The following is a 71453-nucleotide window of genomic DNA, read 5'->3' as shown; positions in this document are numbered from 1 at the left end:
GAGACCATATATAACTAATCTACATCTATTAAACTTCTGCTGATCATGTACTATTATAACTATTATTATTATGAAATTAGGATCAAGAATTATTGGACCAACAAAAATCAAATAATAAACAAATATAATAATAAAAACAACCTAAAATTGGAAAATATTAACAAAGCTATTAAAAACAATAATAAATAAAAATAGATATAAAATTAATCAATTATTGCAAATTAACTATAAAAAAGATTATTTAAAATAACACTAAAAATAATGTTTATCAAATTCCCCACACTTATTTATTTGTTTGTCCTCAAGCAAAGACATTAAAAGGAAAAGATAAAGATAATTACAAATAAAACCAAAAATAAAACCAACATTAAATTGAGCTTTACCCGAATAGCCTTTCAAATTTATTACCACCAATGCAAAGTTAGTGCCAACTCAAAGTATGTATAAAACATTTCACTAGAAATTAAAAACTTTAACAACTAAAATAAATATAAAACTTGTGCTCGTGTGCTGACACCCCTTATCTGAACTATACAAAAAACTCAATAGAAAAATATTGAAATTTCACCATATTCAACCTAAACCAAATTCAGAAATATTCTATCACAGTGCAGGTGCAAAACATGAAGGAAATCAGGATCAAGGCATTTATTAAGATTGAAATGCAATTGCTCGTCTCTTCCAAAGTTCACTCATTATTTTTCTATTTTGACTTTTTTCAAAGAGAACTTCCCCAAAAGCCTCGCCATTTTACGCCAGACTTGTTTGGGTTTTTAATTTTTTGTGTACTCATAAACTAGACCACGACACTTATTTATTTATTTATGCTAATTCATAAACTAGAGAGTCTTTTTTTATTAGATTTCGTTTTTGTGCAATTTTCATTCAACCAAGCAGTTTGAAAATAAAAAGAATAACATTCTTCATTATCAACGCCATTTAAAAGATTATCCTTTTGGAGTTTATTGAAATCCAACTTACCATCCTCAGCAAGATTCAACCCCTTAACTGCAAAAACTAGGTTAGATCTAGCAGACAAATTCATAGATGTAAAAATTGGAAACTCAGCAGTTTCATCAAGCACATTTTTGGTCAATTTGTCTGCTAGAACATCAATAGGGATTGGGGGCACATAAAGCTCGAGAGGCTCATAACGATTATCAGATTTATGCAATTGAGGCTCATCTTTTTCAACAACAATATCATCAACATCATTATTCAATGTTTCAATCATTTCAGTTTGTTGACAAATGATATTATCTTTTAACTTGTTTTCATCATTCAGAGCATCCTCATGTTGATTAGGTAACTTACCTGGCACATGCCCTTGCACAAATTTAGCAATTTGCTCTAAATGTACTGTTCTTCTATTCTTCTAAAGCAAGCCTCATTTTCTTCAAATCGTTGTTCATCTATTTCTTGGGGCTCATAAGTTTCTTGTTGCATCTGCAACCATTGATCATGTTCTTCTTTTTACTTTTGGAACCATTGATCATGTTCTTCTTGTTGCTTTTGAAACCGTAGATCATTTGCTTCTTGCCGCCTATTGCAAGCCTGTATATAATCATTCAAGGAGTCCTCCAAAGATGGTTTTTCAGGTTGGGGTGGAGTTGAATGAAAATTATTTTGATTATCATCCCAATAAAAATTAGGATGACTAAGTTGAAAATCTTTTTGATCATTATCCCAGAAATTAGGATGACTTGATTGATAATCATGTTGATTATCATCCCAAGAAAAATTAGAATGATTTGGTTGAAAATCATTTTGATTATAATCACAATGAAAATTGGGATAGTTTGGCTCAAAATCATTTTGATTATTCCCAGAAAAATTCGGGTGATTTTCTCAACCCGAATTATAAGAATTATAGAACGGGTCATGCACAGGCCTTTGATTAGAAACATTAATTGAATTTGCCTGTACGAAATCATCATTATAAGAATTATTTTGATTTGATAAAAAAGAGTACATATTAAAATGTAAAATTTTTCAAACTTTGATTTTTTTTTTGTGTGATTGAGAATGAAAATAGAATTTTCAGAAAATAAAATGGACCAATGACTTAAATAAATGAGCAAGCTAAAAAAGGAAAAACAAACGAAATACTAAGAAAGAGATAGCATTAAAGAATCAAGCAGTTAAGAAATGAGAAAATTAAATAAAGAGAATAGCGAAAGCAAAAACAAATATAAAAAATATAAAACAGTTTTTAAATGGACGAATGACTTAAATAAAATGTAAGATTAAAAATGAAGAAGATGACAATAATGAAAGGATAGCGAAAAATAAAATAAAAAAAATCAAGCAATTAAAGAAAGAAAAATAACACAGCAAATTAAATTGCAAAATAAGCAATTCCCCGGCAACGGCGTCAAAAATTGATCGACAATTTAGTTAGTCCTCGCAAGTGCACGAGTCAATTATAGTGATAGCGTGCAAGCGCAAGGGTCGAACCCACAGGGAATTGATACTAAGCAATTTAACAATTTGAAAATAATTGACTTAATAATTTAAAGTGCTAAGAACCAACTGAAATTAATTAAACTGAATGAAAACGCAGGTAGAAAATAATGTAAGGAAGACAATTGATGAAACAAAATATAGCAAGGAATAAAGACTAGAAACATTAATCAAATGCTAGAACTGGCCGAATTCAACACATTTAATCTCCACACAAAACATAAAATAAAACATAGATTCAATTGAAAAATTAAACATAAATTAATGCAAAAGAAATGGTAAAATCATCATGTTCCTAAATTATATTTTAGCAAAGCATAAATATATCAGCAACATATAATCAATAGGCACAGGAGATGAAAAACACAACTAATATAAAGATTCGAAATCAGTAGCTTAACTAAAGATTAAAACCCTTTTAGATTGGTTTGCTACACAAAATAAAATAAACTAAGGAAAAGAAAGCTTATGTTGCAAATTGGGTGCTTGGTTCTTTGGAGTGCTTTCAACGCCACAACTACCCAGAAGAATGTTCTACTGCTTTGATTAGTCCGCTGGAAATAGTTGCTGCCGCCGGACTGGATGAAGTCACCGCCGAACTGAAGTTGCTTCCCGGAAATTGCCGTATCACGTAATTCGTCACCTCCGGAATTGGTCCGGAGTGAAAATTGATCCGGGGTTCAAAATTGATGATCTTGATTCTCAAATTTTCCTCTATTTATAACGCCTAAATCCAACAGCTTCCGCTTGAGTTCCCGCTGAACAACCGGATCGCCAGGAGAATCCATCTGCGGTCGCTGCGCCTTTCTCGTTCGTCGGCAATTGACGGAAGGATTGAGAAAGAGAAAATAACGTGCTAAAAAAATGACTAAAAATTATTTTATTAACTATAATAATAATAATAATAGTAATAATAATAATAATAATAATAATAATAATAATAATAATAATAATAATAATAATAATAAACTTGTTAGAGACCATATATAACTAATCTACATCTATTAAACTTCTGCTGATCATGTACTACTATAACTATTATTATTATGAAATTAGGATCAAGAATTATTGGACCAACAAAAATCAAATAATAAACAAATATAATAATAAAAACAACCTAAAATTGGAAAATATTAACAAAGCTATTAAAAATAATAATAAATAAAAATAGATATAAAATTAATCAATTATTGCAAATTAACTTTAAAAAATATTATTTAAAATAACACTAAAAATAATGTTTATCAAATATCAACCGGCATGCTTCGATATATAAGACTTAGCAACTTAGATACTTCAACATGTAACTTCACAATAAACTTAACAAGCAGCTCATGCTTACAAGTAGTATCCTGCTAATAACCATACAACAGATATTCTCATGCTCTCAAATTCTCATCACATAAACTGGATATACAGGGCTTCAAATGTAACTAAACAATTATGCTCGATAAACATTCTTAAATCAACATTTTCATTATGCAATCTCAGGCAATACTCTACTCAGATGCAATCTCGTGCAATACTATACTCATGCTCATATACAATCTCATGCAATGCTATAAATATACTCATATGCAATCTCGTGCAAAACTATAATCATATGCAATCTCGTGCAATACTATAAATATACTCATACACTCATTGTAATAATAAAGTACTTTCTGTGGAGGTCTCTTTGAGTCATAATTGACTTGCTTTCTTTCTTCTTTCTTTCTTTAGAGTCGCAATGACTCATACTTTCTCTTTGGAGTCGCAATGACTCATACTTTCTCTTTGAATGGACGAGGTAGGAACTTCATCATAGTGTGAATGAACCTATCTGGGCACGGCGTCTAGCCGACCTAATACTCTGCTCGTCCACCGAACCACTCTCTTGGTTCTATACTCATACTCTGTGGAATCAGGTATCGAACTTTTAGTGTGCACACCCCATGACCAGGATTCCAAGCCTGGCGGGCAGTTTCCAACCTTGTAACGTGGGAATACGCCGCGTTACATATACTGGGACCGCAATGTCCATAAAATATTCCGAGAGGACATAGTCCAAACGAGATCCTCCAAAACCTCACCGATATAGATAATACATAGATATATCTCTCATGCATCAATCTCATGCATGCAACAATTCTACTACTTCTCAAGGCATCAAAGAATGATATACCACATGCTTATGGCTTTTTGAAAGTAATACTTGGACTCACGTTGGCCCCTTATGCATTTTCGAAATATGACATGTGAGATGCAAAAATACTCTATAACATGCTTTTAAACCATGTATATAAATCATATAATACTCAAGGATATAATTTCATACTCGGTTTTGCAACATAGCAAATTCTATACATTTCTATCAACAAAACATACTTCACTTCTCTTTGATCAAATATCACATTTTAGCCATACATTCATAATAAATCATATTCTCAAATGATCATGCTTCTATACTCAATACAAATAACATCAGATCACTTAGCCAATCACTTATCATACACAGTGAACTTCATAACATGTACTGTGAAACAAATCTTCAATAAATTCATCATAACATGCTCATTTTTTATCCAAATACAACGAAATCAAAGCCAAAACGTGAGTCGAGACGATCCCGAGGTACCGAGTCACAAGGGCCCGTGACACCTGGCCCGAAACGACACGTAGTTGAGCCACAAGGGCCCGGCCACTGCACAAATTCTTCCCAGATTAATACTCGAGGACCTGGGGCGGGACTCCTCATGAGCCGCCCCATATGTCCCGTTACAATACCGGACCTAGGCGGCGGCCCTCTCCTAGGGCCATGCCCTAGACCCGGGTAACTCCGGCTCTAGCCGGCGGTCCTCCTGATGGGCCGCGGCTAGGGCCGCTGGTCTGATCTGGTGCACACACAAATGACATTTTCATCTACAAAAACAATCCAAACAAATCCAAAACATTCTCAACAACTCAAAGACAAATACTAGATCACTTCCAAGCATAAACACAACAAAATTTTATAATTTCTACTCATTTCTACTCAATAAAGAGGCTTCACAGAGCCAAAATTTAAGAGGGAGTCCATGGGGTTATACCTTTATAGATTCCTCCTTGAGTTTGGATTCCACCTTCTTCCCTAGCTAGATACACCCACTTTCACCTCCTAACATCCCAAATAAACCATACAACCACCTTAATACTATGTTCTCAGAGAAGGGAGTTAGAAGGGAAAGGAAACTAGAAGCAAGATAGGTGAATGGATGAAAAGGAGGGTGAAAACTTATTGTGCTTTCTTCTTGATCTTGCAGAGCTAAATGTTTGGGAAGCAAAGGTTGGAATCAGGAAGAAATGGGAGTTTACTATTCCTTTTATATGGGTTCAAAACCCTAGGAGGATATCTCATGATTGGTGGGTGGCAAAAGGATAATTGATGATTGTTCTAAAAAGATCAGACAATGTTCTTTGGAGTAGAGTGGTCCACCATGCTTCAAGAACCATGGTCTAAAATCAAGATTAAAGTAGTTTTGGGGTTGAAAATGAATTTCCCACAAAGTTATCTAGGTGAACCCTTGTTTAAAATCTTTTTGAATTCTCCCGGTTTCACTCAAATTGATTTCTCGATTTAAAACTTGGTACGCAAAGTACCCGAAAATTTAGGATTTTGGAATAAAATAAGTTTTGGTGTCGAATTAATTTAAAATGTGACAAAAATAATTTATTCAAACACCAATTAATCGCAAAAATTTATAATGGAGTGAAAATGGCTATTTTCGGAATTTCTTAAAATTGGATTTATAAAATAAAATTTTGGGTTGTTACAGAGGAAGTGTAACACCCCTAAATTTTGAGATATTTAAAACCTATAAAATAAAGGCTAATCTATTATTGATTTTCCCAAACAGAGCATAGACTAATACACAGTAGTCGGGGTGCTATGCCACATCTGAGCTAGAGAACTCATATGCACAGGCTAAACTAACTATCAAGCATAAACCATAGCTAATACCCAAATACAAATCAAGGCACGCAGGCCATCTCATCAAGGCTACTACTATCTAAACTAAGTCCACGAATCCAACAGCGCGCTCTGAAGCTACTCGCAGTCCCTGAAAAACATTCGGTGTAACAACCGTCAACGAATAATGCTGGTAACCCACTCCAACGCGTTAAGTACAATATAGGTAGATATAAGAATCTCATTTTGAAACTGGAATACATATATACTTACGAGACTGTAGTTTAAATCCAAGATCAAGACTCAAGACATATTAACAGACTCAACATCATAGACTAATCATAAGAACTAACAGGCATTCTAAGCATGCAATACAAGACATGACAGACAGATAAGCATACAAATAACAAGTAGAGGCAACGAAGGCATTCAATACAGTCAATTAGCAAGTAGTCATCAAAGCACACAATTCATCCTCCAACCTTATACCAAGTTCCAACCTTGTAGCTCCCCTCCGTCCTTATAACAGTTCCAACCTATACCTCCAGGTCACCCTTATACCACCACCCCTTATGCCTCCGGGCAACTACATGCCCCCACCGACAAACCGCCTATCAACCACCAACATATCAAGATGGTGCCACAGTGTCATTCAATGATCCGCACCTCTAGTGCCAATATCAAAGGGTTAGCGCATATAGCTCTAACATGACACCGCAGCACTTATAACCTGACCCATGCTCAACGGCAAGCAATTCTAAGGTGGGTGTGTGCCTTTAGCACAGTCACCGCTATGGCCTGTACCTTTAGTACAATGACCGGGCACAAGTGGTGCCAACCGCCAACAATTCATTTCCACCAGTCACAATCTCATCATCATCATCATCATCATCATTCACATCGGTCATTGCGCAATGACCACGATACTCATCACCATTCAATCAATCAACACATAATCACATAACAATCAAGGCACAACAACAATGACACGTATTACACATAAATTCCTAGAACGATACCTAAAACACCAAACGAGACTCATACACGACAAACGGGGTACAACGGGACACGAGGGAAACAACAAACGGGGGAAAACATCACGAACCTTGACCGATTTCCAGCGGGTAGGTGGCGGGTGGTCCGCCGGCGGCCACTCGCCATTCCAGCGGGTGGCCGGCGAGCAGACCACCGCCCGCCGGCTGCCCGCTGGAAACAGCGCCTCGGGCAGCGGGTAGGTGGCGGGTGGTCAGTCCCCCCACCTATCCCCCACTGATACACAGGCAACTTTCGGTCCCGGGATCACTCGTGGAACCTGAAACCATGTCCAGACACATTCAAACACATAACGACAACACCACGTATTCAATTAACAGAAACAAACCAAGAATCATACAAAATACGTTCTAACATGATTCCTAAACATGCCAAGACTCAACATAAACCATATAACGGTTCAAGAGCATCCGGAACCACGGGAACATCAAGAAATCTATATGCAAAGTCCTAAACACAAGTCCTAGGCTAGACTCAACACCCGATCATGCATAATCTCACCCAAATATACCAAGAACATCATAATACGAGATTCACGATATAAACCTAGGGCTCTAGACATAATCAAAATACAAGATCATTCATATAATCAAACATAATATCAAGAACATCAAGATTATCACATAAACACAATATAAACCCTAAGCAAGGCTCTATCAAGACTCAACCACAGAATTACACATACGATTATCAAAGGAGCCAATTAATAAGATATAGCAAGGAAAATTAGTTTTTTCGAGACATGGGTTACCTCTTAGCTCTAACCAATATCCCTGGCTACTAAGGTTTTTCTCTAAGATTCTTCTTCCAATTGATCTTCCTAGGCTAGTTGGTGGGGAATTTCCTCGGCTGGGGTTCCTGCGAGTGATTTCGTGTGAGGGAAGGGAGAGGAAGGGTTATATCTGCTTCCTAATCTTCTATTTATATGTCTAGGGGAAACCTATTCAAGGTCTGAGTAATAAGGCCCGCTTTCCCTATTCCCTATGGGTTTAAGGTTCCTTGTTCAGGTAATGGTTCACGATTCATCGTGGACCACCTAGGTTAACTAAGGGAATTATAATTGGATTAATTCCCTTTTAATTATTTTAATTAGCGAGATTAATTTAATAATTAATTCAGATTTGAAGGTCGTAACACGGGGTGTTACAGGAAGGGTGGTTTACGGTAAGGAAAGAGAGAAGGGATCGATGCCTAGTCTGATACCAGATTAGAGAAATGATTACATTCAGTTACAACAGATCAAGGTTACAGGAGTATATCAGATAATACCACTAAACACTCCTAACTAATAGGCTAACCTTAGTAGACTTAATCTAACACCACACAACTATAAACTATAGTATAAACAATAATAATAATAATATGAAATACTAATAACATTAACACATACTACTCCATCTCCAACAGCTTGCATGCGATCTTATGTAAATCGCAAGAGCTGATGTTCGTATGACCTAGTTTGTGTTGGGTTCCAACTCTAATCTAAATCTGTTAGGGTAGCACAATACTTCACTTTCTAGAATGGATCTCGCATTCAAGGTAAGTCTTATATTATCTCTTTTCAATTAATTTATATTCTATGATATAACACTTTCGATTTTTGTTAGATATAACAATTTAAGCTATGTTTCACAATCTTGGTTACTACCTAAGTCCTCTTACAGTTTATATCTTCGTAAATTCTTAATTGGAAAGCTCATGCAGAAGATTTTTCTCTATGAATTTTAAGGTATATTTGTTGTTATCGCCGTTTTAAACTACGATTGCATACAAAAACAACTTTTGTAAGCCAAAACATAGAATTGCTCCTAGCAGAATTTCACCGATATGTGATCCACAGTCTGAAATTCTATTACTGAGTATCTGTGTTCATGTTAATTGATTCTTGACATCATAGCTGTTTATATACATGCTTCTATGTTTTCAAGCTGTTTAGCTAATTGATCCACATAATGAGTTTTCAAGTTGTCATGGGTGAATCTCAAGATGTGTACTGCCTACTGAGATGGAGTAGGATGATTTATCTTCTTATTTATCTCGTGTATTCTAACATTTAAGTTGATGTAAAATATTACTTTCTTGTTGAACTTTTGCATCTAAGTTCCTACCATCTATTACTGGATCTGGAACGATCCTACTATCCCACTGGTTTATAAGCTTTAAATGGCACTTTTTGTTATGTCACATTGTAATATATAATATTAGAGACTTGGTTACCCTTCATAGTTTTGATTTATACATTTTTCACAGAGTTCATAATGCTATTCAATTGTGGCTCATATCCAATGCTTTCATAATGAAAACAATTGCATTTAAGGTATGTAACTATAAGTAATGTATGTTTATTTGAGTAGATAGTTATTTAATATTAATATATGGGTCATTTTTTACGCAATCGAGGTTTGTTCTTCCATGTTTTCGGTCGATTTTACAAATCTAACTAACTATACTTGTTTTCATTTACAGATCTAGTATGGTGACTCATCAAAGTCATCAAGTTCTTGAAAGGTGTCTGAAATCTGGAGTTTTGATAGGTAGCATTATGTTGAAGTTCATAATTATTATGTAAGCCGATGTGCACAGTAAGGTCTTTGGATGTATTTCTTTGTAGTTAATATGTTGGTATTTAATTGTATTAGTATATTAGGCTTTTTGACTTGGCAAATTGCAATGTAGGTATGGTTTAAAAAAGAGTTTGAAGGAGTTAATATACAATTATACTGAAGAAATATCACCAATACTGTGAGGTATGTTACTTCTTACTATTTGTTTACTGTATGTGCCAATAAGTATGTGTTATGTAAGTTAGGACCATGCATCACTATTTGCAATGTGCTTAAAATAACCTTTAGTTTAATATATTTTAATTATTAAATAATTTTTATTGATAGACATATTACAATAAAGGCCTAAAATTACAGTTCTAAGATTACATAGCTGATTTTCTACACTATAGGCAGTTCAGCACTATCTACTGCTTTTGGTTTACACATCCATATGTTGTTCTGTTGTTCCAGAAGTTGATAGGAATATTAGGGTTGAGTGCTTATAGCCAGTAGCTTCAACTTGTGGAAGTTTAAGCCTGAAGTTGATCTTAACCCTTTAATGAGTTTCTTCAAACCTGAAAAAAAAAATACCACTAAACAGTGTTAGTGGTAAAATTCCATCAGATATCTCATTGAAATCTATTTCTTGGTACCTGCAGTATAGAAAGCAATAAGGCATTCTATTAGGGAGTGAAATGATAATTGTTTGCTCATATTTGTGTGAAACTTAGCCACATGATTTGTCCAAAAAACACTTAACCAAAAGTCCTAAAGTCTGAACAGTTCAAAGTGTCCAAAAACCACATTTAATACATATCTTCAGCCAAGTTTAGTTATATCTAGGCAAATCAGTCCAATTTTTCCATCTTCACCATGCACTCTTTAGTCTTCTTAGAGCTTTGCGTAGAGGAGAACTCATCAAGCAAGGACCTCTTGACAGCTCCACAATCTCTTGTATCACCTTGCCTCACTTCCTTGATAGGTTGTAACACCCTACTTTTCTAACTCTTAATTATCTCTCTAAACAGACTTTAACATAATTTAAGCAGCGGAAAACTTGATAAAAGTAGTGAGGGTGTCACCGCCACAACCACCACTCTTGATGATTGCACAGGCTAAAAGGGGTAAAACTATAACATACGATTAAGTCTGGGTACTAAAGTAAATACTGAAAAGTAAGGGGGAAATACGTCACCCCAAAACAGTCTACAAACATCATCATAAAGTATATGGTCATAATTTTAAATCCATAAAGACATCATAAATAGAACTAGAGTTTAGACAGCTCAAACTAAGAGACTAATCTAACCCGTTAGCACGAAGCTAAGTATAACCACACTCAACCCTGTAAAGCATTCTAGCATGTACTTGGAAAACATTTGATATCATTATATCAATAAATTAATCTCAAATCATCTTTAGATTATCGTATTCTTTCTAGATGCTTGCACCCTATGATAACAACTGACATGCTTATATATGTATAAGACTAACCACGTATATTCATCAACATGTAGACTTCTCAAATAGCTTATCAAGCAATTAATGCTTACAGATAGGATCATGTTTAAAGATCATATAACAGGTATTCACATGCGATCACGCTCCTATCACATAACTTATTAAGTAGAACTTCTACTACATCAAAATAATCGTGCTCAAGAGAATATCTCCAGTTAGTTTTCTCATTAAACAATCTTTTACGATACTCTATTCGCATACAATCATGTATAACATTATGATCATGCTTCTCATGCAATCTAGTGCAACAATATAGTCATACTCTTATGCAATCTAGTGCAACAATATACTCATGCTCTTATGCATTCTCGTGCAACAATATACTCATGCTCTTTTGAATTCTCGTGCAACAATATACTCATGCTCTTATGCAATCTCGTGCAACAATATACTCATGCTCTTATGCAATCTCGTGCAACAACATAATCATACTCTTATGCAATCTAGCGCAACAATATAATCATACTCTTATGCAATCTAGTGCAACAATATACTCATATTCTTATGCAATATCATGCAAGAATATAATCATACACTCATATATAAAATAGAGTACTTTCTATGGAGGTTTCTGTGTTACTTTCTCGAGTCTCTCTTGACTCTCTTTCTTTCTATCGAGTCTATATTGACTCTCATACTTGAGTCTCTGTTGACTCTATTTCTTGAGTCTCTGTTGAATCTCTTTCTTTCTCTTATACTCATAGACGGCTTAGGGTCTCACAGAAGTGTGACTTACCCCATCGGGAACGGCATAATTGCGACCCAATATCTCCTACCGTCTACGAAACCAATCTTGTGGTTCAAACTCTTTGGAATCAGGTATCGAACTATTAGTGTGCACACCCTCTAACCAGGATTCCAAGCCCGGCGGGAAGTTTCCAACCTCGTAACGTGGGAATACGCCGCGTTACATACTCTGGGACCGCAATGTCCATAAATATCTCCCGAGAGGAACATAGTCCCAACGGTATCCTCCAAAACCTCACCGATATAAATATTACATAAATATATCTCTCATGCATCAATCTCATGCATGCAACAATTCTACTACTTCTCAATGCATCAAAGAATGATATACCACATGCGTATGGTTTTTGAAAGTATTCTTGGACTCACGTTGGCCCTTTATGCATTTTTTAAATATGACTCATGTGAAATGTCAAATGCTCTATAACATGCTTCTAAATCATGTATACATTAACATGAATTATTCAAGGATATATCATCATGCTCGGTTTGTAAAAATAGAAATTTCTAAACATTTCACTCAACAGGTATGCTTCTATTTTCATGGATCAAATAATACATTTTAATCATGCTTTCATAATAAATCCTATTCTCAAAGGATCATGCTTCTTTACTCAATCAGAACATTATTTGATCACAAAATCATCAATTTCTCAAACACAGAGAACTTAGCAAAATATACTTTATGAAACATTTCTTCACAAAATCATTCATAGCATACTCGTTTTTAATCCAAATTCAACCAAATCAAAGCCAAGACGTGCGTCAAGACGATCCTGAAGAGTCGAGCCACAAGGGCCCGTAACACTCGGTCCGAAACGACACGTAGCTGAGCCACAAGGGCCCGGCCACTGCACAACATCTCATCAGAACAATACTCAGGGACTTGGGGCGGGACTCTTCATGGTCCGCCCCTATAGTCCCGTTACTACGCCGGGACTAGGCTACGACCCTCTTCTAGGGCCGTGCCCTAGTCCCGTGGTGGCACGGCTCTAGCCAGCGGCCCTTCTGATGGGCCGTGGCTAGGGCCGCCACTCTGGTCTGGTGCACACTGTGTTGTGCACCAGATAGCCTTTCACCTGCAAAAACTTGTCCAAACATGTCCAAAACAATCTCAACAACTCATAAACACATATCAAAGCATTTCCAAGCATAAACACATCAAAAGCTCATAATTTCTACTCATTTCTACTCAAAACTAGGCTTCACAGAGCCAAATCTAAAGAGGAATCCATGGGGTTATACCTCTTGTAGACTAGATTTCTTGCTTGGATCTCTTCTTCCTCTTGGTCTAGCTTGAGCCTCCTTCACCACCTACACTTACCAACACACCTTCTATCCTTAGCATATATTCTTAAAGACTAAAGAAAACTAGAAGAGAAATGATGCAAGAAAGGATGATGAATAAGCTTACTAGGTTGAAGCTTTTCTCCTTGGATATTGGCAGACAAATGTGAGGAAGAGGCAATGAAAATGAGATCAGGAAAATGTGATGGAATGAAGGGTTTATATAGGGTTCAAAACCTTTGGATGATACACAATGATTGGTTGAGGGCAAAGGGGTAATTTCCCCAAGCTAAAAGATGACTTTATAAGGGATTTTTGGATATCTTGTGGTCTACCATGCATCATGAACCATAGACTAAAAATGATATTTCTTTATTACTTTGGGGTGGAAAGTGAATTTTCCCAAAAGCTAAATAGATGAACACTTGTTCAAAATCCCCTTTTTAATTCTCCCGGTCTCACTCGGGTAAAATTCTCGATTTAAATCTTAGTACGCAAAGTACCCGAAAACTTTGGAATTTTCGAATGAAATTCATTTCTTTGGTGTTGAATTAACTTTAAAATAGAACAAAAATTATTTTATTCAAACACCGATTGCTCGCAAAAAATTTTAATGGATTAAAAAAACTACTTTGGGATTTCTTAACACTGGATTTATAAAATGAAATTTTGGGTTGTTATTACATAGGTAGTCCTGGACTCTCTGCAACATCCTCACCCTCATCATCCAATTCCTGAAAACACAAAAATATTAGGATACAACTGTAGATCACTCATGTTCCATCACACTATACTTTTAAAATTAATAAGATTACCTCTTCAAAAAATCCATAATCCAGTGGATGCACTTCAGATGTGAGGTCCTTATCTGGTTTATCCAGTAGCTCTGGACAGTAGACACTCACCAATTTAGGGTCATTCATAACCTTCATGACTGCAAAGGCATTGTGGAGATTGTCGAATTGCTCCTTTCTAGCAGCAATTCTGAAAAGCATTGCAAGTCCCACTAAAGACTCTATTTCCCTGGGGACTCTAAGGGGTCCCTACATATTTTTAAACAGTTGTGTAAGTAGAATTATTTAACATATGACAGCAATGTTTATTTCTAAGCTAGCCTAATCTTTACCTCCAAACTCTAGCTTTTTCCTGAAATCTGTTGCAGAAATACCAAGTAATTCAGTACACTCCTTGTCCTAGAGAATGGTGCATTTCCATCTAGGTCAACAGCTCTAATTTTAACCCTGTACCTGAGAATACCATCTTGCCAAGTCCTCTTACATTTATCACAGTCATACATTGTGTTACGAAGAGTCAACTTCTTATTACAGCCATGTGATTTGCAAGAAACATAAAATCAATCCCATGAACTCTCAATGCCTACGATTTTAGCCGCAACGCAAAAGTCACCATACTACAAAGTTAAGATGAGCTAATGTTATTAATTGTTTGCACATATATCATATCATGTTCATCAAATTTTGAGTCTACTTACTTCTTTCTTTTCATATATCTCTTAAATGGTGAATACATTCATTTGTCCAGATGAGAAGTCCTCAAATGCACTGTCGTAGTGATGCATTCGTTGGTCAACAGTACTACTGCAAAAGGGCGCAAATCTCACAGATCGGCGCCCTTGATTTAAGAAATCTGATTTATTCCCTTTACTTTTTTATGTCAATTAGTATTATTTCAGAATTTCTTTATAGTTGGTAATTATCTTTCCTTCCTTAGTTAATTATGTTGGTAGTCCTTAAATAGGACAGCAATATATGATTGAAAGACAAGTTGGAAATTGAATAAAATCAAAAGGAAGTTTCTTCCTCCAACTTCTCCCCAACTCTCTCTAATCTCATTCTGTTTTTCCTTCTTCACGATTAGGAAGAACAAAACCAACCGTTTAAACTCTGTCTCTCACAGGCCCATAACGAGAAGTATAACTCGTGAACATATCAATTTGGTTCCCGTTGCCGGCGTTATGGGCAGTAACATCACTGAGTATCCTGCTTTCAAGGCACTGCAGAAATCTGTTCACTCCCATGAAGTTTATGCTGACAAAATTGAGAACCTCTCTGCCACTATGTCTTCCCTTTCTGCAACACAACACCAATAAGCAGCTTCCCTTGCTAATCTGGAAAAAATGGTGAAACAACTTTTGATTGCTCAGGGCAAAACACCAGTCTCCGAAGCTAAATCAGAAACAGTGCACCATCTGGAAAGGGATTCTACTATCCAGGAAACACCAGATGACAATCACTCCCTCATTACATATGCTAAAATGGACTTTCCATTGTTCTCTAGAGATGAAGATCCACTTGTATGGATGCTACGTTGTGAATCCTATTTTCGAAATGCCAACATTCAGGATTCGGATCGAATAAATTTTGCCTCACACCATATGGTTGGAGAAGCCCAATTATGGTACCATTCTGAAGTAGAGTTGATGCAATTATCCTCATGGGCTGCCTTCAAAAAAGAGTGTTGTCTCAGCTTCGGGCCACCACGCAGCATTAATGCCTTAGGTGAACTTAAACAGCTATTTCAAGCAGGACGACATATCGACGAGTATGTCAAAGAATTTCGCACGCTATTAGTGAGGGCAGGTACAGTACAACCCAACCAGCGAGTAGATCTGTTTACTAGCGGATTAGATGAAATAATCCGTATCGACGTGGAGCGCACAAAATCAACAACCCTAAATGAAGCCATCAACACAGCCAAGGATTTTTCCGGCAAGTGCCACTTGTTAGGCCTTTTGTCATCCAAGCCTGCCCCTCCACAAGCTAGTACACAAAATGCCCCGTCATCCGCCCGTGTTCCATTACCCATACGTCAATCACTCAACCCACAACAACCCAAATATAAATTCCTCACACACGAACAAAAGTCCGAGCGCATGGCCAAAAGCTTATGCTACAATTGTGATGAAAAAAAATTTCTGGGTCATAAATGCCGCAACCTTTTTATGTTGTGGACATTAGAGGATGGTGAAGAACCGCCTGGTGGGCTTGCATCCACGGAGGACTTCCCTGAATTCAATCTGGACGCACGCGATAGCATCACCTGAATTCAACCTGAACGTTGTCACCTACTTCAAGCTTGAGGACAAGCTTGATCTCCAGGACGGGGGTGATGATGCATTCGTTGGTCAACAGTACTACTGCAAAAGGGCGCAAATCTCACAAATCGGCACTCTTGATTTAAGCAATCTGATTTATTCTCTTTACTTTTTTATCTCAATTAGTATTATTTCAGAATTTCTTTATAGTTGGTAATTATCTTTCATTCCTTAGTTAATTATGTTGGTAGTCCTTAAATAGGACAGCAATATATGATTGAAAGACAAGTTGGAAATTTAATAAAATCAAAAGGAAGTTTCTTCCTCCAACTTCTCCCCAACTCTCTCTTCTCTCATTCTGTTTTCCCTTCTTCACGATTGGGAAGAACAGAACCAACCGTTCAAACTCTATCTCTCACAGACCCATAACGAGAAGTATAACTCGTGAACATATCACGTAGCTCATGCTAGACATGGAAACTATGCTACGTATTGGTGTCTGCTCTTCTTTTAGCCTGTGAGTAATTTTTTTTTACATACAGAATGATATATTTGTGTTTATAATCCAACAAATTGTGTCCTGAAACTGTGTTACCGACCTCTCTCTGAATTCTTGAAACTCTGGAAAATCATAATTAACCCAAATTTGGGTAACATCAAAGCTGCTGCAAACCTTTATATCACCAACTGTTAAGAGTAGAATTTTTTATGAATAAGAATCATAGTATGTAATATTAAATATTAGTTAAACCAATGACTGATTTCAGGAATTTTAGATCTTACTGTTCATATCAACTTTGACTCTACAAAACTGTAGCAGAATTATAAGAGGGTCCTGTTTTGTTGACTGGTAAAATGGCTCCAGTTTGGAGACATAATCGTCCCAAACTGTGCATTTGATTTGAGTACCCCTAATCAAAGAAACATGATTGGTAAAGTTTCTATGAGATCAGTTTTGCTTCAATGCAATTATATTAAGATATTAATAGCTTACTCTGTATCCTCCAATAGGAAATCAACGAGCCTGGTAGCCTTCCCAGCGATGACCTTGTCTTGGGGGATATTTATCTCAACCATCATGCCAATTAAATCTAAAAAAATATGAAGAAAAGTTAGACCAAACTTAAATAGTAAAGTGGAAACATTTAGAGTTGTTTAAAACTTACCAATCAGTTCTTTTTCATTGATATCCATTTTTTGTTTCAAATATGACAAAGGCTGCAATCGAAACATATGGTTTGGGAAAACAGTGTCCTTTAGCTCTCTCACAACTTCTTGTAGTATAACTTCAACATGTATTTGTGTGGACTAGTCTTGTATGTGTAGAAATTACTAATTACCATGAAATTTCTGATTGAATACACTTTACCTATTTTTAGCATAGCAGAATATTTCTCTACAAACTCTTTTGGAATGTTTGAATGAAGGACCGTGCCCTGTTTTGTGCACAAATGGCACCCGGGTTAGACTCCTATATGGGAGGTTGTGAGTTCGAGCCTCAGTAGAGGCGTTATTGACTCTTTGTGTTTCAGTAGGTGAGTACTTATGAAAGTGTAAAATGTATAAAAACAGTAACAAACATGATTACCTCCTTATCATGAAAGATGAACACTTGATGTTGGCTGCTCCTCTCCTCTTTTCTCTTTTTTCAAGCACTTCATAGGAACGTACCAGGCTAAGGGGTTAACAGCAAACACGCGAAAAATATCAAAACAACGTCGTTTTGGGCTAGGACGCACAATGCACTGTGCGCCTTGGTGCACGGTATAATTTGCCATAATTTGCGGCCTCGCAGCGAAGTGGGTTGAAATTAAGAATTGCAAAAACGCGGGCCTAACGAGCTTGGGCCAGGTAATTAATTTTTTTTTAAAAAAAAAATCCATAACCCTAAGCTCCATAATACATCTTACAGACTACCGTCCTACACTCGGCGAATTATATCCTAAATCGTGGTGCATAATCGATTATGCACCGAGCTTCAAAACGACATCGTTTTGTTTAATGAAAGAAACGACACATGTTTTCCGCCATTCCGCGTTGTTCCGCAAAATGTAACTCTGTTATTCAGTTTCATGTTGTATACACTATAGTTTCAGTTCAACACAAGTACAGTTTATTTCAATATAACTACAGCTTCATTCGATATTTATACACTCAAATATGTGAAAATGTTATTTAATTTTATTTTATATACACTATAGTTTCATTAAAACACAACTACATGATCATTTCGATATAACTACAGCTTCATTGCACAATATACACTCAAATATGTGAAATGTTACTCAGTTTCATTTTATATACATTGTAGTTTCATTTCAACACAACTATAGTATAATTTTGATATAACTACAGTTTTGCTGGGTAATATACACTCAAATATGTGAAATTGTTATTCAATTTCATTTTGTATACACTGCAATTTCATTTCAATACAACTACAGTTTCATTTCATTTCAATTGCAGTTTCACTTGATAATATAAAAATAATACGTGAGGCAGTGTCAGTTTAGATACATTGTAGCTTCAGTTAGTAATTAATACACAAAAAATACACATTCTGTTAACGGTAACGACGCGTCGTTTCTTTACTTAAAGAAATGATGTCTTTTTTTACCGCGGTGCACGTACACCGCGGTCCACAATATCACGACTACCTACCCTCCTACTCTAGTACACCATTGGCTACACTTTTGCAAAAACGAAAGAGTGAAAGACAAAGACATCATCGGCTTCATCACAGGGTATTTGCAGCAAATCGTCGATTGCTAAAATCCGAACGCTAGTCACTGCCTTGTCCAACTCTGAACGTCCGAAGTGAGGTATTAATTTTTACCTTATGACCAGCAAAAAAACTCGCAAAAAATTAGATCCACAGTGGGGCGGACCAATTCGCTTTGATAATACTAAGATTATTAATAAGTAATAAATGTTCATTTTTAGTATATTAAAAATTTATTTTTAATGTATAATATGAACAGATGGTCTATACTATAATGATTTGATAGCCTTATGGGTCTTGTTCAATCGTTATACCCTACACCACAGCGCACATAGCACTGTGCGCCGCGCGCCTCCCAAAACGACGTCGTTTTGGGGTCGTTTTGGGAGGCGCGGTAGGAAGTTGCTGGGATTGTGTATTTGTTCACACAGTTATGTGTATTTGTTCATACAGTTATGTGTATTGGTTCATACAGTTATGTACATTTTTTATACAATTATGTACATTCTTTTTATACAATTATGTACATCCGAATCAGAAAATTTATGTGTATTATGTTAATAGTTAATGTGTATTATGTTAAAGTTTATGTTTATTATGTATTATATGTTAGATTATGTGTATTATCTTTTAAAAAGAGTATGTATATTTTGTTATATAATTATGTACATTCATGTATACAATTATGTGTATTCTAGTATAACATTATGTACATTCTTGAACAGCGGATTTTTTTTAAAGAAAAAAACTACTGTCATTCACTGGGGCGGGAAATTTCAAAAAAAAAAAAAAAAAAATTAAAACGACGTCGTTTTGCATCTGGGCGCATATTGCAACGCGCGCCGTGGTGTAGGATATAAATTGCCGGGTCTTGTTTCAATAGTTATACTATGGACCTGGTCTACTATACCTTGTAAGGTAGACTTGAGTCCAAGATACAATTTATATACTAAATGTTCATAATTTACATATTAAATTTTACAATTTACCTTTTACAAAATTATGAACATTTAATAGATAAATTATGTATTCTGAACTCGATTCCACCTTGTCGAGGAATAATTTGCTGTGTTGTTTATTATAGTACGGTCCACAGAAGTAATAGAAGTGGCTTCTTGACAACACTTCTAGAATAGAATCCGGCCTATAATACTCCGTATACTGAAACGGTCTGCCTGTTGTTAGGAATGTTAGCTGCCATCATTTTAATCTTTTCGAACTTTACCCAAATAAAATAAAAATCCCAAATTAAATCTCTTAGATTTTACACAATCCCTATTCCCTAATGAGCTCATTCATCCATACGACAATAAGAGCAAGAAAACAATAATTCCGGAGAAATGTTCGCCGCAGCCTCATCCACACACCTACTCTTTCTTCCAATCCTTCTCTTCATCTCATCTGCTTCGGCGGCCGATGATGCTTGCCGGCCGGTCTCCTGTAACGACATGGGGCCGGAAATCCGGTTCCCCTTCCGGCTAAAAGGCCGGCAGCCGGCCCGGTGCGGCTACCGGGGATTCGACCTTACCTGCAACGCCAGAGGGGAGACGATTCTCACACTCCCCAAGTCCGGCGAGTTTGCGGTGTCAGAAATCGTTTACATGTCCCAAATCGTTTATCTGTACGACCCAGATTTCTGCCCCGGCAAGAAATTGCTGAATTTCAGCCTCGCCGGCACGGCGTTCCGGGGGGCGTCGTCGCAGCGCTACACGATCTTGCGGTGTTCCAGAGATTGGAGCGAGTACACGGGTTATCATGCGATCCCTTTGTTCTGCCGGGAGGACATGAGTTCGAACAATACGATGTGGGCGATGACTCCTCGGGCGTATGCCCGGGAAAAGCCGCCGGCATGTCGGTCGGTGAAGAAGAACGTGACAATACCTTTGAGTTGGGATGTTTTTTATCAGTTCTGGGGACCTTTAAAGCAACTGCAGTTAACGTGGGATACGCCGGACTGCCGGAATTGTGAAGCTGATGATCAGCTCTGCGGCTTCAGGGGTGATTCCGGCGGTGATATTGTCTGTTCCAAACGCCCTTCCAAAGGTAAATGTTTTCCCAGCTTATTTCATTTTTTTTTTTTTACCATAACAAAGAAACTCGCAATTACGTACAGTGAGTAAATCTTGCAATTTGACTATAATCGGCAAAGGATCACAATAAGTCAAATTAACCTAAGTTAATTATAGTTGATCAGTTCAAAATAATAATAATAATAATAATAAGTGACTCTCGTTAGAGTCAAACTTATTTAGTTTATTGTTAATTGGTATTAGAAGAATTAGTGCTCCAAAATTTTCTTGATTTAAAAAAACAAAACATATGCATATTTTGTAGGTAGTGAAACATTTAATCCAATTTTAGGCATTTCAACTAGTTTTAGGGTGTGTTGGTGAGAAGTTACCACTTTAACCGTTTTTCGAGAGATCATTTAGATAAATTGTAATTAAAACTATTAAAACAGTATATTATTTAAATAGAAAATATTTCATATAAAATTGATGAAACCGATATAATTTAAATATTTTAATTATTCTAAAATTACCATTTTAGCCACTTTAATTTTACAACCCTCTCAAAAATGACGTGGGTTGAATTCACTAGGGCCCGGCAAATTATTTTATGAACTCGAGTCTACTTTGCAATGTGAATCCGGGTCTAAAATACACAATTTACATACTAAAAATGTTCACAATTTATATATTGGATGTTCACAACTAAATGTTCACAATTCAAATTGTGAACATTCAGTATATAAATTGTAAACATTCCATATATAAATTGTGATGGATCCATCTAACAAGGTGGACCTGGATCCATGGTATAACTATTGATAGGGACACTCCCCACTCATTATTTAGTACACAACTATTGTTAGAAGCCCTAAGATTCCAACCCAATTTTATAATAATTATCAGTTGATTGACTAATTTAAAGTAACGTTTATTAGTATGTAACTTTAAATTCTATTAAAGAAAACAAATTCCAATAATAAAAATCTTCGGGATTGGTGTAACTCTTTTAATAATTTTAAATAGGCACGATTCTTATAGACCCATTCCGCGTCTCACCAAATCATCGCAACTTGTCCGGACTGATTACCTAAATCAGACCGGACCATACCAACAACCTCCAAATGAAATTTACAGACCAATACATCGTATAGACACAAGAAAATTAAGGTTCTAATTAAGATGCGTGCATTTAGTAACTTTAGGTTTACGAGTCAAAAGAAGGGATTTAGATAATAATGAGATAAGCTGTAGGAAAGGGACAGAGGAAGTTGCTATGAATATTTTAGCATTTATGGTTAGACCTTAATTGTCTTGTTAGTATCTTACGTGAGAAAAAAGAGTGCAAAAACAAGGTTAGCTGGTACGTGGTCTGTGTCGTAGTGGAGTGGTTTTGATAATTAAAATAAAATATTGAATTATAGTATATAATATATAATTGTGGGTATGTAGTAGTAATTAGAAGCAGTCAAGAGATATTTAATTAGTGGGTAGGTGAGAGTGAGAGGTTGTAATTTTTATTGGCATTATTCCTTTTCAAAATTATATATTTGTTTATATGTAATCTTTTCAATGTATAAATCAAGGTACTTAAATTTGTAATTTAAAAGAAAAAGTTAATTAGGTGATGATAAAATATTATAACAATTTTAGGTAATGATATAACTACTAGACAAGCATCTTGTGCTCATATGACACCTATGTCATTCTCCTGGAGGGAAGATCACAGGATCAAATTTTGGTAGTAGAGTATTGACTCTTTGTAACAGATAGAGAAAATATATAAAAAGTACTACATTGTAATAGAGAATCAATAGTACTAAAAAAAAAAAAAAAAAAAAAAAAAAAAAAAAACTATAACAATTTTATTATATCATTTTTACAAAAATTATAATAATTTTAATTAGTTTGAGTCCATTTAAGTTTTTTTTTTCTTCGATAGCTTCCTATCTTAGCTTTAATTTTAACCTATTTTACCTAAATATGTCACAATACCCCTTGATCTACTATTGTCAAGAAACAACCCTAAAAAGGGAGAAATGTTTGTTTTTTTTTTTTTTTTTTGTTGGTTTGAAGTGTAGGGGTGAGTAGAAGAATAAGAAAATCGACTATTTCTAGTCACTTAAAAAGTGAACGAAATTTTTACATTTTTTAACCCCCGTAGATGATATGGTCAAAAAAAGGTCATCACTTTAATACAAAACTTAATTTCAAGATAACTGTTTCGGATAGTCAAAAACTTTTCGACGGCTAAGTCAAAATTTGAAAGATTTTTGATTTAGCAAACATAATTTTGAATTTCTCCGACAACTTTTACTTTGAAGAATTGATTTAAACTCTAGTCTTTTACTTTTTGGCTGACGATAAGGAAAATCCGCACATATTTACCACACAAGAGAGGTAATAAATAACATTAGGAAGACATGTGCATGCAGTATTTGATAAGAATCAAATTCGTGATCTTCTAATACAAAAATTATGCTCCATATACTCAGTCATCCCCTTTACAGGGCGTTTGGTTGGAGGGATTTTAAATTCCCTTCCCACTTAATTCCCACCTAATTCCAAAGATCATTAAATTCCGTAGTTTGGTTGGAGGGAATTGCAATTCCATGGAATTGCAATTCCCCCATTTTCATGTAAATAAAATCCCATGTCCCCCTGAGATTTTAATTCCTGGGAAAAAAAGATAGTGATAAGTCAAAATTACCCCTTCCCTTTTTAACCTAAAATTAATGTCTAACAACAATAATGGACATTTTTGACTTTATACTACTTATTCCCTTTCAATTCCCATGTATACCAAACATTGGAATTGAAATTCCCAGTAATTTTATTCCTGTCAACCAAACACTGGAATTTAAATTCTCACTTTATTCCCAGTAATTCAACTCTCATGGAATTACAATTCATTTCCCACATAATTCCCCCTCCAACCAAACACCCTGTTAGAGCTAGATTTAATTTTCAAATTTTCTTAAGCTTGAAAGTGATTATAAACTTTCATGCATCTATATATATTAATTATTGTGATAGTGGTATTTAATACACAGGGATTCCTCGTGGCATCAAGTATGGAATCACCATCGGCATAGGAATACCGGGGCTAGTCTGCATGATTGGGCTAGTTTGCTTTGCATGCGGCAAAATTAGGGATTTCAGCCTGGACCGCCGTCTAAGGTCGATGAATCTTTCCACCACCGGCGGCATCACCCTACAACCACCGCTAGCTATAGCCGGTTTAGACCGCCAAACCATCGAGTCGTATCCGGTAACCGTTCTGGGCGAGAGCCGGCGGCTTCCGAAACCAAACGACGGACTTTGCCCGATCTGCCTGTCGGAGTACGAGGCGAAAGAGAGTTTGAGGAGCATACCGGAGTGCAACCACTACTTCCACGCCGATTGCATTGATGAGTGGCTGAAGCTCAACGCCACCTGCCCCCTGTGCCGGAACTCGCCGGAAAGCCCGTGGACGAATACCCCCTGCTCGTCGATGTCCTTATCGTCCACTTCGTTGGCATCCTCTACCAGTACTTAGACCACATTTTCAGTGGCCGGAAAAAGTTTGTTCAATTCTGATTAAGCATTTTGTATTTTGTATTTTGTATAGAGAGATTTACGTTATTCATTGTGTGTACTGTAGTCTGTATAGGCTTAATGAATTACTGGTAACAATCACACACACACACACATACACAGTTTTTCAAATACAGTTCCGCTCATCAGTATATCTATTCCAATAATATATTTTCTATTTTTGTTTAACGGTATGGTAATCAAAATATTTATTATTGCCCACAAATATTAAAATTTCTTGCCTCCATGATTCAATGGCCCATTAGATGAGAATAGTGTAATTCCTACAATATAATGTGATTATACATGGTTCAATCATATGCATGTCCTTGTCTACAATCTACCACTCAGGAATAATTTAGATAATATAAACTTTACATATATGTTATTGGATCTGTACTTTGTTAAACATAATAATAACTATTAAAACAATATAATAATAACTTTACATATATGTTACTGGATCTGTACTTTTTAATAGTTAAATATATAATAATATAATAATGCATTAATAGTTAAATATATAATGCATTAATGTTCAACTCTATAGAATCAAATTTTGTAATTTTTTATTTGATGTTGTAGTTTTTTTTTTCATTTCTTAATATTAATAGTGAGATGAGTGAAATTTTGTTTTTGATATTTTTTAATATTAACCGTGAGTCTTTTAATCAAGACTATGTGGTCTAATGGTACCTGGGTTGGACTTTCATTTGGAAGGTTGTGAGTTCAAGTCTCAATGGAGGCCTTATTAGCTCTTTGTGTTTTAGTAGGTTGAGAAAGTATATGAACCTTATTAGCTCTTTGTGTTTTAGTAGGTTGAGAAAGTATATGAACAGATACTACAATGTAATAGAGCTAGTAGCATTCAAAAAAAAAAAAAACTGTGAGAATTCTAATTAGATTTTTTATTTGTAACATTGTGATTTCTTCTCTATTTTATTTTAATTTTATCTTTTTTAATATTAATAGTGCAATGAGTGATTTATAATGTGTTTTCCATTCAAACTATTTTATCTAATTAATTATGTTTTATATTTTGGTTTAAATATTTTTTATCTTGATGTATTTTGATTTTTCATCTTGATGTATTTTGATTTTTCATCTCTAGTCAATAATATTTATGACTCGGTCTCTAAGTGTTTCAATTTTTTTTTTCAAAATATCGCATTAGTTTAATCTTTCACTCCCACTAAGAAAATTTTCTGGATCCATCCTTGAAAACGGGAATTATGGAGACTCATAATAGAATTTGAAGGTCCCAGGAGATAAGGTGTAAGACATCTAATTTATCAAGATTGATTCATGCAAGGTGATAAACTAGATCGATTAAGGATGAGAGTATGTAGAAGAAGGGACATGCAGGGTCGTCTTTTAATGAAATAAGGGTCAAATAGACCACTCTACTGCAACCAAGACTATGTGGTCTAATGGTACCCGGGTTGGACTTCCATGGTTGAGAAAGTATATGAACAGATACTACAATGTGATAGGGCCAGTAACAAAAAAAAAAAGACCACTCTACTGCACACCAAAGTATAATTAGGCCATCAAACTTGAAAAAAATACAATTAGATTCCTGAACAACACAAAATCATGCAATTAGACCCAAATATGACATGTTTACCTGAAAGAGCGGTTACCGATTCTAAAATTATTTTTTAAAAATAATTTTAAATAAAATAAATAATTAATTAATTTAAATTAAAAAAAAAAAAAAAAAAAAAAAAAAAAAAAAAAAAAAAACCTAAACTGCCGGCCGGCTTCGTCTCCATGGCTAGAGAAGAAGCCGGCCGGCAGCCATAGAGACAAAGGTCTCCAACCATGAAGACCTTCGTCTCCATGACTAGGGATACGGAGGAACCTTCATCTCCATGGTCAGGAGACGAAGGTTCCCTGGCCATGGAGACGAAGGTCTTCATGGCTGGAAACCTTCGTCTCCATGGCTGTCGGTCGGCTTCATCTCCATGGATGGAGCACAAAGACAGTCGGCAGTTTAGTTTTTTTTTTTTTAAATAATTAATTAATTATGTTATTTAAAATTATTTTTAAAAATTAATTTTAAAATGGTAACCGCCCTTTCAGGTAAACAGGTTATATTTGGGTCTAACTGTATGATTTTGTGTTGTTCAGGGATCCAATTGCATTTTTTCTAGTTCGATGGCCTAATTGCATTTTGGTGTACGGTTGAGTGGTCTATTTCACCCTTATTCCTCTTTTAATTTAGTTGTCCCGTTCTTGTAATAAATGAGGTCTTACCGAAAATATAATCATGCTAAATTAATTAGGAGAGAGAAGTAAAAATTGAATTGCGATTTTGATAATCAAAGAAATTTGGGTGAAAGTTGTAAAATCAATGGAGGAAGGGGAATCTTGTCCTCTCCAATGGTGGTGTGTGATTTTTGTGAAAAAAAAAAAAAAAAAAAAACTGATGAGTTTTAAGCAAGATAGAAAGAGGTCGTGAAGGAATGTGGGCTTATTTTCAGATTTTTTTTTTTAAATTTCTTAAGCAACTAGGTCAAAATAGATATTGGACCATCTAAATTGAGGCCCTGTACTGTTGAACATTATGCACATGCCAAAAATTGGCCCTAGGGAAGTGCACGACTCTATTGCAAATCTACTAAAAAAATGTAGAAGCATGATTAAGAGAAGTTCGAACATTTGTGTGGCTCATATATACTAGGACCATAACCAAGCGGTGACTAATTTAACAAAGACATTAAGTACGCTTGATAAAGTTCTCCGAATCCTCAAGCATCTTAGTAGTGACATCATAAAGTTACTACAATTGGATGAGATATGCATTCCTCGTGGCCGATGGCTGACCATGCCCTATATGAGCTTTGACCCGATGGAGTTTTCCCTCCTTTCAAAAAAAAAAAATGTTCTTGATGAGAGTGTAATTAATTAACTGCAGAAATATTTGGCTTAACAAGAATGAGAAGATTTGGATGAATGTTACCACCACAACAGAGCATATATTATAGAGAACATTGTCATACCTAAGAGATTAGAGGGAAGTCACGGAAGAATCTTAAAGCAGTATGCCTCTTCTTGTAAATGGAGTGATCAAATAGGAAAGACCTCAATCCGGGTGGCTTAAATTAAATGTGGATGCAATAGGTGATTCAGCAAGAAGAAGGTTGGGACTTGGATGGATCCTTAGAGATCAATGTTCAGGGTTTTTTTAGGGCTGCCAAATGCACTCTTTAGAGGGGGCCTATTCTCCTAAAGAGCAGTCGTCATTCGGGAAACTCTTAGTTGGTTCAAAATGCTAAATTGGAATAACGCTATTGTTGAGTTGGATGCTTTGGTTGTGGTACATGTGTCAGTTCTGGCTTAGAAGAGTCGTCTTTTGATTTACTTTTATTAGATATTAAAGATAGATTGAGTATATTTTCTAATGTGTCTCTCTTTTGTCAAGTAATTTGTAAACTTGGCGGTTCATACTATGACTAGGGAATCTATTTCTATGTTAGGTTGTGAGGAGTAGCTTATATGTCCTTTTCTTTGGCATATTCTTTTGGATGATTTGAATTAATGGGTTGTTTGGTTCACGGAATAGGCCTGGAATGGCATAACATTCTCAGTAATAGGTATATTCCTCTGTTTGGTAACCACTTGTATTCCCAGGAACATTGTTCCCGAGAATGACCTATTCCCCTTTGCAAGGGGAATAGAGATTCTGGGGGGCCCCTGGTATTAGGCTATTTCTGAGTTCTCAGGAATAGCCTAAAGTTTCTATTTCCTATTTTACCCCCAATTAAATTTATTTCCTATTTCACTACCGCCACCGCCACCACCACCGTCGCCGCCACCATCACCACCATCGCCGCCACTGCCGCCACCACCGCCCCCAACAGCACCACCACCACCGCCCACCATCGCCACAACCGCCGTCACCACCACCCCACCAGCACCAGCACCACCACCCCACCACCGCCACCGCCACCACCACCACCACCGCCACCGCCACAACCGCCGCCGCCACCACCACCACCATCACCATCACCATCGCCACCGCCACCGCCATCATCGCCACTGCCACCACCGCCGCCGCCACCAACGACACTGCCACCACCACCACCGCCACCATCACATATTTTTATAAGGGTATTTATGTATTTTAAAGCATAATTCATTTCTATTCATTAAATCAACCAAACACTGTAATATAATTCTTAAAGTCTATTCCTTCCGTGAATCAAACAATAGAATACAATTCTTATTCTATTCATTGCTTATTCCATTTTTTATGGAATAGTATTCGTATTACCTCAAAATTCATTATGTGAACAAACGTGTTGTAATAGAAGTGGTGGTTTGATTTTGCAAAAAAAAAAAAAAAAAAAAAAAAAAAAAAAAAACTTCTACGAGCATATTCAATGGAAGTACGGAACACTTGGCTGTTCTGTCACTGCCTAAACCCCCAAAACCCTCCTCGCATGTTTTTTTCCTGGTATGCTCCTCCCATAAACCCCTGTAAGTGTTTCTTTAGCTCTTCTTGTCGGTTTCCTCAAATCCCCAATTTCAATTCGCCAGTCTTTATGCATCCTTTCCTTACGAAGATCTGAGATTTTAAGGTTTTTGCTCTGTATTGCGTATAAAAATCTGAACTTTATATTCTTGATCCGCTACTATTCGGTTTGTAGGAGCGTAAGTCAAGAATGGCTTACAGACGTAGTAGTATAACAACAACTCGGGCGAAGCTTTTGTACGACCAACAACGATTTGCCCCATCAATTTCTCACATTCATCGCGACGACGATGATCGGAAAAAACCCGAATCGAGTTCGGAAAACCCTAGAGTTTTAACTCATCTTCGGCACTGTTACTTTGGGAATAGAATTAGCCTGGGCGTTGGTGTCGCCAGAATCCCATTCCAAGACCGGAAATTTTCTCCTCCACCGTGGGCCATGGCTCCCATTTGGATGAGGAATATGTCAACTAGCGTTGGCGAGGGAATGAATAAGATAGAATACATATCTGAAGTGCTGAGTGATAAGGCTGTTGAAGCTGTGGCTTCTCAAGCTCCGGTGGTGAATGAAGTCGCAGTTGCGGCTGCAGATTCGTATTTACCTGTGGCTGCCTTGCAATATTTGATTGACTATGTTCATTGTGTTACTGGATTTAACTGGTAAGATAATATCGCATATTCGCATTTTTTTTACGAGTTGAAACTTGAAAGAACTTGAGAATTTGGAGTGGAATGGCTTTCGATTATGCTGATTGTGTGGTTGCTTTGTTTATAGAAGGAAAAGGAATTAGGCACTTTACTTTTAGGGGATATGGATAATGGATGGTGTATGTAGTAGTGAAGCTAATTATATATTACATTAATAAGGTACATTAAAATGCAACTATGATTGGTTTTATTTTGAATTTTGTTATTGTTGATGAAGTAGAAGCAATATAGAGTTTGGTTTTATCGTTACTTATCTTTGTTCAGGTGGGCATCAATTGTGTGTACGACTCTTTTAATTAGATGGTTAACTTTGCCGTTGATGATACAACAGCTGAAAGCTACTTCAAAATTAGCGGTAAGTTATATGCATGCCTTACCTTAATGATGATCATCTTTGTTTTGTTATTAATGATGATGATTGTTGCTTGATTTATAATCTTGGGTTTTTTTTTTTAATAATAATTTTTTATAAGCATTCTTGGTTATTAATTGTGTGTTTACTAATTGCCAAAATTTTATATTTTTTTGGAAAAATGAAAAACTTGACAATGGAATCTAACTTAACAAAGGAATTTGGAAAACACTTTTTTGTTGTTTTCCGGATGCAAAAGCACACATAATTTCATTTACAAGCATCCTTATCATTACCATATTTTCTTATTTTATCCACTATCATCTATCTTCTCTATATCCCATCTACTTATCCCAATTGAAATTCAAAATCTGAATTGATTTTTAGATTTTGGGTAAACCTAATATGTTGTTGGTTCAGATATTTTCAATTATGTTGTTATCTAGATATGAATATGCTCTGGATATCAGATGTTAAAATTTCATATATACTAGACTCGAAAGCAAAGATTATATGTATTTTGTTAAAACTAAACATAACTGAAAATATTTGTAATATCGGCTTTAAAAAAATCACTCAAAATTTTGTATTTGTGATTAATTTTATAATGTTATAGTCTAAAAAAATTGAATTTGAAAAATGAATGTGGAAAATGGGTTTTGGTAAAAATTGTTTTTTAAACTGGAAAATAGAAAACAGGCAATTGAAAATTGTGGTAAAGAGTAAAGACACCCTAATTTTTCTATCCTAAATATGAATTGATGATTGACTTCCATGTCTCTGCAGCTTTTGAGGCCAAAGTTGGATGATATAAGACAAGAGATGCAAAATCGGGTATGGTTACATTAGTATTTTTTAAATAAATGAATTCGAGTTTGTAATTAATTATTTTCTCATATGAACAAGATTTTTCTTATCATTCATTATCAGAGTCGTTACTATAGTGCACCTTAGCGACAAGTAAGAGGTTATTGTTTTGCTTAATATCAGGGCATGGCTCCGGCAGCTGTAAATGAGGGTCAGCAGCGGATGAAGGATCTATTCAATGAGTATGACATGCATCTTCTAGTTCAACCTTTTCGAATTTTACGTTTTTTTTTTTTCAGTATGAAGTATGCTTATGGTGATAGATGGCATGTGGATTTTCAGATACAAAGTTTCTCCCTTTTCCGCCTTTAGGGGAATTTTTATACAAGGCCCTATCTTTGTCAGCTTTTTCCTTGCTGTAAGATTGTCTTGTCTCTACCATTTTTTGTAGTGTTTGGAATTTTGCAATTAACCAGAAAAACGCAATTAACCCATTCTCTCTCTGTGCTAATGTTTTTACTTTTTTGAGTTTTGACTTTATATATCATCGTGATGCAGATTAGTAACATGGCTGAAAAAGTCCCCTCTTTTAAAGAGGGTGGTGCATTCTGGTTTACTGATTTGACCACTCCTGATAGTATGTATATCTTCCCGGTTTTGACTGCATTGACATTCTGGATAACAGTGGAGGTCAGATTTCATTTCATAATTATGTACCCATTTCTTACTAACTTAATCAGATACAAATTTTCTTGCCTTTTCCATATTCTTTTGTATGTATTTTTTTTTTGGTCTCATTGTAAATTTGTACTTTTTTTTCTTTCCTCAGTGTAATGCACAAGAAGGAATGGAAGGAAATCCTTCGTATGGCACCATAAAAAATGTTTCAAGAGCAATGGCCGCACTGTCAATCCCATTTACTGCAAGTTTCCCAAAGGTACGTTCGTAGACTTTTTGTTGCACAAAACAATTCGACGATAGTTATATAAACTTTTGGTTGAAATTCTTGATAAAAATTCTTGTCACCTCAATGGGAACTTTTATCACAGGCGGTTTTCTGTTACTGGATTACCTCCAATATTTTCTCGCTCTCATATGGATTGGGTGAGTTTACTTGCTCTACAAATTTATCTATTTACATTTCTGAAGATGCCTTGCCAGGCCAAGCTTTTGGGTAACAATATTTTCTCTTTTACCTTGTTTTATCAGTAATTAAAAGGCCTAAGGTGAAGAAACTCCTCGGTGTACCTATAATACCCCCGGCACCTCCACGCGCTGATCAAAGTTCAGGACTCCCGTTTTTTGAAGCGGTTAAGAAGCTCGCAGCAGCTAAAGAGTATGAAGCGAAACAAGCAGCTGGTGAAGCAACCAAAACTGCGAGCCAACAGATACAGTCAACACAGTCAACTGCGCTTCTCAGTCAGAAGGTCAGAAGCTTAGAGAAAGAAGTGAAAGGAAGGAAGAAAGGAAAGAAGAGGCGATAACTCGGAGAAAGAAATTACTATAATCTGCTCTTTTTTTTTCTTTTTTTTTTCTTTTTTTTTTTTTTAATTTCCCTATAGTGCATAGCAGGCAAAAAAAATGCTGCATTCTTTATTATAATGGCTGTTGTAGTTAGGTATTCAATAATTTTGTGTCTTTGTTCCTTTCTGGGTTATATGTTTTTTAACCGCAATATACGTGATGATCATGATGATGATGCAGATATAGGAGTTTCAACACTTTCTAAATTTCTTAGTAAAATAAGATTCTAACCAATATTTGTTTCTTGGTTTTAGGTAATAATGCTTGTCCTTTTTGTCTTCCACTTTGTTAATTTTTGTCAAAAGTAGGCTTTAGTGAAGAATTTTTTTTTTTGATATACTCCGTATTAAGTTTTCCAACTTAGGCTAGATTAATTTTAAGCCACCAAAACTCCTGTTTAAGGATGCTGGAGAAGGTAAATTGCGAGTTGCTTTGATATATTAAGTTTTCCATCCTATGAAATAGCAATATGGGTTCCAAACGTTACGTGCTACTGCAACAAATGTTTCATCAAAATCAATTCTTCCAGTCTTATAATAGCCTTGTGTTACTACTAGTCTGCTACTTCCTGTGATGTTGCCAACAATACAAATTTCTACCAACTCTCAATATACAACTTCCCAGAGGTTTTCAGGTGTGTAAAATCACAAGAAGTTGAAGTAGGTTGAGACTTATGGCGAAGGAGCATGATGCTATGTGACACGAATGAGAAGTACGACCATGATAAAAATGCATGTCATAGAGAAAATCAAGAGCCATGTGAAGCATGTCGTCTTGAAACTCCGTGAATAAACTTCCATGGCACGACTGCTAGCATGCCCTGTACTTGCCAAGCTATTCTCAACTGCTTTTTCGGTTGAGTCAAGTATCTGTGTGCCCAAACAATGCACCAAGCTTGTTAGACTACAAATTATATATAAGAACACTTCCCTTGAAGAGTTATCGTTATGTACTACAACATTTCAACACCAAGAAGCAAGAAAGCTTACTTTTTCTGTGTTTTTTACAGATTGATTCATCATGAGACTACTCTCTTTCAGCTGTCGTGCCAAGACAACCATTTCATCTGTCAGGCTCTCCTGAAGTTTCCTGAAAGTGTTATCATATTACACAACAAAATCATAAAACAGTTGACACATTTTCAATATAGCTTTGTGGTCCAATGCATTTTCAGCACTAACATCAATCGGTGTCGAAATATTTTACTTTGTACATGTTATTTTACATCATCTGCAAACACCAGAGACTTGCATGAGAAATTGAGAATTCTAGTTCTTCAAGGAAGCATTCTTTAGAGGTGTCGTGGAAAAGGATAATTTTTAACCACAAAACGACTACCAAGCAAAATCATTCAAAGAATTCAAGTTAACATCTTGCTTTGAAGAAGAAATTACTTCACTTAGGGGTCCAACAGGAGTTTAGCCTTTCGGCAAGTTTCTTATTAGATTGATTAATAGACTTCTGAAACAATAGTCACCAGGAAAAATAGTCATCATTCCAACCAGAAAGATGAAGAGGACAAGAGCATAATAGATTTCCAATGTGCTCTTAACTCTTCAACTAGCCTAAACTATGATAATAAATGGAAAAATGTCCAAAATGCTTGCTCTCTTAGGGGGCGTTTGGTTCAAACATTGGAATCAGAATGGTAACTGGAATTAAATACTTGGTAATGGTAATGGTTGTTTAAGTAGAAGGAGTCTCTTCGTTTGGTAACAAATAGAAACTGGAATCAAAATAAACAAATAAATAATTAATTAATTAAAATAAACAAATATATAAAAATGTATAATACATATATATACACATACATATATGTGTGTATATATTAAAGTTGCATATTGAATGCATAGACAATGACCTTTTCTTTTCTTTTTTCTTCCTCATTTTTTATTCCATTGCTCAAAAGTAGGGGAAGAAAAGGGTAATGAGTTTTATGATTACTAAGGGATTTAAATCCAATAGTGGGATAACAAAAGTAGGCAAACAAACAAACATGGTAATGTGTATCAAATCTATAGTAGGGTACAAAAGTCCCGAACCAAACGTCACCTTAATTTATTCTTTGCATTTTTGCAGAAACTCAGCAACCGCATGTATGAAGAAAGATCTATCTAGAATAACTTAAAACATGTGCCTGCAAAACTGTACCTGTGCTTATCAATATGCGTCCATGCAGCATCATCTAGTTTGACGGGAGCAGATTGGTCAGCGCCCACCTTCTCTTGAGATGTATCCTTAGCATTTGATGGTGGCCTATTTCACTTGAATATTAATACTTAATCAAAAGCAAAAATAGAATATAAAAACAATTTCCATAACTATATATTCACACACGCAAATCTTCTTCTCAATCCTCCAGTAGGAGAATGTGCACTTTCTCCCTCTGCTTTACAAGTTTCAGCACTATATACGTCAGCCAGAGGGCTCTGAGGTTCCTCCTGTACAAGGACAATGATTTTGGCATGAATAAAAAAGGTCATCAGAAAAGCCAATCCATAATAAAAGTAAGGAAAATAATTTTTTAAGGATAAAGGACGTTGTGAGCTTAATCATACAGACTTCAGTCAGATGCTAAGAATATTTTAACATAGAAAATTCACAGAAGAAGAAAGGGCTGGAAGGTATACACACCACAGTGACAGCCACTTTAGCAGCAATAGCTTCGATTTTCTCTGAATATTCGTTCACCTTGGCTTTGGAAACCCTATAGAAAGCAAGCAAAAGTCTGACAAAATAAACCTTAAAAAGGCAAGCCAAAAGCAAAAGACTACAGCAATAAAACTCCAAGATAGGATCAACCATAGAGAAATAGAGAATTATCTAGAAGTTGGTCATGCAACGAGGACTTAATATATAGGATAATTATTATTTTTGTAAATTTCAACACATGCACACACAGTCAAATAGATGTGTGTTTGTGTTTGGTCTATATTCCACAGAGTGAAGGTTTCCTAATAGTATACACTATGAGTTCTTCAGAAACAAAAACTATATTTTGATGTCAATTCACAGATTCATGATAAATTCAGAAAAGACAACCTAAAGCCATCATGGGTATAAAAATTGTTCTATCAAGTATTTGAAATTGAGTTTAAAATGGTAAGCATACAGACCTGGGCAGTCCTTCTGGAGTCCTTTCTTCAGCCAACTGCTCCAATTGTTCTCGCAATGTGGCAACATACTATAAAAAATTTAGCAACTATAAGAAAATATTTAAACACAGTTCAGGTAATAAAAGAAAGGTTTTCCTGAATATAAATTACAAATTTTCCCCTTTTGACAAATGACACTAAAGTTGCCAATAAACTTCATTATTAATTTTCTCTTTTGATATTTCTAAAAGTTACCAATAACTTATAAAGGTGATTTTCTATTATTTAATCTATAATCCCAAGATATGAAACTTTAATTGTAATTATTACTTATCTAGATTCTACGAGGTTGTAACTTTTGGCAGAAAAAAACCTTCTACATAAATTCTTGGTAGAACAATCTTCTTTTTTAACTTACTAGAAATGCATCAAGAGTCATAATAATAATTCTAAACAATTGGAGTAGAAATCCTTTTCTTCTCAAAGAATTTCATACCTAATCTCTTTCCAGGAACAAAAATACCCTAGCCATTACATCAAAGACACCTGGAATGATTATTGTTGTTATAAATATACACTAAAAATAATTTCACTCCACAGACCAAAGCTATTCCAATATATAGTAAAGCATCATAAAATAACTCCAGTAAGCATGTGCGTTCAAAGAACTGCCAAAAATGAGAAAATAGGCTAACTAATTACTCCCTCCGTCCCGAATTGGTTGTCTCATTTGCTTTTTGCACGTTTTTTAAGGAATTAAAGTAAATGTTATATATTTTCCAATTATGCCCTTCACTTTTTCACTTTTGGAAATAAAAGCAAAAGTCATAAGGGTAATTTGGGAAAAAGTAGAATGATGGTGATGTTCAATTTTGGAAAGAGGACAACATTTTGGGACAAACTAAAAAGGAAAGTAAGACATGCAAAATGGGACAGAGGGAGTAGTTAATAATTTTCATTATTGATGTCAAATGACAATACCAAACACTCAACATGAAAGAGCTGTGGACATACATGTATGAGCTTTGCTTGATTTTGTTGTTGTGGCGCAGTTGCTAATAGTCTCCTCAAATTAACTTCAGTTTTACTCAAACCCATTGAGACTTCCTCTATAAATCAGAGAAAAATAAAAAATAAATAGATAAATAAACAAATGTGAGAAAAAGAACCAATTAAATTTCAAGAAAAAGAATCCACTAACGGAAAAAAAAAAAAAAAAAAAAGAAGTAATTGTAAAATAGATGGGAGGGTCGGGTACAGAAGGTTGCGCCTTGTTCTAGAGTACTCGGATTTCCTAAGAATCATATTCAAATACCTAGGAAGATCCTGAGAATTATGGTGTTCCTTTGGAATCATAATGTTTTGTTCACGAGCAAAATGGGATCAATTTTCTTCAATTAAATGGGGAAAAAAGGAGCAAAGCCATGGCGGATGCATGAATTTTGTTCAGTGAGGTCAAAAAGTAAAGAACATCTTTAAAAATCAAAACGGTTCAAATAAAAAAACACATTGAGATTTAAAAGACAATATTTATTAGTTATGACAAACTAGACTCATAAAGCAATATTGTTGCATAATACATAACATGAACTAATTGGCAATTTGAAACTCTCTTAGAAATTGTGCCTTCAAAAGTTTAAGTTTGAGAATGTAGATATGAAACCACTGAGCCCAAGAAATATTATCATACTCAAGTTCCAGTATTAACAAAGATAGAGAACACTAAAAATCATTGGAGCATATAGTGATATGAGGGTATCAATACAAAACACTAGGCAATTGAACGTAAGTGTAATAACTAACAATAAAAGAAGTGATATCAAGAACATACTTTTGTCACATTCAAATAAACCACAGTTTTATTTTACATTCAAGAGAAGAATTAAAATCTTAAAATGTCCATAGCAGTTAAGGGTGTCCTTTTGAGGCATTTCAACAAACACCCACTGGGCATCACTAACTAGAAGTTAAGGAAGCAACTACTCCGTAGTTTGGTATCTAAATTCTCTAACAATATTAACAGCTAAAAATCCACAAAAACCTCAATGAATAATTCAAAAATCATACAAAAAAGAAATATATATTTAGAGAAAAAAAATACAGATTCACATAGTATAAATATAAACCCTAGTTTTAAATTCATAGTATGAGATGGGAATAATACCTTCAACAATCAATCAAGAATTTCAGCTTGAACATATAAGATATTACCTGAAAATGACAACTAGTGTAGTGAAAATAGACAATAGTTCAAAGCCAACCATTATATCAAATCTGTTGTCTTTTATTAAAAATTGCGCTAATAAACAAAAATTTTCTAAAATTTTTGTCATTGGAGTGTTGTCTATTAACGAAATATCAAATTTTGTAAAAAGAGAACATGCAAAAAAAAACCAGTTGCATTAAAATCGTTGTCTTTGTAAAAAGCGTGTGCTAAAAGAACACGTTTAGCTAAAACCATTGTCTTTTGAGTGTTGTTTAGCATTTTTCTTGTAGTGCACTCTCTTAGAAATTGTGCCTTTAAAAGTGTAAGTTTGGTAAATTTCAAATATGGGTTTCAATAAAAACTCACAATTTAACCAGAACAAAGCAAGGCTTAAATATTTTTTTAAATAATAATGATATAACTCATTCAAGGAGAAACAATTACTCTGAGTCCTTTAATGTCATGTATGAGTCAATCATTCATTATAAAATTACCATCTCTCTTGTTTTCCCCTCTATTCACCTAATTGATCTTTTATGTTTGACACCATTTGTTTCTGGGATTTTCTGCCAGAGGCCCAAAAGACTACTGAGAAAAATCTAAACTTCCAAAAAATATATATATATGATGCTTTTGTGAACAGAGAACAGTTGAGTTGAGAAATGTTGAATTTTACAGAATTTAATAGCCTAACCATCTTCTCAACTCAACTAACTGCACCTTAATCCAATTCTCATTGCATAGACTGCATGGATTTTGATGTCTCCATTAAGTCCCCTAATGTGCTAAATCCACCATGAACCCTTGAGTATATTTCTATTAAATAACTTCAATCCTAGTAAGTTCTGATGACCTTTTAGATTACTAAAGCCTATTAAAATTATTATCAATACTTAATCACTCAAACACATACTGAGGTTTTCATTGAATTATCTGTACATCTTTAACTAATAGGTTCCCCATTACTGTTACATCCTTGTATTCCAAAACTTCCCTTTTTAAGCATTCTCTTCTTTTGTTCTTCACCATTCAACTCTAGCTTCAATAAAACATAGTTGTCCTAATATTCAATGAACATAATTTTTCTTACACCCTTACTAGAAGTTTAGGATTCAAATATCAACAAATCAAAGTCATAAAAGTTCCATTCCCAGTCAAATCTGCTGCACTTACAGACCTAAATCCTCCATCAAATTGACAGCCCAGAAAAATATATGCATATCATTGTATCAAGGATTCAAATATCATGAAATCAAAGTCGTAACAGTTCAATTGCCAGTCAAATATGCATCTTATTATATGAATACACATCCGTAAAACATTTAAAAAATCAAGGAAAATAGAAAATCAGAAAATACACATTCGGAAAACTGAAAAAAAATTACCAAAAATTCACATTGTCTGAGTCCGCCTTTGTAAATATCGAAGGCGCTAATTCCCGCTCGTTGCTCAAGAGAGAAAAAGACGATGAACTTATACTGAAATCCTGATGATTCAAAAACTTTCAAAATACTTTAACATAACACAAGAAAACTGAAGAACTGAAGAAATTAGGTCAAATTATAGTCTTAAAAAAATGTATAAATAAAAGTATCAAGCTTAGAAATGGGTAAATGGAGATTCAAACAATATACAATGTGGGTAACTTACAGAGAGAGAGAGATTCCAGAGAAGGAGCTGGAGTGAGGCTGGGCGGTTTGATCAGCTTCTGTTCCGGCTTCACGGTGGCTGAAACTATTTTTATATTTTTTTTAATAATTTAATAAATAAATAAAAAGTTTTTTAGAGAATAAAAATTTTTAAAAAAAATATTTTAAAAGTAACACGTGTCAAGCTTGAGATAATTAATCTCTATACAGGTTGATTTGGACTCAATTGAATTACAAGTTTAGGGGATCTGAATGGAGTTTTTTTATTTATTTAGGGAACCTAGCTGATTGCACTATCCGAATTACTTAGAGAGTTGATTTGACACTTTTTTCTAAATAAAAGACATAATGTAGTATAGGAAAAAAAAAAAAAAAACATAGTCCTCTTTGGTAAAATAGTTAGCCTAATCAATTTTGACTTATTTGACCACTATTAGCTTTTTGACCTTGGTAAACAATCAATATGATTATTTGATTAATTAACTATTTGTAAAAATTTATTGCTCGAAAATACTAAAATTTAAAAAGTTGCTTAAAATAGTTTTTTCGATAAGTTTTTTGAGAAATTCATTTTGTATGTAATTAACTATTAGCTAACAGCTAATTTACCAAACACTTTTCTACAATCAGCTAATATTATCAACTAATGAAACTCACCAACTCAATCATCTAACAGCTATCACAGCTAACAGTCATTTACCAAACACCAATATACTTTACTAAATCAGCTAATTATAAATCAAAACTAAATAAAAATGTATAGTTTAGAATTTATTTAAAAAATATCTTCTCATATTATTATTTTAATACAACTCACATGATTGACTTTATTTTTGTTTTTAAAACACTCATGATTTTCAATAAATAAAATATTTTTCGTCATCAGAGTTCTATTTTGTAATTACTCATTTAGAATGGTAATATATATGTTATCATATTACATAGTAATTAGCAATTGACTTTGTTTTTAGTATCAAATACAATTTATTTTTTTATAACGATTTTTTATTATAGAATATTCAATCATGTAAACTTGATACAAATAGCATTGTGCCATTGTGTATCCAACAAATAATATATTATTATATACGTAATATGGAATATTTTTGTTATCATTATCCATCAACATGATAAACAAACAACGAGATAATATGGAGTATTATTTTAAAGGCAGAAAGGGTTAAATAGACTCATGTAGTAATATTAATTGTTTATTTAGTATCATGAATTAAAATATGGTTCATTTAGATCATTATATTCTTAATTATTTTTTATCTAGCAATTTTAGCAAGTTTCTAACAAGTAACTCATCTAATTTGCTTATATAGAAAAATAAAATAAAATAAAAATAAAATGTTGACATGTTATTTTTTCATCTAACTTGCTGTTTTTGTCACTTTTTGGGTAGAAAAAATCAATTTTTTTTTTTTATGTATCTTCATATTATGTTGATTTTTTTCTACGAATTTTTCAGAAAAACAGTGAATTGATTTTTCACATCGGCTGTGAAATAAGTATGTTACCGCTTTTGTGGTTTTTGAACCCATTTGTTAGCATTGGCATTGGTTTTTATTTTGGTTTTAGATGGTGCGTTTATGAGACTCTTCGGTAGACACCTGAGATTGAGGAGTTTAGAAAAAAACTGGTTATTAATAGACTAAGGGACAACGACGATCTGTATATTGCTCTTCATTTGAGATATAAGGTTATTCTCATCCCAAAAATTTATCGCACTTTCTAAAATGAGTCTCACTTTCACATCATCAAATTTACAAATTCTCCACTATTCATTAGAGCATCCACATCAGTGGATATTATGGAGATAATGTCAGATGAATTATCTTGGGTGGGGATAATAACAAATGTGGGGTGGGGTTATTTATCAAAATATTTGTTCTGCAAAATGGGGGAGAATGGCAGGAAAAGAAGAAAGAGGAAGAAAAGAAAAGGGGGTTGCTGTGCGCGTTTTGCGCACAGCAACCAGCCCACACGGGCGCGTGCTTTGCACGCGCGCCTGACCCTTCAATTTTTTTATTTTTATTTTTTGCTTTTTAATTTTAGATTTTGATTTTTTTGTTTTATTTTCCTCCCCTTCCCACATTCTCTCTCCTAATCACTCTTACATTATCCCCCAATTCTCCCCAACCATTGTGGATGCTCTTAGAGCATCCACATTGGTTGGGGAGAATGGGGGGATAATGTAAGAGTGATTAGGAAAGAGAATGTGGGAGGGGAGAGAAAAAAAAAACAAAACAAAAAAAAATTAAAAAAAAAAGTAATCAGACGCGTCAGGCGCTGCACGCGCCCGGCTTTTGCCCAAGGCTGTGCGCGAACGCGCACAGCCTTCCTCCTCCTTTTTTTTTTTTTTTTTTTTCCTGACAATATCCTCACATTTGCAGGATAATTATTTTTCAATTATCTCCCCTCCACACTAGTTATTATCTCATGTAGGGAAGAATTAATGCTGAAATCTCCTCACAATATGCACAAGTGTGGATGCTCTTATACATCCCTACAAATTTCTCTCACTTTAAAAAATGGGTCCCACTTCCAATAAAATAAACAAATACATATATAATAGTAATAATATTAAAATAGAAAAAGTAAAAAAGCGTACAGCTTTGCTGCCAAAGTGCCATTTGGCAGATGTCATTGTACTTAGAGCATCCGCATCAGTTGGGGAGATTTGGGGGATAATGTAAGAGTGATTAGGAGAGAGAATGTGGGAAGGGGAGGGAAAAAAAAACCCAAAACTGATTTTTAAAACAAAAAAAATTCAAGGAAATTAGTCGCGTCAGGCGCGCCTTCGGGCGCGTGCAGTTCTCCTCAGTTTCGCGATACGCGCGGAACTACGCTGTTTCTTTTTTTTTTTTTTTTTTTTTTTTTTTTTTTGGTCATTCTCCCACTCTTTGCAAGAGAATTATTTTCTCCATTCTTCCCTTCTCCCATATCTTGAGCTGCATAATTCTGTACTATTATCCCCATATTATCCTCTTATGGGGATGCTCTTAGCAAGCTTTCTAAAACAGAAAGCTTGCAAGACATGTGGGAAACAAAAACAAATTAAAAAAAAAAAAACTTTTTTTACACATAACCATGCCATGTCACCTTGCAATTGTTAAAATTTCTGGGTTTACAGCCTAATAACTAACACGACTTTTGATTTAATGTTTGAAGTGTAACTTAATTAACCGAATTCCTTTGAGTGTAGATACGGAACTTTCACACTCAACATTCGCAACAGAAGATGAGTTAGAATCTTTCAAGCCATATAAAAAAATCAACATAATCCGGAAATACGTAAAAAAAAAAAATGATTCTACATTAAAAAAAAAATGACAAAAACAACAAGTTAGATAAAAATAACATGTCAGCATTTTTTTTTTTCTATGTAAGCAAATTAGATGAATTACTTGTTAGAAACTTGCTAAAAATGCTAGATGAAAAATAATTGAGAGTATAATAACCTAGATGGACCATATTTTAATTCATGATACTAGATGAACAATTAATGTTAGTACATGGGTCTATTTGACCCTTCTGCCTATTTTAAAATGGTTTCGAAGTATTAATGGTATGCCTTCAAAAAAATTTAAAACTTTCAATTTCATGATTGTATTCCAGGCCAAGCACAACATTCTTACGCACCCATTTCATATGCTAGGTGTAGCTGGTGTATTCGATGGCCCTCTATTCAGTGCTATGCATGGTTCCATCAGGGGAACTACACAATGAATTTGATAAAGAAGGCTACAAATGTGTCAAACTTCATGTTTTACACAAACTTTTACAGAATTTAGAGGTCTTTCCTCTCTCCTTTTCTTTTTTTTTTTTTTTCTTTTGGGGGGGGGGGGGGGGGAGGGGGGGGGGAGGGGGGATGTGTTTAGATCTGCAGATTCATGTTATTCACAGAACTAAGGCACATCAAGCCAAACTTCATGTTATTCAAGCAAATCAGGTATCAGATTGACGTCAGCCGGCATTGGAAGGAGAAGATGTTGAAGACACAAAGCTCATGGCTAGTAGTTCATCTCTGCTGTACTTCAGTCTTTGATCTGTTGGGAATCATAAAAACCGAGTATTAGACAGGAAAATAACCACTTAAAACCAGTATAAAAATTTTGAAGACCTCTCACCAATGAAGCTCTCGTTTTTGAACCTAAGTGGCGTCGAGGGTAGTTTATTGTGCTTGTGTTTGTATTCTGAGTTCCTTGAGGTAAGCTGTGATGGAGATAAGTGATGAGATCCAGCTTTGTCAAACGGGGATGTGCTGACAAGCTCATGCTTCACTTCAATTGAAGGGTGTTTTTGACAAAATGACAAGAGAGCATCATCTGTTAGGAGCCAGCACCCTCTCAGATCAAGCATCTCTAGACCTGATGGGGGGTTGAAGGTATACAGCCCTGCATTTGTTAGCACAGCATCACGAACCACAAGATTTACCAAGTTTCTAATTTGTGATAAATGATACAAGCAGGCATCCGTTAGGGGTCCACTTCGTAAAGATAAATAGCCCAATTTACAGATGCTCGATAGAGGGGATAGTGCTGTGTCCTCAATTTGAGTCTCCTCCAACTCCAACCTTTCTAAGTGTTCTAGACTATGAAATGCTGACAGTGATAAGTACCAATCTTTATCATATCCCACATGGTTAAGGAGACCTGGCATTATAGGAGAAATTCATGTATTAGACAGAGAGATCCGAACACAGTGATTTTTAAAATGTATTTCGTATAAAGGAAGACATTCAGAAATTCACTCGAAGTTTAACTTCAACAACTAGACAGTATTAAATTGCAATTGAGGAAGAAGACGAGAAGAAATATAAATGCAGCACCTTTAACATTTGTACCACTTAGGCTGATAAACTTTAGTAATGGCATTGTGCTGATGTATGCAATGGCATTATCATCAATGACAGTGTAAGACAACAGCAAAGTTTCAAGATTAGGAGCATGTCCAGCTAAGGTACCCACTCCAGCTGAGCTTACTTTTGTCTTACTGAGATTTAAATATCGTAAACTTGCTCCAATGCATGCAATGTATTCAACAGAATCATCTCCCACACAGCAACCACTGAGATCTAGTTCTGTTATGGCATTCATACACCTCAAAAAACTGAACGAATGAAGAGAAGAGTTGGACAAATTCAGAAGAGCCAAGCGAGAGGCTTCTACATATTGAAAGGCTTCAGAGCCATCTGAGATTGTAGCTCCAGATAGAATAAGTCTTTCCAGCATCACTTTACCACCTTCTCCTTCAAATATAGAATTTACAATGCAATTACTCATGTTCAGGTAAGCAAGAGAGGGCAGAGTTGGCAAACTTGTAACCTTTGTCCAAGCTAAGTTCAAGAAACTCAATCCCCGGAACATTTTAAGAACAGAAGCTCCTTTGTTAGATAATGCACTTCCCCAGATATCTAAATATTGCAGTTTAGTGAGAGCCTGATATCATAAACTAAAGTCATTATTCCCAAACAGAAAACAGGAAACAAATCTTTAGATCAGGAGAATATAAGGTTTTTATTTTTATTTTTTATTAAACAGTTTTATGTACTTCATCAAAAGTTCAGAAAATTAGATCAAATGTGAGCTTCTGAAAGCTTCAATAGCCATCCCTAGTAAGTAGCATTATGCAGGCATTTCCTTTTTGAAAGCAGGTTGGCATTTCCTAAACAGCAATAGGAATAAGCTTTGGGCTTTACTAGTTACCAACCTCATCCAACTAATGCTAGCCACTTCGGATGAACTTATAAATTGCATTAACCATTTTCTAAAGTTGGATGTTCCCTCGTAAGATGTGAAACTCTATTAATCACCCACCTTCTTAAAATAGAGGCTATCCTCAACCAATCTCACCACTTCCCTTCCTCCACCAGGGTATTTTAAAAAATGAAAACAAAAGAGTAATTCTTTGCAAAAGACAAATATCGAAAGGAAAGATGAAAAGGCTATTTATGGTATGTAGACAAGAATTAATTTACCTGTAGAGAACGCAGAGCTACATCAGTTACAGGCAATCCTCCCAAATCCAATAAAGATAAATTGGTTAGCGAACGGAGAAGTATAACTCCCTCTGCAGTTACACCTGTTTCTGCAATCCACAACTTCTCCAACACTGGAATAGATAAAAGATGCCTGATTCCAGCATCAGTAATCTTTGAGCATCTACAGAGATCAAGTTCCTTCAAGTTTGTCAAGCCTGAAACAATGAAAATGTGTAATGTGTGAGCAAATATTTTAGAGTGCAAAGATAATCAATCATGACAATAGCATCCTTGGACAGCACAACAATGTTATCAGTCCAATTTAATGAAAAAGACAAGTTTGAGTTGAAGCAAAAGATATCAAGAAAATAAACATCAGCACAGAGATACAGAATAAGATAATCAAGAGAGAATATAATCAACATTCGTTGGAGGAAGAAAAATGTCTAATTTAATCATTTAAGAATTACTATAAAGTACAGACCTGTAATAGGCCATATAGAGGAACTATTGATTTTTCGGCAATCTGACAGATTCAGAGTGCGCAAGTAGTGGAAGCCACCTAAATAGGCCATCCATTCTGCATCCACACTATTCTCGCCTTTCAAATTTACTTCTTCCACACAATGTTTAAAGACTCTGTATAAGCAAAATTGGATGCAGATATGAATCTTAGAGCTGCACTGCTAGTCAATTTCCAAACAAAGAAGTTAAAAGTAACTTCCAAACATATAGTATAACAGTTTTCCGGCGTTTTATCATGTAGATCTGATATCATTAGCAAATAAAATAAATGAATAATACAATTATAAGTTGACTGAAGATCAAATCCAGGATCAACGAAATAGTCATTACAGCTATATTTAGCATAATACATGGAAAAACCAGGAATAAGCCACTCTTTTGAGCTAGCAAAACTACACAGAACCAATATAGAGCTCAATTCACATTGACATCGCATATCAATTAATCTTATGAATACTATTTTGAAATGCGCAGTTGAAAAAAAAAAAAAAAGTATAGAGAAATGAATCGAGTGAGAGATGTACTCGAGCAGAGAAGGGAAGGGGAGGCGACGGCGGAGGAGGCGGTGGAGGAGAACGTCAGCAAGCTGAGAAGGCAAGCGCTCCAGAGTGCGCCGCTGTCTCCGCCAGGCCTCGATGGCGTCGCGGCTCTCAGTGGCGGCTTCGATGCACATCCGTACCAATCGACTGTCAATTTTCATCGATTCCGACGAATTAAGCTTCGCCATAGCGACGTGCTTGTGTCTTTTTTCCTTCCTTTTGTCAAAATATTTTTTAAAATTCTGGTTATATCCACTATCCAGCCCTCTGATCAAAATAAGCAGTGTTTGACCCTCTTAAATCGAATCCAAGCATACGTGCCCAGCAAGATTATCATCTTATATACATTTTTTCTTTTTTCTTTCATTTTATTATTTTCTTATACCAAATACTGTCCACTAAACCATTGAGCTTGTTTTATTTTATTATTTTAATACAGCCCATGATTGACTTTGTTTTAAATGAAATATCAAACATAATTATTTTATTTTTTTATATTATAGTGAAGTAGTGAACCGCTTATTCGTGAAAAGTGTCAAGTAAAAATTTAAATTTAAATGTAAAAAAATATAAAAGTATTGGCAACCTTTTTTTTTGTTTTTTTTTTTTTAACAAAACACAAAAATTCTTATACAATCATCTAGTCATTACACAGCACGTGAACTAAACAAGGGACCGGTATTAAACCAAAACCGACTACCAAAAAACATACTAGCATCTCTAGCTAATAAATGAGCAACAACATTACCAAAGCGCTTAACAAAACGAGAATTGACATTTGCAAATAAAGATAAACAAACATTAATATCTTGTAGAAGTAGACCATAAGGCGTTTATATTCGCATTATGGAGTTGAGTGACAAGCTATTGAGCATTCATTTCAAGAGTAAAACCATCATAATTATGCCCCTAAAGCCAACTCAAGACTTCCCGAACCACCAAAACTTCGGCTTCACGAGGTAGACAAGCACCCTCCATCCCCACAGCACCAGCATCCATTACTCACTAACCACAGCACTCCCTCGACTTATTCTCCAGTTAAGCACTCCCTCGACTTATTCTCCAGTTAAGCACTCCCTCGACTTATTCCCCAGTTAGACCTCGCACCCCTTTTCACTCAAGCAAGTATTGGCAGCCTTTTATTAGTTTGAAAGCTTTCAAATCATGTGATTGTTTAAAAAAATTAAAATACAAAGAAAGATTCCACTTAAATTTGAAAGCGGAAAGGAACATTTTACAATACAGTTATAATGTAGTGTGCTTTGTAAAATTATATTTATGTATCCTTGTTAAAGTACATAGTAACGTAAATATTTTCAAAAGAAAAGTGGTAGAAAATGCCAAAATGGGAAAGATTAGGAGAATGGCTAATGGGTGTTTTCATTTTCTTGCTCCTAGTCTAGCATATGTAAAAACAAAATTTACATATTTCATCACAACAGAAGGATTTGATGTGCTCAAAGTAGTGCAAATATAATCATATAAATTTATATATATTGATTGATAGCAGAAAATGTTGTAAAGCTTACAACATTACAACACCAAAAGGGCAAAGAACCATGAAACCAAATTAAAGACTAGATTTTGGTTGAGAAGTCAGCTTTTTTGCCTTAAACTTCTCAACACTCATTCCCTGTGTCTCTCAGATAAGTATATATGTCTCACTAGCAAAGTAGCAAAGTGGAGAAGAAAGAGGATGAGCACTCATTTTAAATTCCTCTCTTCACTCCTTTCTTCCCCATTCTTGTCTTTCACTCAAATCTTTACCTAACTGCAAACCACCCACCACCCACAACTTTAAAATTATAAAAATACAGCAGACAGTAAACAACAGACTGGAAGAAGAAAAAGGGCATCCTCGACTGCGTCAATGTATATGGCTGCACAATTCTTACATTAATTCCACTTTTGGAACTTCTGTTTCTTCTCGTTTCTGGGGATTCTTCAGAGCAGGTTGTAGCCTGATACCCAGACCTGAGCCGGGGAGGCGCTGTGGATGTACACGAATTTGAGCGTTTTTCCAGCCGGTAGAGCGGTGAGCCATGATGGGAAGAAGTAGGAGTTCCCATACTTTGAAAGACCCCAGAGAGGGCCATAGAGCTTGGAAATGGAGAGCTTCAAATTCTTGACAGTCTTTCCAGATTTGTTGGTCACCCTTACCAAGTATCTGTGGTATAGTTTGCCTCCATAAACCCATGACTTTGTCACCCTCTGTTGAACCCAAATTTGAGCTGATGCTGAACATCACAAAATTCGATTTCTTGTCAACACTTTTCAACCATAAGATTGAGCCAAGTCATTCAATTGGGCTATAATGCACATGAGTCAAACCACACTAAAAGACTGAATCCAATCAATTAGCTAGTCTAATAAACAATACCTGGAGCTGGAGTTGGAGTTGGTCTCCATCTGGGAGTAGGCTTGGGTTGAGGAGTAACAACTACAAGAAAAACGTAATCTTGTTTAGGCAAATTACTGCAAAAAAATCACTCGAATCATCAAAAACGAAGTTCGGGTGTAAATATACCTGGAAGGAGCTGGTTATATCCACCACGGCCAGCGTGCAATCTAGCCAAGACACCAATCAACGGGGCATTGTTGTAAGTAGCAGGCTCGGTCTGCTCAAAGTTGTCTCTTTCATCAGCGAAGTTGTCATAAGCATCAGGTCCACCAACAATGGCACCAGTAAGGAGATTCGGGTCACTGGCTTTCCTACCGTACCAGGTGGCATACCCTCCTCTGCAGCTAACAAATGTAGGATCAATCTTAATCGACACAATGGAGGAGCCTCGGTGGTGAACTTGTCTCGGGTAGTTGTTCCCGTAGCCCACCATGTAACTAGTGGCTCTCGGGTTGTCTCCAAGAATGTAGTCCACCTGATAAAATGGAAAGACAGATTCAGAAACATAGTACTATAATGCAAACAAAATACATAGTATTACCCCACAAACAATGTTGTTTTTTACCTGTGACTGAGCAAATGAGATCATTGCAGATGGGGGAACATAGCCCGAGTTACACTTGAGGTACTTGCGAGAAGACGACAGATAATCAGAGTAGACAGTGAGAAGGAACGACGCACTGGTTACAAACTGCAAATTGTTCCATCCCTGGTGGTAAATGAGCCCTCCCGGAGTCAATTGAACGTTCCGGTTACCCTTTCCCAGGCATGAACACATGAAAGACTCTGCCTTTTCCTGGTAACTCTCAAGCACTGATGCATATCCACCAGCTTTTCCTTCCATCAGAAACTGCACCACAAAAATGAATTAGGATACAATAGTAATAAGTTCAAGAAATTGCAAAACTTTTTTTAACCAAAGGTAAATATATTGATGGTCAAAAGTTGCAATTTTTACCTTGGCAACAAGAGTTTGAACACCTGCATACTTAACATCCCATCCAAACTCAGTCATTGCCCAACTAGTTCCTCCAAGGGCATTGCCATTCTTGGCCAAGTAGTTCAGGTAGTATTGGTTGTTTGATGCCTTGTACAACCAGGCAGCTGCCCACAACAACTCATCCTATAAATTAAATTTCATAAAATTAGTCAAAACGAAATCGATTATGTTTTTTTTAGTACTTCTGACTCCGTTACATTGTAGTATCTGTTCATACATACTTTCCTGGGGTTTACCCTATGACATTCCATTTAGGAGAGTCACAGTTATGCCGCTCGATCACAAAGTCTTTGGCGAAATCGATTATGTTTAATTTTACATCAATTCATATGACACCGTCATAAATGAGAGTGAGCGGGTAGGGAATCCCCCTAGCCAACAAAGGCCAATAGGTCACTCTTCGAAACCTTATGGTTTACCAAGCCAAATAACATAACTAACTTGGCTAGTGTTGCTCCCAAGAAGCGACAAAGAAAAATTCGCAGTTACTATTTAAGGGTGTGCAAAGGAACTAATAAATCAGTCTAAATTGCACATAATCGACTCAACTCAAGAATGTTAAAAAGTTACATAAATGGTTAACAAATTAATTAAATGTGAAGAGACATTTACCGCATATCCACTAACGGATTGGTAGTATCTCTGTGCGACGGTTATGCTGCTGTCATATTTGCCCCGGTACTTGTCCGCAAACTCAAACAGCTGAAAACCAAATAAGATTGAAACATGAGGGACAATTGTGTAATAAGTGACAAGTTCAGGGGCAGAATACGGAAAATAAATAGTGTGGGCTGTGTTTCATTGTACAGTACAACAGCACCCACAGCCACCAATCACGTGACATTAAAAGCGTCATGTGCGGATCGTTTATTAGCGACGGTTGAGATTTGGTGAGCGCAGTGGATCCCGTACGGCGCCAAAATAAACTACCCGTGAAAACCGGCTCAAGTTGTTTCCCGGCCCACCACGTCCGTTTCGTTTACGCCGAATGATTTAACCCACATTTATACCCGGAAGGTTGCACATATTAATGCCACAATTTTTTAGAAAACGACCGACGGTTACTACACGTGAAACGCTTCCAACAAAAAAAAAACAAAACGTTACATACTACTACACCCCTCAAAACCTATTTAATTTCAGCATTGCCACTAAAGCTTCTCCCAAAAAAACATTTGACAGAATGTAAATCACGGTGACTTAATGATCCAATAGACAGAATCAAATGTCGGTGCGTACAAGAAATTTGTCTACGTTGACCATAGTCCTACACAGCCGCCGTCAAAATTTAAATATTGATCTATTCTAAAGCTGTCATTTTGAAACATGTTCTATTTTCCTACATTAAACGTTCTAATTTACGTTAGACTAATCCTAAATCTCGGAGCGTTCAAAAATTATTGAAAAAGATAAATTATGAATCGTTGTATTAATCTTTCTCAAGTTTTGACTATTACTAAAATAAAATTTATGATTGGCCAAACTAATTGAGTTAGCCCTTGCAGACATGGATATCTTTTTTTGTGGAGGGAAAATGATAAATAATAAAGTAGGAAGGGTGGGGTTAAATGTGTCATTTTAGTGAACTAAATATGGGCCGTTGGCGTAATAAATGCGCGGGGCAGAAAACCCAACCAACCTACACCGACAGAAAAACCGGCTCCCCGACAAAAAAAGCTGAGCCTCACTCACTGCTACTATTAACTACCTAATAACTGCGCGCACTCCACTAACCTACGCCTTCTCAACTGTTGACAGCTAAAATACGCCGAAGACACTCAATTACCTGGTAGGCGTGCTGGAGCAGCTCATTGGAGTAGGAAGGGTTGGAGCGGCGGAAGACGATGGATGCGGCGGCCATGGCGGCGGCGGTCTCGCCGGCGAGGTCTGATCCCGGCCGGCTTGGGTCGATCTTGTAAGCCGTCCTTGAAGTCGTCATGTCCTCCGGCCTCTGCCAGCAGAAATGGTCGGTGTCACCATCTCCCACCTATACGCACACCATAATATACATCACATCCAACTAATTAACACAAACGACACTGAAAATGAAACCAATAAAATATCGAAAAAACAACATTAACAGTGACTAAATTTAAGTAGCAGAAGAATGGGTCCATAGCTACCTCTCCATAGAGGACGTTGGGTTCAGGGTGAGCTTTGATGAAGTAGTCGGTGCCCCACTTAACGGCGTCCATGGCGTGGCCAAGCTCCCCACTGGCCGCCATTTGTTTGCCATATTCGATGATACTCCAGGACATCATGGTCACCGTGAACGCCATGGGCAACCCAAATTTCACATTGTCCCCGGCATCATAGTACCCTCCAACAAGATCCACCTGCAACAATCAACATAAAAACCTCTTACATTTCCCACAATTTCAACGTACCATAACACCATTTCTAGTACAATTTGAGAAACATACCCCATTAGCTTTTCCATCAAGGAGGCCGGAATGACCCCTCCAGCGGACTCTCTGGTTAGAGGGGAGATACCCAGATCTCTGAGCCTCGTAGAAGAGGAAGCTCTTGCTGAGAGCTTGGGCGTAGTCATGGCCGGCCAATGCGAGAGGAAGAAGACCCAGAACCAGAAACAGTGGAGCTATGGAACAGAGCTTCACAATTCCCTTCATTCTAAAAACCAAAATAATAATACGTACTCGCGAGCTGTGCAGATCTACTCTGTGAATCCAAGTGTAAAATGAACAATGCGGGTTTGTTTATCAGCTGATAAACATAGCCAGAACAGAGCAGACCCGCCGGAGAAGAGAATGGGGGGATTGAGATAAGGGGATGGAGCTTAAGCTTACTATATATGGTGGAGGGAAATGGGTGACACCAGGATAAAAGAAAATGGGCACTATTCAATTAATGCACTTTCGTAATTTTCCTTCATTTCCCAATTTTTTTAGTTTTTAAGTTTAAATCTTTTTTAACTTTTTTTTCTTGAAAGAGTGGGGTTGGGGGAAGGGGTAAGACACCATAGCCCATAGCCATGTGCTTTTGTTTGACGCTTTTGGTATGAGATGTCGGGTCGGGTGCTCAAATTGTATTTCAATCCCGCGTGGAATCTGGCTATAATTGCTTTTTGGGTAATTTCGTTTCTTATCAATCGGAGATTATAATTTAATCAAAGGAGATTATGTGATTAAATAGTGGGTTTCATTTTCACATATCTTATGATAAGCTTCTTCTTTTTTTGAAACATCTTTATGATAAGCTATGCATTGATATTAACTATTTGTTTAACACCGTCTCAATGATCCTTATCCGTGATATGAGTTGGGTCGAATCAATATAAAAATGTATGGAGTAATACTTATACTTGAAAATTTAATACTAAATTAGAAATAAAATGCTTGTTACTTATAAGGGAAAACATAATATTCTTGAGTACAAATATAATATTTTTATATTTTGATGTAAAATTATTACTTTTTTAAATCAAAAGTACTATATTTTTCCTTATAAGAAGTATAATTCATAATCTTAAGGTACATAATTTCATAACACATGCAAGATACAAAAAAACTCATAACATAAGACACGTACACATGCACTGTGAACCCTGGTCCATGGTATAACGATTGTGCGTGCATGGTGCCCACAAGGAGGCACTCCAATTATTAACGAACAGAGAGATGTGATGTCATGTGGAAGGATTGTGACTGGAAGTTGAGAGGGAAAGATGAAAGCTGTATCATAACACTGTCTAACTATCTCCAAGTTGTTTACACAATGTATATAAGGGAGAAAAGGTGGCGGTAAAAGCTGTTACACTAGGCAGATTACAAGAAAGTCCTTGTATGGAGAAATTACATAGATGGCCCTTGTGTGTTGTTGCTTCACACCCCCCCCCACCACCCCCCCCCCCCCCCGTAAGCTGGAGCATGCATATCTTGTATGCCCAGCTTAGACCTGAAAATATGGAATTGAGTAACCGGTAGAGGCTTAGTAAAGCCATCTGCTACTTGATTGGAAGATGTCACCGATAGCAGCTTAATGAGTCCTTGATTTAATTTCTCCCGAACAATGTGACAGTCAATGTCGATGTGTTTGGTACATTCGTGGAAGACATGGTTCTCGGCGATGGCTATTGCGGACTTGCTATCACAATACATGATTGCCGGTGTATCCATTGTAACATGAAAATCTCGAAGGAGAGTAGTGAGCCATTGTACCTCACAAACCGTGGCTGCCATGGCACGGTATTCGGCCTCCGAGGATGATCTTGATACCGTTGCTTGCTTTTTAGCTCTCCACGATATTAGAGATGAGCCAAGGAATATGCAATAGCCTGTTATAGACCTCCGTGTCTCACTGCATGATGCCCAGTCTGAGTCCGAAAAAACTTTTGAGTTTCAAATTTGTGTTTGATGGATAAAACAGTCCTTGTCCAGGTGCATTCTTTATATATCGTAATACTCGATGGGCAGCTGCTAAATGTTGATATTTGGGAGCATCTACAAATTGACTTAATTGTTGAATGGCATATGATATGTCCGGTCTTGTAGCTGTCAAATATAGTAGCTTGCCTATCAATCTTCTGTAGCTACTAGGATCGGCAAGGAGTGTTCCATCATGATCCAACTTCAGGTTTGGCACCATTGGTGTGTTTGTAGGTTTGCAGCCAAGAAATCCGGCCTCCTCCAATATTTCTAGTGCATACTTCCTCTGACATAGATTGAGTCCCTTGTTGGTTGTTTTTGCCTCAATTCCCAGAAAGTATCCAAGGACTCCCAGGTCCTTGATTTTGAACGTATCATCCAAGAAGCATTTCAGATCTTGTATTAGGCTCATATTTGCATTGGTGACCAGAATATCGTCTACGTAGACAAGCAATGCAATAAAATTAGCATCATTGCCCTTAGTGAATAATGAAGGATCGGATTTAGACTGTATGAATCCGATGTTGTGAAGGGTTGCACTTAGCTTTGCGTTCCATTGTCTACTAGCCTGTTTGAGGCCATACAACGATCTCAACAGCCGGCAGACTTGATGAGGTTTTTCACTCTGAAAACCGGGGGGCATCTCCATATATACTTCTTCATTAAGATCTCCGTGAAGGAACGCATTGTTAATGTCCATCTGGTGGATATGCCAAGACCTGGAGACTGCAGTTGCAAGGAAGGTGCGAATAGTTGTGATTCTGGCTACTGGGGAAAAGGTCTCCAAATAATCTATTCCAAGTTGCTGATTGTAGCATTTCGCAACTAACCTTGCTTTGTGTCGTTCGATGGTGCCATCTGCCTTCAGCTTGGTTTTGTAGACCCATTTACATCCTATAGGATGCTTGCCAGGAGGGAGGTTTGTCAGCTCCCATGTCTGATTTTTCTGCAGGGCTTCTATCTTTGCATCCATGGCTTCTCTCCAGCATTTATGTTTGGCAGCCTGTGAGTATGATTTTGGTTCACTTATGGCAGTGACATTGAAAACACTCTTTGTGTTGGCTCAAGATAGTCATACGAGATGACTTTGGATAATAGATGGGGAGTGGTTCCATTCATGGAAGCAGACTCACAATAATAATCTTGTAGTTGGCTTGGCAAGTGGCGTGTCCTGGTAGATTTTCTGGTTGGCATGGGAGAGACAGAAGGACTTATGCTTCTATTTGTGGTGTTGTTGTCATAAGTGGGATAATCATTAATCGTTAGACTGCCATTACACATTCGATTATGCACTCCCTGCCCAGTAGGACTGCTATTGCATGCTGGTTCATGCACTCTTCTGTCCAGTGATTCATCACAATTATTATCCACTGGTTCTTGAAAGAAGTTGTTATCCAGGTGAGGCTCTCTTATCACCATTGGGTTATTACTTGCTTGGGGCCGGTTACTGCCAGGCTGTTGAAAGTCGAAATCTTCATGGTTGTGAATGGGAATTATAGGCAGAGATGGACCAGCCGAAGAGGGGGCATTATCAGCAGTCTGGTGCTCTTTGTCTGCATAAGAGAACTGCCCTTCATAGAACACTACATCACGTGAAACAAAGGTGGAATTATCATGCAAATCATATAGAAGATAGCCCTTTATATTAGCAGGCATTCCAATGAGGATACATTTTCTGCTCCTATGAGCCATTTTGTGTCTGGATACGGATGAGGTGGAAGCATAACATAAACAGCCAAGGACTTTGATGATGTTGAGATCTGGCTCCTTGTCATAGAGTCTTCTATAAGGATTTGACCATTCTATAACCGGTGATGGAAGGCGGTTGATAAGATATACAGCATGTAAGACACATTGCCCCCAAAACTTCAACGGAAGATTGGCTTGGAATCTTAGGGCCCTGGCTACGTTCAAGATGTGTTGATGTTTGCGTTCCACCACCGCGTTTTGTTGTGGAGTGTTGACACAACTCTTTTGATGGACTATGCCATGTTCGACAAAAAAAAATCATATTGAATTCCAATCCGTTATCACTACGGATGGTCTTGATTAATAGGCCAAACTGTGTATGAATCATCTTCTGGAAAGCCTTGATTAAACTTTGTGTTTCAGACTTATTTTTCATCAAGTGAACCCATGTATATCAAGAATAATCGTCAACAATTGTCAGACAATACCTTTCCCCTTTCAAAGATTGAACTACAAAGGGACCCCAGATGTCAACATGAATCAACTCAAAACAAATTTTTGACATAGTGTTGCTTACAGGAAAAAGAGATTTCTTATGTTTTGCAAAGTGACAAATATCACATGCTACTTTCTTGGAATGGGAAACACTAATATCAGCAAGTAAATGCATTTTATTGAAGGGGAAATGTCCTAATCTTTTATGACATACTTCATTACTACATGACATGATATATTGATCTTGAACAGGTGTCTGTAGTTCAGGTGCCTCAGTGAGCAGATATAGACCACTTCCTTCCTTAGCAAAACCAATCGGCTTCTCATGGTTGCTTCGAAGAAGACACTGATGAGAGTTAAAGATCAGTTCATAAGATGATTCTTGAAGCAACTGACTAACAGAAATGACATTAAAGTTGAAGGAGGGTATATGCAGAACATTTTCCAGATTTAGATCATCCCTTAGTTTTATATGCCCCATATGCATGACCTCTGCTTACTTTCCATCAAGCAAATTAACTTTTGTTCCTTTTACAGGATGATATGTTTCAAAGAAATCCAAGGAGCATACTATGTGATTAGTAGCTCCGGAATCCAATATCCAAGAAGAATGTTGTAGATGAATAGAATTAACAGTATTATAGTAAGCAGACTTGCCTTTCATCAGGTTGTGATTTTGTGAGGGTAACAGCTGCTGAGGTTGGGTGATTCTGTCCTATCTGGACCTGCAGAAGGGAGATAAGCTTATGGAGCTGTTCATTGGTGTTGGGCTCATTGAGTGTAGACACTGCTGCCATGGCCTGCTGTTTGCCCCTCAATTTGAGGGTGCCGGGGGGGGGGGGGGGGGGTAACTGTGCTTTTTATAGCACTTTTCAACTGTGTGCCACGTCATGCCACAATAGGTACACTTAGCATATTTATTTCCAGTTCCAAAACTGTTATTCCTTCTATTATTGTTGTATCCAACAGCAACCACAACCTCTTGATCATCTGTAGGGTTAGTTTGGACAGCATTAGCATGGTTTACCTCAAGGTGACTTAGGCTCAGACTTTCGATCTTCAATTGCCTTTCGAATTTCTCAGCTATGACCAATACTTTGTGTAAATCAGGCATAGGATCTAGGACTCGAATTCCGGATTTTAGCGAGTTGTAGTCTTCATTCAATCCCTGCAAAAACCTGATGATTTGATCAACCTCTTTCTCATTTCTGATTTCATCAAATGCGTTACAAGAACATTGAGGAACACATCTGCATATCGGCAATGGTCTGAGCTCGTTCATCTGTTCCCATAAGATCCGGCAGCGTGTATAGTAGTCGTTAACCGACATATCTCCTTGCTTCAGATTTTGAATCTCCACTTGCAGAGATGAGATCTGATGTGCATCTCGCTGAGAGAACCGCTTCTTTAGATCGTTCCACACTTCTCTCGCATTTTGAATGTGCATCACACTCTGCGCGATTGAGGGATGAACGGCTTTGTAGATCCATGAACATATCATAAGATTACACCTCCTCCAGGGTGAGTACTGCGCATGAGTTCTATCCGGTGCGGCTGTAGTGCCTTCTACGATGGTCCACTTGTTCTTCACCTCCAACGCAACTCTCATGGATACACTCCAGGTTCCATAGTTGGCGCTGCCTGTGAGGGGAGGACTGACGAGCACAGTGTTTGTGTTCTCATTGCTACTCAGGAACAGAGGGTTGTCTATGTCCTCCGACCTGTTGCTCCGCTACGGAGTCAGAGTTCTCTGGAAGTTGTTGCTCGGCGTGGTGCGATTAGGCGATTGATTAGCCGGCGGCGTTGACGGATGTGTCCTCTGGCCGGAATCTCCTGTGCTGGACATGACGGCGGCTGCGTAACTGCTTCTTCCCCGCTCTGATACCATATTAACGAACAGAACGAACAAAGAGATGTGATGTCATGTGGAAGGATTGTGACTGGAAGTTGAGAGGGAAAGATGAAAGCTGTATCATAACTGTCTAACTATCTCCAAGTTGTTTACACAATGTATATAAGGGAGAAAAGGTGGCGGTAAAAGCTGTTACACTAGGCAGATTACAAGAAAGTCCTTGTATGGAGAAATTACATAGATGGCCCTTGTGTGTTGTTGCTTGATACCAATAGGACAATAAAACTCTCACACGACTATCATGATTTGATTTAGCGTCATTGGATGCAATTTTTCACTCAAGAATTAATTGAGTTACCCGTGAACAGTGTTGTAAAAATCGGCGTAGCCGCTAGATACCCCTAGGTCGATGTAATTTCAGCCATAGGCGACTTTTAGTCGGCTGACCAACTAACTGGCCGACGAGGCGCGGAGGCCGAGTTGAGCGCCTAACTCGATCGAGTCGGTGCCTAACTTGGTCGAGTTGGAGTTCAACTCGATCGAGTGAATTTTTTGCTTGGTTGACTACTTAAGGTTTAATATGGAAGTTTTACTACGACGGAGTAAAACATTTTTGACAGTGATTAGTAAATGATTAATTAACCCGGGTAGGTGATCAATTAATGTAATGAATAATTAGAGGATGATTAGTAAAACATTTTTGACAGTGACAGAGCATAACGGAATTCTTATCTTGGGCAATAAACAAAAGAGTTGAAATTTGAGGATCTCCGTAGCCAGAATAGTCAAAACAATTCCAGAGAGATGTCACCCCATAAACGGAAATGGGTAATTCACACTAATGGGCCCCACCTCCTCGTTTCCCATTTTCCCCCTTGAAGGCCAAGTGTCACTGTTATATACATTTATGCTAAAACGTTATAATTAATTACTTAATTAAAATTTAACGGCTTAAAAATAATTAGGTATAAATGAAATTTTTATGGTTACCGGCGAGGCCGCGAGGGTTATGAACCGAACCGACATTTCTACGATATTTCGATATGGTATCCTGATTTTTTTGGTCTTTTATTAAATTTATTTATTAATTTATTAATTAAAAATAAAACAAAAAATTACGATTATAAAATCACCACCGACATCGGGAGTTACAAGTAAATGATATTCCTTCAAATACTAGAGTGGCATTTCCGTAATATAAACTGCAAAGAGAAAGAAAAAGGGAAAAGCCCAAAGTGAGAACGCTCTGCGGGGCCCATTACGAAAACGCAATTTCTTTTCCAACCGCAATCAACGGCCTGCGCCGAAAAAGTGAAACAATAAAAATAAAAAAAAAAAGTAACCAATTTTATAAATTACGTACGAATTATGTTTTTTTGTTTATGTAAAAAAAAAAAAAAAAAAAAAAAGAAGCCGTACTGCAAATGTTATTATTCTATGGCGAGAGTGGGAACGCAGGAAATTTGAACACGTCATTAATAAGTCAAAAAGCAAATCTCCGCGATCACCGGCTCCCGCCGGTTTTGTCACGGTAATGTCCGAGGTTCCTCCCACCGGAGCAACCGGAACTCCGGCATTATAAAATCAAGCACCAAATATACAATGAAGTTTGGCAGCGGAAATTTAGCAATTTGGTTAGTTCAGATTCACATCACATTTTTCCATATGGATTTTGCTAAAAAAGATTTTTTTAAGTTTTAGACTACAGGTGTATAATGCATCTTGTATTAATAAAATGCTATGAACAATGTAGCTAAAATGAGTGGTCTAGTTTGGTTTGCTTTTATATGAACAAGTTTTAGAATTAGGGATGGCAATGGGTCGGGTGTGGGTCGGGGAGAGCTACATCCATCACCCGACCCACCTTATATTTTCTCCACCCATCCCCACCTCTAACCCGCATCGGGTGAGCTTTTTTAGAACCCACCCCTACCCCCACCGGGTGCGGGTGCCCACAACGGGTACCCACCACTTATCATCTTATTATGTTTTTCAAAATAATATTTAAATTATTTACACACAATAAAAAAAATAAAATCCATTAGTGATACTAAAACATAAATAATGGAAATATTTAAATATAATAACTAAATTGTTAATTTTTAAAAATAAACTTAATAGTTTTGATATAAAAAATAGTAAAAAGATATACGAAGTTATATAAACTATTATAAATAACTATATACTAGCACTTATTTTACTATTATATATATATATATATATATATATATATATATATATATATATATATATATATATATATATATATATATATATATATATACACACATGGTGGGTCGGGTGGGGTTCTAGGCGGGTCTTGTACATAGAACCCGAATCCAACCCAACCCACTGCGAGTTTTCTTTTTTAAGATTCACCCCCGACCCACCACCCACCATCACCCAAAAAAATCCGATCCATGCTGGGTGGATATCCACGGGTCGGATTGAAATTGCATCCCTATTTAGAATGATGGAGTTAGAGATGAAGTGTCTCATACCAACCAATGAAATTTTGTAAGAATTTAATGAGCTATTGTTCTTTGTAAACATTATGAAGGGTATAAGGTAAAGTTGTATAAGTGATATGTTTCGTCAAAACTAGTTTTGTTCTATTAAACACATTCATAGACAACCAAACATATGTGCAAATTGATTGGTGTAAAGTTTATGAAGTCAGAGTACGCGTACTTTCAATTTGCATATTCTTGATAACCTACCCAAAGGAATTGCTCAGTTACTTGTTGAATATGTTATAGTGGTGGGCAATTCCAATCAAATTAGTCGGACAGTTGACTTGGTAATCATAAGCTTTCAACTTCGACTCCCTAGTCCCTATAGAAGCTATCTATTGGCCTTCACAGCTTGAGTCGATCAGTTATGGATAATTTGATACAAAATATGATTTACCTTGTCCGAACCTTTGCCGATTAGAGACACAAAACGAACTAGCACCTTTTCTTTTTGTTATACACAAAAAAAATCACTTAATGCATTAGGGTCCGTCTAGATTTTTTTTTGTTGTCAAATCATATAAAATTAAATATCACTTAATAATACCTAGGGCCCTTGTTAACAGTTTTATTTGTTACGTAATAGCACCAATTAGTGTTGCATTACGTTTCGATCGAAAAGTACAAATTAGAAGTGGCATGTGTTGCGAGAACCATTTACTTTTTTCTTTGCTAGTGCATTTCTTCTTCTCCCAAATACAATCACCGAGTTAAGCTCGTGCGGGCTCTACTAATGCATTTCTTGATATTGCGGGTAATCCTACCATCGTTTACATTTGGTCATTCTTTGATTTTATTTTATTTTTTACTTTTTTTTTTTAATACATACTAGTTCTAAACTTCCAAAATCTCTATCCAAGAACACTAGAAGAGGTAAATCACAAGTAGCTAAATCAATCATTCTTTGGTTCATAGCAATGCCTTTTCTCGGATCTTCAAGTGAAATTAATGTTAATTTTAAAAGAGTTTTGTTCAATTACCAAATGCCAACTTGTGTGATCTCCACCTACACCTTAAATGTGGAAGCAACGGCGCCTCTTCCTCGCAATTTCCCATTATCATTTGCCATGACTTCTATGTACGGACACCAGCAGTAGTTAACTGCATGTATTCAACCACTATTGCTTGTTGTACCACTTTTTTTTTTTTTTTTTTTTTTTTTTTAAACCTTTTCTATGGCCATTATCACTCTGCTATAAAACAATAAAAGAGACACTATAAGATAAACTTTTTTAAAATTAATATGATAATGTTATATTAAAAAATAATAACACATAGGTACTTTTATTTAAGGAATAAAATAGAGTGATTGATCTCCTAATTGGATTTCCCTCCACCATGACCGTGGAAGTGATTAACAATCCTCATTCCCTTGTACCAGTATTGTTAGATGATTGGTCCCGGGACATAGCTCAGTGGAAAAAATTTGAGTATAGTAGTGGTGGTCAGCAAATGCCAAAGTGTAAACCCTGCAAGGGGTAAGATCTTGTGAAATAAGTAATTGCTCAGACTGTTGCGCCATTGAGGCACATCTCGCAATTTACATCATCTCACAAGCTCTCCAAGGCAAGAGACATGAGGATGGAACCCTTGTTTGAGGTTTAAACTTAGTATTGCTGGGTGATATTTTGGAACCTTCGCAGCTCAAAGGAACTTTGGTGGGGATGAGTTAATGTCTTTTTTCGAGGTGTGTCTCTTCCTACTTGTTTTTTAAAGGTGCATAATAATTGTAGTGTACATTAATTTTGAAAAATAAAATTGTTATACAATGATAAAGTATGAATAAATGCATATAATGATTCCATTTTTAGATGGCATGACAATATAGAAATATTCTATAATTAGTGGTTGAGTTGAGTGTTTTTTTTTTGGGTAGGGGGAAGGGCCATAGGTCCCGGGAGGTTAATAAAATCTTCTCACAACTATGCCATTAGCGTCACGATTCAGCATTTGGATGATCTCTTCAGGAGGGTGCCGGAGGATATTAGTGGCCCACTGGGAGTCTTGGCCCATATTTGCGAAGTAGTCTGTGCACTGGTTCCCTTCTCTAAAGATGTGTTTGAACTCAAAAGCATAAAAACCATGCATAAGGGTCTTACAGTCGTTAATGAGAGTATCAACCTCCACGGTTGTCTCAGCGTTCTTGCTTAGGGCTTGAACAACCGCCAACGAATCAGTTTCTGTCTCCACTCGGTCGAAATCATGGTGCTTTGCTAAACGGAGGCCTTTTTGTAGCCCCCAGAGTTCAGATGCGAAACTAATCTTCGTCATCAATCCTATCACTCACTTGCCAATCTGAGGACGGTGCAGGAAAAAATTAATAAATTAATTTGCAATATTCAATGTGCTTTACCAAAGTTTCAATACTACACGTGCTGCAGAATTTGATTTTTTTTTTTAAATGAATTTTTAATCCACAGTTATTCATTACTAGCTGTTTTAGTTCATATATAAATTATTTATCGTTGCAATATATACTCTCTTAACTCTTAAAAAATAACCCATGAAAGAATTAAACTATTAAATTCTATTAAAAATTTATTAGCTTTATTATTTATAATTTTTTCGATTTTGTTATTTTATATGTGTTTATATTACGGAGTACTTTTTAACTAATTTGTTCATTTGTTTACTATTAATAATTTCATTTTTAGGAGGCTCGGTGCTATTGAACCATTTTGTAAAACTATGATCGAGTTGACTGTTTATATTATTGCGTTTTAACTAGTTTTTTTTTTTTTATTTAGAATATATCCACCATATTTGGGAGTGACGAAAAATGTTAAGACGCCCGCACGAGCTTAGCTCACGGGTTCGATAAGTAATATTTGAGAGAAGAAACCGTTTGAACCTCGACAGTCGGCAACCACAGCTAGGATAGGAATTATGTTCAAAGTGAGAAGATCCATTGTGCGCACTGGTATTTGATCATGTCCCTGTTTACCGAACCATTGAGTTACCGTAATTTACCTTCTCTCAAATGTTCTATCAAGTCGATCGGGGTGTGGGGAGCCCTTAAGGTTCGGGATTCCACTTTTGGGAGAAGAATAATGTTAAGAAGTGTGTATTTGAAGTGGAAATTTCCTGCACCGTCCTCTTGCGGGAGACATGGGAACGGAGAGAACATCATGTGAAGTTGTTCGACTCATCAACCTTAGTTGTCTTGGGGTACATTGGGTTCCTTAAAACAGAATGACAGCCACATGATCGAATTTTCACCAATCAAATTTCAAATCCAAATCAACAGAATTACACTTGTCACATATTTAAATTTATTGAAAAATGTGTGTAATATTATTCAATTAATTTTTTTTGAGTTAATACCCAAAATCGTCCTCGACTATAGTGGTTTTTCTCAATTTCGTCCTAAACGACTTTGGTGACCTAATATCGTCCCAGACTTTTATATTTCGCTCAATTTTGTCCCATACTTTTGTGTTTTTGCTCAATTTAGTCCCTCATTTGTTATTCTATCCATTTGGTGTTAAATAAATAGACAATTAAATAATTTTAATATTGGCATCTCTTTACTCATAGACATGTGAACTGCGAAATCTTTTTTTTTTTTACGAATTAGTCCCAGAATTACTCCTAAAACTGCAAATATAAAATTTGATTTGCAGGTCCGGGAGTAATTCTCGGTGTAATTCGTACAAGAAAGAGGAATTTCGCACTTCACAAGTTGAAAGTAAAGAGAGATCAATATTGACATTACTGAATTGTCCCTAAATTTAACACCAATTTGATGGAATAACAAATGGAGGACTAAATTGAGCGAAACACAAAAATCTGGGATGATATTAGGTCACCAAAGTCGTTTAGGACGAAATTGAGAAAAACCACTATAGTCGAGGACGATTTTGGGTATTAACTCAATTTTTTTTTTTTTTTTTAAAGTCCATTGATAGCGCAAATGGTCTAGTGTTGTATGCCACCTCTATATAGTAGAGAAAATGAGTGAGATGGAAGTGATTTTATAGATTAAAATGCTTTAGTATTGTATTCACAAGTAATCAAGGTCAGAAACTTTGACTAAAGTCGAGAAATATACTAAAGAGGTGAAGTTTTATTTTTATAGCGTTAAATGAATGAACACTTGTTGAGATCTCACCGACACATCTGATATGTGGCTCCTCGGCAATGGTCAACCAGGTCAAAGGAAGCTACACATATGCATATGAGTAACCAGTTTGACCTCAGAGACATTGACACATGAGTAGGCGAGTAGCCATTCTCTAACACTTCAAATGCTTAATTGAATTACGTTAAAAAAAAAAAAAAAATCCTTGTTTTCTATTCATGCATTAGCGTTGGTTCTCTTGAAAAATAGCGTTGGTTCTCTTGAAAAATAAATATTCTCTAACAACATAAACTCAAAAAAAAATAACTATAAAAACTTAAAAAGAAAAATGTTATTTAATGTGACAGGTGAACTGATGGAGTGGTTACATGTGCCAATTAATTTTAAACCTTTCCCTGGCATGGGTCTCTATCTTCCCTTGTTTAGGGGCCGACATCCCTCACGGTGCACGCCATAGGCACCACTCTTTTTTTTCACATCATTGCCCATGCATCTTCCTAACATAGCCAATGTGAATTGAATTTTAAAAACTGTACCTCTTATCACTATTACCGTACTTTGATAGTAATAAATTAATTTGCAATATTCAATGTGCTTTACCAAAGTTTCTATACTACACGTGCTGCACAATTTGATTTTTAGAAAAAAAAAATGAATTTTTAATCCACAGTTATTCATTACTAGCTGTTTTAGCTCATATATAAATTATTTATCGTTGCAATATATACTCTCTTAACTCTTAAAAAATAACCCATGAAAGAATAAAACTATTAAACTCTAAAAATTTATTATCTTTATTATTTATAACTTTTTCAGTTTTGTTATTTTATATGTAAAATAAAAAATTGACAACCTTCTTCCCTAAATTTTTCATCTTCAATTGTGGTACTTCAATTCGTCCCTATCTTTTTTTTTTTTTTTTTTTATACGAACTTGTTAAAATTAAATTTTTTATTTTACAAAAGAAATATCACGATTAAAGAATAATATAATTAAATAAGAAACATTAAAAAGTACTAAAATATACATGTACTAAGTAAATTTTAATAGACTTTAATAGTTTTAATTTCTTGCTCCACGGATTAAAACAACAACTTTTTTAAAAAGTTAGGGGTGTATATTACAACGTTAGGGACTAAAATGACTAACACGGAATAATTGAGAGACTAAAAATATATTTTTTTTCCTTAATTTTATTTAAAAAAATGGAATATCATGTCTCTTACTTATCTCTTAGGCATACACTCAATCTTTCAATTACGTAATATCATTATATCTACGGACAACCCAACCGAATTAGTCAGGATGTTGTCTTTGTAACCACAATGTTCTAAGTTTGATTCCTAGTGAGAGCGATCTATTTGCCTTCTCGAATTGATCCAATCAACTATGGATAGTTTAGAACGATTTATTTCCATGTAATTTTTCATCAATTAGAGTCAAAAGCCGGACTTCATCCAGAGTGTACTTTCTGGCAGCAGTTGCAAACTTTTCTCTATTTTTTTAATCAATTATTTTAAAGTGTCGGTTTTGACTTTTTTATTTTTGTTACTATTTCGTTAAATTGGGACAAAAAATTAATTAAGAAAAAAAAAAACTTAATTTAATGGGTTAAACATGTCAATCCGTTAAGACATGAACGGCAAATTATGCATTGTGCGTCCTAGTTCAAAATATCGTTTTGTACATTTTTACGTGTCTACTATTAACTTTTTTTTAAAAATAAAATTTTATGTTTCGAATGTATAGAATTGTATAATAGAATGTACAGAATTTTATAACAAAATACACATAAATTTTTTTGAAAGGATAATACATATAATCTAACATAATACACATAAACTCTTAACATACACATAAACTGTTAACTTTTTTTAAAAAAATTCCATGTTTCGAATGTACAGAATTATATAATAGAATGTACAAAATGTACAGAATTTTATAACAGAATACACATAATTTTTTTTTGAAAGGATAATACACATAATCTAACATAATACATAATACACATAAACTCTTAACTCTTTAAAAAAAAATCTCATGTTTCGAATGTACAGAATTGTATAACAGAATGTACAGAATTTTATAACAGAATATACAGAATTTTAAAACAGAATATGCAGAATTTTATAACAGAATACACATACACTTCATCGCATCAATTCCCTACACAACTTAACAAACAACATTGTTTTAGAAGGCGCAGGGCACATATTGCTATGTGCGCCGTGGTGCACGGTATAACGACCGGACATCAACATACCTAACACATATTGATCATAATTGTAAATGGATTGCGTTAAAAATTGCAAGATATTCTTGACATAAAAAAATGTTTTGTTTTGTTTTAATTTTTTTTTAAAATTTTTATTTTTATCAATTTTACTTTAAAATGCAATAAAAGCAAAAAGGATAGAGTTTATATAATAGTATAAATAGGAATGTTACTTATATCCTAAGGATCAAAAGGGTAACAAGCTCTAAATAAAGTAAAAGTAAAAGATAAAAAAAGAAGCATTAGAAAAATAGTTAGGCTAGAAGTTGTTACTTGTTATAGTGGTAAAGGTAGGTGCAGAATGCAAAAAACGAGCAGATGAGAGCAGAAGCAGCTCAACCAATTGGAAGTAAATGTTAAAGGACAGCGTGGGAAGACGACTGCTCAGAATGCTTCAGTAAATATAAATTAATTTTATTGCATCAACCCAACCCACCGTCCAATGTCTGGTGGTAGTAGACTAGTAGTTACGTTTGGTGAAAACACAAATGTGGAATTAGGTTTCACACACTTTAAAAATATTAGGGAGCAAGTGTAATAGTACTCTACATACTAATTATGTGTAAAAATGCTAGGGTTTCTTTCATTTTGTAATAGTCCGTATTCTTATTATTCGGTATTACTGTATTAGTGGGATTATATGTTGATAATGCTAGTCTTTGGTCCACAAAACAAATATTGTCGTGGTTGTAGTTCATTCACATTTATTCCCATCTTTGATCTCCATACCGATGTCATAGTATCCCTAAAAAACATAAACTTTGTAAGTTTGTCCGTAGCCAAACGCCCCACGGTATAAAACTCATGTTCCCCTTCCAAAACTCTCAACAGAACGTTATCAATCTGGTGAACCTCTTCTCCATCCTCCAAATCCGCCAGAGTAATGTTAGCCACCGTCTGGATGATGCATTAGCGTCAATGCCAAACAAAAGAACAATCACAGGCAAAACAAGTCAAAACTCACAAGGAGAGGGAAATATCCGCGAAGAAGGCGAGAGAGAAAAGACCATATAATCAATCTAGTTAAAAATTGACGCACAAGTTAAAAATAGTAGTATCGCATATAGGTTTATGCATATATTTGATTACTCTATGTGTGAATCTAAAGATATATACTGAATTCTTTGATACTTCTTCTTTCTATGCCCGTACCTCAAAATCGATGGTTGATTTATATCAACCTAGAAGAAGCAAACAGTAAAGACCTGTCACAAGCTTTGGCTCTGACTTCATTACTGCTTTCTCTTTTGAATTGCATGACTTAAATGAACAATTTGTTTATTACATATGCTTGAAGAGGAGCCAAAGAGTTTTGAAGAAGCCATGAGCTCAGATGCAAGCTTGGGGAAAGAAGTCATCTATAGTGAATTAGACTCAATCATGTTTAATCAAACTTGAGACCTAGTAGATTTGCCTAAAGATCGTAAATTCATTGGTTGTAAGTGAGTTTTTAAAATATAAAAACCAATGGAACGATGGAAAGTTTCAAGGCAAGATTAGTAGCCAAAGGTTTTACACAAAAAATTAGAGAAATATTTCTTTTACCCATATATTCTCTCGTGTGACTAAGATTGCTACTATACGTGCTTGTTCACTTTAACATATGCTTATAATTTGATTGTGCATCAAATAGATTTGAAAACTGCATTTTTGAATGGTGACATAGATGAGGAAATATATATGTAGCAACCACCAATGTGCGTTGTTTCCAGCGAGGAAAATAAAGTATGCAAACTCATAAGATCTCTATACGGCATGAAACACAAGTCCTAAAACAGTGGTATGAGAAATTTCATAAAACCATATAGAGTTTTAGTTTTATTATGAATGGATTAGATTCGTGTGTGCACTTAAAAGTCATTGATAGCAATTATGTGATAGTATGCTTGTATGTTGATGATATATTGATTTTTAGTACGCACATTGATGTCATTAATGAAACCAAAAGGTTTCTTTGCTCTCAATTTGATATGAAAGGTCTTGGTGAAGCAAATTAAATGTGATATTAGGTATGAAAGTCACCAAAACTATTAATATGTTTTCTTTGTCTCAACCTCACTATGTAGAGAAACTTATGACAAAGTTCAATATCAATTATGAGAAGCATGCTACCACTCCTTATAATTCTAGCATAGACTTAAAGGAAGAATTACGAGAACTTTGTATCCCAAGGATAGTATGCAAAATTCATAGGAAGTATGATGTTCTTAATGAAGTACACATGACATGATATAGCATATGCACTGAGTAAACTCAACCGGTACACCCATAACCCTAGTACAAAGCATTGGGATGCTCTTAAGCAGTCACTTGTTAAGATATCTAAAAGCTACCATAGACTAGGGTTTGCATTTTGTGAGATATCCTTCTGTATTCGAAGGGTATTGTATTATGATGCAAATTGGGTAATCGATAATGATTAGGTGAGTTCTACTAGTGGGTACATATTCACTATGTGCGGGATTGCTATATCAGGAAAATCTGCTAAGCAAATGTGCACAACCAGATCCACTATGGAATTTGGGTTTATTGCATTGCACCTAGCAAGGCAAGAAGATAAGTGACTGAGAAATTTATTAGCCAATATCTTGTTATGGAAAAGGCTAGTTCCACAAGTGTCTTTAAATTGTGACTCACAGTCAACCATTTATGTTGCCAAAAATAGTATTTATAATGGCAAGATGAAGCACATCAGAGTGAGAAATGATACTGTGAGGCAATTACACATGAATGGTGTAATAATGCTGGAATAAGTAAGATATAAGAAGAATCTTGCATACCCTATAACTAAATGGCTCACCAAGAGGGTAGTTCTTGACACGTCGAGAGAAATGGGCTTAAAGCCCGTGAGGTGAAGAATTCATGGTGAATACAATTGTAGTGGTCAACGAAGCCTTGGAAAGATTCACAAAGATTACACAATTGTCCAGGTGTACAAGCCAAATCCATAGTGTTAAGGAGACATGCTAAATTGATATTTTTTGCTTTATAAATAAGATGTTGAGCATAAATTTTCTTAATGAATTGATAGAACATGTGAGATCACCTACATGGGTGAACCTACATGGGTGAGAAGGTTGGTTACCTTCATATCAGATTTCTTTCTAAAACACTTATGAACATCCTAGGGTTCTCTAAGCAATCTGTGTATTTTTTTGAAAACCAATCTACCGATTATATTAATTGATCAAAGCTATAATAGAGTCAGGCGGGATAGAATCCCAATACATAGAATGATCCTGAGCAAAGGCTAACGAAACTAAAGTATGAGCATGTAAATTAATCTGTCTAGGAACATAGCTTAACGAAATAGAACTAAACAAAGACATAATAGTTCTGCATTGGTCAATCACAACCCCAACATAAGAGTAAATTGGTGTGGTTTGCTGCTGCATGGTACTCCACAAAACCATACAATCCGTGAGTAAACTTGCTGATGTGATATTCCTTTCTGCAAGCCAAGAAAGCGCCAACTTATAGGCCAGTGCCTGGTGAAAAACAAAACGGCAATTTGTCGTTTTTTGCCGCTACGAAGGACCCCTCGGGTGATATTAAAACAATTCCATATGTGGCCTCCCCGGTTCCTTGGCGAAACTAAGCAATCTGTGTATGATATCACATAAATTCCTAATTTGAGAAGAAATGTGTGGCATTTGGTTCAAATTTTGAGGTTTGTAGAGTTCAAATTCGTTCACTCAACAAATAAGAAAATCCTATTTCACTACGTGTTGGTTCAAGTCTTGTGACACTAACGCTTTAGTATTGATTATCCACTACTCATATCCTCTTAACAAGATTAATCCTTTTCCCTAGCATTAGTGGGGGAATGTTATAATGCTAGTCTTTGGCGCACGGTGAGCCATACCAAAACAAATTGATTTATTGCTTTAAAGTCTTGTAACATTTGTGGACATGAGTAATTAAAGTGGTTGTGGTTTCTATTCACTCAATGTTACTATTATAGGGATATATCCCTCCCGC

The 71453-nt window shown here is 35.8% G+C and overlaps 6 protein-coding genes and 1 pseudogene across 12 annotated transcripts; 2 read left to right on the top strand and 5 right to left on the bottom strand.

Annotated features, from left to right (window-relative positions):
• Positions 1-10835: 10835 nt before the first annotated feature.
• Positions 10836-18378, bottom strand: LOC109147780 (annotated as a pseudogene).
• Positions 18379-20402: 2024 nt separating this feature from the next.
• LOC109148238 (putative RING-H2 finger protein ATL21A) lies at positions 20403-25081 on the top strand. Its single transcript, XM_019296113.1, has 2 exons — positions 20403-21365; positions 24385-25081. The coding sequence occupies exons 1-2, from the start codon at positions 20663-20665 to the stop codon at positions 24867-24869; spliced, it is 1188 nt and encodes a 395-aa protein (XP_019151658.1). The 5' UTR covers positions 20403-20662; the 3' UTR covers positions 24870-25081.
• A 4230-nt stretch (positions 25082-29311) lies between these two features.
• LOC109148001 (mitochondrial inner membrane protein OXA1-like) lies at positions 29312-33021 on the top strand. Of its 3 annotated transcripts, none has more exons than XM_019295708.1 (10): positions 29312-29392; positions 29563-30047; positions 30360-30450; positions 31234-31281; positions 31438-31496; positions 31597-31672; positions 31813-31944; positions 32084-32191; positions 32304-32358; positions 32464-33021. In XM_019295708.1, exons 2-10 carry the CDS (start codon positions 29578-29580, stop codon positions 32736-32738), a joined length of 1314 nt encoding a protein of 437 aa, XP_019151253.1. In that variant the 5' UTR covers positions 29312-29392; positions 29563-29577; the 3' UTR covers positions 32739-33021. The 3 variants fall into 3 exon arrangements, with proteins under 3 accessions (XP_019151253.1, XP_019151251.1, XP_019151252.1); XM_019295707.1 differs by having other exon boundaries at positions 29313-29392; positions 29548-30047; XM_019295706.1 differs by having other exon boundaries at positions 29312-30047.
• Positions 33022-33233: 212 nt separating this feature from the next.
• Positions 33234-39779, bottom strand: LOC109148002. 4 transcript variants are annotated; one of them, XM_019295710.1, is made up of 9 exons: positions 39747-39779; positions 38038-38084; positions 36888-36982; positions 35895-35962; positions 35413-35485; positions 35116-35219; positions 34930-35034; positions 33768-33867; positions 33234-33647 (listed from the first exon to the last, which is right to left on the bottom strand). In XM_019295710.1, the coding sequence occupies exons 3-9, from the start codon at positions 36969-36971 to the stop codon at positions 33471-33473; spliced, it is 711 nt and encodes a 236-aa protein (XP_019151255.1). In that variant the 5' UTR covers positions 36972-36982; positions 38038-38084; positions 39747-39779; the 3' UTR covers positions 33234-33470. The 4 variants fall into 4 exon arrangements, with proteins under 4 accessions (XP_019151255.1, XP_019151254.1, XP_019151256.1 ...); XM_019295709.1 differs by lacking the exon at positions 39747-39779 and adding an exon at positions 39465-39565; XM_019295711.1 differs by lacking the exon at positions 39747-39779 and having other exon boundaries at positions 38038-38097.
• Positions 39780-43596: 3817 nt separating this feature from the next.
• Positions 43597-47141, bottom strand: LOC109148000. Of its 2 annotated transcripts, none has more exons than XM_019295705.1 (6): positions 46767-47141; positions 46202-46356; positions 45715-45932; positions 44566-45175; positions 43888-44389; positions 43597-43783 (listed from the first exon to the last, which is right to left on the bottom strand). In XM_019295705.1, exons 1-6 carry the CDS (start codon positions 46967-46969, stop codon positions 43756-43758), a joined length of 1716 nt encoding a protein of 571 aa, XP_019151250.1. In that variant the 5' UTR covers positions 46970-47141; the 3' UTR covers positions 43597-43755. The 2 variants fall into 2 exon arrangements, with proteins under 2 accessions (XP_019151250.1, XP_019151249.1); XM_019295704.1 differs by having other exon boundaries at positions 43865-44389; positions 46767-47140.
• A 1109-nt stretch (positions 47142-48250) lies between these two features.
• On the bottom strand, positions 48251-52975 carry LOC109147998 (endoglucanase 6-like). The gene is made up of 9 exons (XM_019295703.1): positions 52606-52975; positions 52306-52518; positions 51969-52169; positions 50795-50884; positions 50141-50305; positions 49748-50032; positions 49309-49657; positions 49162-49221; positions 48251-49018 (listed from the first exon to the last, which is right to left on the bottom strand). Exons 1-9 carry the CDS (start codon positions 52810-52812, stop codon positions 48726-48728), a joined length of 1863 nt encoding a protein of 620 aa, XP_019151248.1. The 5' UTR covers positions 52813-52975; the 3' UTR covers positions 48251-48725.
• Positions 52976-63018: 10043 nt separating this feature from the next.
• Positions 63019-63387, bottom strand: LOC109147779. The gene has a single exon (XM_019295438.1). It carries the CDS (start codon positions 63385-63387, stop codon positions 63019-63021), a length of 369 nt encoding a protein of 122 aa, XP_019150983.1.
• Between the last annotated feature and the right edge of the window lie 8066 nt (positions 63388-71453).

This window comes from Ipomoea nil, unplaced genomic scaffold, assembly GCF_001879475.1.
Source record: "Ipomoea nil cultivar Tokyo-kokei standard unplaced genomic scaffold, Asagao_1.1 scaffold2036, whole genome shotgun sequence".
Taxonomy (NCBI): domain Eukaryota; kingdom Viridiplantae; phylum Streptophyta; class Magnoliopsida; order Solanales; family Convolvulaceae; genus Ipomoea; species Ipomoea nil.
The sequence above is the reverse complement of the archived record's forward strand: the minus strand, read 5'-3'. Positions and strand labels throughout refer to the sequence as shown.

Bases quoted from the DNA above. Each gene is read 5' to 3' on its own strand.
- LOC109147779 (XM_019295438.1), bottom strand. From the start codon at position 63,387: ATGACGAAGATTAGTTTCGCATCTGAACTCTGGGGGCTACAAAAAGGC.
- LOC109148001 (XM_019295708.1), top strand. From the start codon at position 29,578: ATGGCTTACAGACGTAGTAGTATAACAACAACTCGGGCGAAGCTTTTG. The intron at 31,673-31,812 runs GTAAGATTGTCT...ATCGTGATGCAG, and splicing joins TTGTCAGCTTTTTCCTTGCT to ATTAGTAACATGGCTGAAAA. The intron at 32,192-32,303 runs GTACGTTCGTAG...CTTTTATCACAG, and splicing joins TTACTGCAAGTTTCCCAAAG to GCGGTTTTCTGTTACTGGAT.
- LOC109148000 (XM_019295704.1), bottom strand. From the start codon at position 46,969: ATGGCGAAGCTTAATTCGTCGGAATCGATGAAAATTGACAGTCGATTG. The intron at 46,357-46,766 runs GTACATCTCTCA...TTGCTTATACAG, and splicing joins CCCTTCCCTTCTCTGCTCGA to AGTCTTTAAACATTGTGTGG. The intron at 45,176-45,714 runs GTAAATTAATTC...TTATGATATCAG, and splicing joins TAGCTCTGCGTTCTCTACAG to GCTCTCACTAAACTGCAATA.
- LOC109148002 (XM_019295710.1), bottom strand. From the start codon at position 36,971: ATGGGTTTGAGTAAAACTGAAGTTAATTTGAGGAGACTATTAGCAACT. The intron at 35,963-36,887 runs GTATGTCCACAG...AATTTTTTATAG, and splicing joins ATCAAGCAAAGCTCATACAT to TATGTTGCCACATTGCGAGA. The intron at 33,648-33,767 runs GTAAGCTTTCTT...TTGGGCACACAG, and splicing joins CTGTAAAAAACACAGAAAAA to ATACTTGACTCAACCGAAAA.
- LOC109148238 (XM_019296113.1), top strand. From the start codon at position 20,663: ATGTTCGCCGCAGCCTCATCCACACACCTACTCTTTCTTCCAATCCTT. The intron at 21,366-24,384 runs GTAAATGTTTTC...TTTAATACACAG, and splicing joins TTCCAAACGCCCTTCCAAAG to GGATTCCTCGTGGCATCAAG.
- LOC109147998 (XM_019295703.1), bottom strand. From the start codon at position 52,812: ATGAAGGGAATTGTGAAGCTCTGTTCCATAGCTCCACTGTTTCTGGTT. The intron at 49,222-49,308 runs GTATATTTACAC...TTTTTCTTGTAG, and splicing joins ATATAACCAGCTCCTTCCAG to TTGTTACTCCTCAACCCAAG. The intron at 49,019-49,161 runs GTATTGTTTATT...TGTGATGTTCAG, and splicing joins AACTCCAACTCCAGCTCCAG to CATCAGCTCAAATTTGGGTT.